Source organism: Nycticebus coucang, chromosome 19 (genome assembly GCF_027406575.1).
Source record: "Nycticebus coucang isolate mNycCou1 chromosome 19, mNycCou1.pri, whole genome shotgun sequence".
NCBI lineage: Eukaryota > Metazoa > Chordata > Mammalia > Primates > Lorisidae > Nycticebus > Nycticebus coucang.
Genome location: NC_069798.1, coordinates 10,975,487 through 11,047,575, shown reverse-complemented (window position 1 = coordinate 11,047,575; position 72,089 = coordinate 10,975,487). Strand labels below are relative to the sequence as shown.

General features: G+C 36.9%; 1 pseudogene; it reads right to left on the bottom strand.

The window, feature by feature from the left end:
* Positions 1-46,031: 46,031 nt before the first annotated feature.
* Positions 46,032-46,487, bottom strand: LOC128571957 (protein FAM104A-like; annotated as a pseudogene).
* Between the last annotated feature and the right edge of the window lie 25,602 nt (positions 46,488-72,089).

The window sequence follows — 72,089 nt, the reverse complement described above, 5'->3', positions numbered from 1 at the left end:
AACTTGTAAAAGTCAGAGCTTTGGGACACAGGCTCCCTAGAAAGTTGAGATTGAATCATAACATTGTAGAAAACTTCATTTCCCTACACCTTAGCACCACAGCAGCAATGCCCAGTGAAATAACAGTGGGCTGCAAACAAAAGAGTTGCAAAGGAAAGACTCCAAAAAGAGGAGCTCTTAGGGGAAACCAAAGACAATAAGAGGCAAAACTAAGAATACCAGAGTAACCTCAAACTAGAGGCTTATTACTGCAGTTCCTAATACAACATGTGGAGCTTTCTATCAAATTAGCAAGGCATGCTACAGGCAACAAAAAACACATATTGAAGAATCAGAACAATAGCTAGACACAAATATGACACATATTTTGGAATTTATATCATAAAGGTAATTTAAATTAACTATGAATAATGTATTACAGACTTCAATGGAAAAAGTTGGGTAATATTCATGAAAATATGGGTACAGGAAGCAGGAAGATGAAGATGGAAACTTTAAGAACAAATGAAAGTAAAATGCAAAAGAACAAAACAGTATAATAGGAAGGAAGAATGTCTTTGATGGGCACAATTATAAACTCAATTAATATGAGGAAAGAATTAATGGCACAAAAACAGAGCCTCAATGATTACTACAAAAATCTTTATTCCCAGAAATACAAAAATCCAAAGGAAATGGACCAATACCTGGAAGCATACCACCTTCCTAGTCTCAACCAGAAAGAATTAGAAACCTTGAATAGACCTATATCAATCACTGAAATAGCAAACAATATGAAATCTCCCAAAAAAGAAAAGTCTGGAACCAGATGGCTTCACATCCAAATTTTCTCAATCCTTTCAAGAGGAACTAGTACCTATATTATACATTTTCCAAAGCATAACAAAATAAGGAATACTTCCCAACACATTCTATGAAGCAAATATTACTCTGATACCCAAACCAGGAAAGGATCCAACAAAGAAAGAAAATGATAGACCAATATCATTAATGAATATCAATCCAAAAATATTCAATAAGATCTTAGCAAACAGAGTTCAACAACACATCAAAAAAATTATATACACCATGATCAAGTTGGTTTTATTCCAGGGTTACAGGGTTGGTTCAACATATGCAAATCTATAAATATAATTCATCACATCAATAAAATAAAAAAAGACCATATGATTCTCTCAATTGACACAGAAAAAGCCTTTGATAATATAAAGCATCCTTTCATGATCAGAACACTTAAGAAAATAGGCATAGAAGGGACATTTCTTAACCAGATAGTGGCCACATACAGCAAACCCACAGCCAATATCATATTTAAAGGAGAAAAATTGAAAACATTTCCACTCAGATCAGGAATGAGGCAAGGATATCCACTGTCTCCACTGATAGTCAACATAGTAATGGAAGTCTTAGCCACCACAGTCAGGCAACAGAAGGTGATCAAGGTATCCAAATAGGGTCAGCAGAGATCAAACTCTCACTCTTCACTGATGATATGATCCTATATCTGGAAAATCCTAGGAACTCAACTTCAAAACTCTTAGAAGTGATCGAGGAATTCAGCAGCATCTCGGTATACAAAATTAATAATTACAAGTCAGTAGCTTTTATATATGCCAACAATTATCAAGCTGGAAAAACAATCAAGGATTCTATTCCTTTTAAAATAATGCAAAAGAAGATGAAATATCTGGGAATTTACCTAACAAAGGACATAAAAGATCTCTATATAAAGATAACTATGAACCTCTGAGAAAAGAAATAGCTGAAGATGTCAACAAATGGAAAAACATACCATACTCATGGCTGTGAAGAATCAACATTGTTAAAATGTCCATACTACCCAAAGCAATGTACAGATTTAATGCAATCCCTATTAAAGCACCATTGCCATACTTTAAAGAACTTGAAAAAATAGTACTTCATTTTATATGGAAGCAGAAAAAATCTCGAATAGCCAAGACATTACTCAGAAATAAGAACAAATCAGGAGGTATCACATTACCAGACTTCAGGCTATACTATAAATCTATAGTGATCAAAACAGCATGGTACTGGCAGGAAAACAGAGCGATAGATTTATGGAACAGAAGAGGGAACCAAGAGATGAACACAACCTCTTATGGTCATTCAATCTTCAACAAGCCTATCAAAAATGTTCAGTGGGGGAAAGACACCCTATTTAACAAACGGTGCTAGGTGAACTGGCTGGTGACCTGTAGAAGACTGAAACTGGACCACCACCTTTCACCATTAACAAAAATTGATTCTCACTGGATAAAAGATTTAAACTTAAGACATGAAGCTATAAAAATACTAGAAGAGAGTGCATGGAAAACACTTGAAGAAATTGGTCTGGGAGAATATTTTATGAGGAGGACAAGCCGGGCAATTGAAGTAACACCAAAAATACATTACTGGGATCTGATCAAACTAAAAAGCTTTTGTACAGGGAAGAGTACAGTAAGTAAAGCAAACAGACAACCTTCAGAATGGGAGAAGATTTTTGTGGATATGCTTCCATCAAAGGTCTGACAACTAGAATCTACAAAGAACTCAAACTAATCAATAAGATAAGAACAAATAACCCCATTTCTATGTGGACAAGAGACTTGAACAGAAACTTCCATGATGAAGACAGGCACATGGCCTACAAACACATGAAAAAATGCTCATAATCCTTAATCATCAGTGAAATGCAAATCAAAACCACTTTGAGATATCATCTAACTCCAGTAAGATCAGCTCACATTACAAAATCTCAAAACTACAGATGTTGACGTGAATGCAGAGAGAAGGGAACTGGTGGGAATGCAAGCTAACAACGACTTTTTTGGAAAGAAGTTTGAAGAACACTCAAGGAGCTAAACATAGACCTACTGTTCGATCCTGAATTCCTCTACTAGGTATATACCCAGATGATCAAAAATTATTTTACAATAAAGACGTTTGCACCAGAATGTTTATTCATAATAGCCAAGACATGGAAATAGCCCAAGTGCCCATCAACCCATGCATGGATTAACAAATTGTGGTATATGTATGCCATGGAACACTATGCAGCCATAAAAAAGATGGAGACTTCACGTCTTTTGTGTTTACCTGGATGAACTTGGAATATATTCTTCTTAGTAAAGTATCTCAAGAATGGGGAAAAAAATATCCACTGTACTCAGTACTACTATGAAATCAATATATAATCACCTACATACTCATATGAATGGAAAACATAACTATAGTCCAGAAAGTAGAAGGAAAGAGGAGAGAGAGAGCAGGGGCAGGGGGATATGGGAGGACAGAGGGTACTTAGGGGGACTCCACCTAATGTGCATGATGCAATGGTACATTTCAAAACTATTAAAAAATGAGTATAATTGTGTTGGATGTGTTACTTAGTTCAATGTGAGCATTTCACATTGTATATCGAAGCAGTATCCTGAACCCCATAAATGCATCAATGTAAAAAGTTATTATTTAATAAAAAAGATAAAAATAATAATAAAGGTCAATTTGAAGGACTTAAAAAAAAAGTTAAAGATATCACCAGTGTCTGACCCATTAGTCCCACATCTGAGTTTATATCCAGGGGTATAGTATATGTCTTGAAGAGGTATCTCACTCCTATTTCCATTTGTGCACCATTCATATTAGTTAAAATATGGAAATAATATAAGTGTGCATTCACAGAAGAAGGGATGTAAAGAAAATGTGTTACATGTATATTATAATTCAATATATATATTTAATGTTATTCAACTCCCAAAGTAAGGAAGTCCTGCTGTTTTTGATAAAACTAGAGGACATCATAGTAAGTGGAATAATCCAGACACAGACAGATAAATACTGTATGATGTCACTTTATGGAATCTCAAATAGTCAAACTCACAGAAGTAGAGAGCACAGTAGTGATTGCCAGGGTCTGGAAATCTAACATATGCCATTGTGACCATATCTAATAATACCATATTGTGCATAATCTACTAGAAGCTGAGGCAGGAGGATTGCTTCAGGCCCAGATAGGTGTTCAAGAGCAGCGTGGGCAACCTAGTGAGACTTGGTCTCCACAAAAAAATTAAAAATGTAACCATCTATCCATACTAAGTTGAAATGACCACCTGTTCACACGAGAGAAAACGTCAATTAGATTCAAGAAGGTGGGGGTGGGGGAGAGAGGAGGTTTGGGAAGTTCCCACCCAAGAAACAATGCACAGGTGGATGGGACACATCCTGGGTGAAGACACAGCTGCAGCTCGGACTTCGCCTTACAAATGCGAACAACGTAACCTAATTGTGTGTGCCCTCATATTAATCTGGAATGAAAAAAAGTCCATTTGTGACCACCTTCCCACCTCAGATGTAATCCTAGCTACACTCCTAGCTCCTTGGGAAGCTGAAGCAAGAAGATCTCTTGTGTACCCAGAAGTTAAAGGCTCCAGTAAGCTATGATCGCACCAGTGCACTCCAACCTGGGTGACAGAGCGAGACCCTGCCTTTAAAACAAAGAAAATCCACTAAGAAAGTAAATCTTTAACGTTCTAACCACATGCCAAAAATAAAAACTATGTGAGGTAGTAAATATGTAACTTGATTGTTGTAATTATTTCTCAATCTATATGTATAGCATGGTGTCATTTGTGCACCTTAAATATACACAATTATTTGCTAGTTATAAAACCGAAAACAGTAAAAACAAAACAAAATGTCTAATAACAACTAAGAGCAGAGCTACTTATCTTTAATAAGTAAGCGATTATTAGATATATAAATAATATATATTTATAAATGCAAAGTACATGCCCTTTTGATGTCCTATAAACATACTGTGGTCATCCCTTGTGTCCAGGAAGAAATTACTCCATCCTCCTCATGCTTTCATTAGCTGGAGGTTGGAGAGTCCTACTAGCCCCTTACTTTAGGGTAACTGTGCCCTGACCTCCCACACGAAGATGTTATCACTTAAGCCTGTTTTCTGAATACCTTGACCTTTATTACAAATTTGTTTTCTGTTCCAGAGTCCTAAAGAATCACCGGAATAGCATCTGAGATGTGTGCATGCAGGATGCCAGACAGCTGGACTCCAGGAGAGAGTGAATTCATGATGTATGACAATATCAGGCCAAAGGGTTATGGTAAAGATTCTCTAGACTCTCAAGGTCACTTGATGTCAGAGGCAAGGACTTGCTTAAGGTCTGCAGCTTTGCTGAAATAAGTTGTTTTCCACATCCCTCCTTTTACTGCTGATTTTTGATAAGTAATTTTTAATGACTTCTTCCTGCTTTATGATAATAAATACTAACTCAAAGTTGGCTCAGAAGGACTTCCTCAGAGCTCCTCAGTCCTATACACACATAATCTGTGTCAAGTCTCTTCATTCCTCATCCCAAACTCCTTCAAAGTATAAAAGCATATTATCCAGAAACTACTGAAATTTAAACTTTTGCCAGATGTCTTATCTTTAATAACCACCACTATAGTAGAGCCCCCACACGAATTAAGAGAGCAACACTACTCAAATGGCCTGTGCTTACTGAGGCTGAAAAAGAATAAAAACGAATCTCAATAGGCATGAAATAACAATTCTTAAGGTAATGTATTTTGAGAAATAAAAATTCGAGAACTAAAAATGGGATTTCACATCATAAAAATTCAAGAAAGAAAAGAAAAACTACTAATAGCTAATCGCAGGGATTTATACAATGTTGTCCCATGGCAAAAATTAAAAAACACTAAAAAGTCTTCTGCTGTCAGAATGGAGAGCTCATGAATACATATATACTATTTAAGGCATTTCAGAAAATAAAAGGAAAAACTTAAGAAAAAAATAATAAAGGTGATAAAAATGAAGAAAACTTATCTAATTTGAAGGATGATTTGAGCTTTCAAATCAAAAAGCCTCACCAATGTTAAACAGAATTTAAAGAAAAAAATTCTATACATATCTTGATGTACATTCTGAATTTCTGATCTTCCAGCATAAACAGGCTATATAAACATTCAACTGCAAGTTTAGAAGTCAGAATAAAAAATATTCTGACTACTGAAAAAAACTGATTTAGCTACACCTCAAAAATTATGATAGCTGTTGAATTCCAAGTATTTTCTAATATCTATTAACATTTTTTCTTTAACCAATGGATTATTTGAAAGGTAGTTTTTAAATTTCCAAACATACATATTCATGTTAGTAATTTTTGATAGTTGCAGTATATTCAGAAAGCCCAAAATGTTTCGATCTTTAAAATATGTGAAGACTATTTTTATGGTTTAATATACATAAATTGTCTCTATGTGCTCTTAAAAATGAAATACAGCCATACTATTGTTAGATGTAACATAATAGAGCTCTCTTAGGTGTTACTGTTAACTGTGTTGTTCAAATCTTCTATGTGACTACCGGGTTTTTTGTCTGCCCACTCCGCCATTACAGAACATGTTGTATCAAAAACTCTATAGCTCGGCTTGGTGCCCTTAGCACAGTGGTTACGGTGCCAGCCACATAAACTGCGGGTGGCAGGTACGAACCTGGCCTGGGCCAGCTAAAAGACAATGACAACGGTAACAAAAAATAACCGGGCATTGTGGCAGGTGCCTGTAGTCCCAGCTACTTGGTAGGCTGAGGCAAGAGAATCACTTAAGCCCAAGACTTTGAAGTTACTGTGAACTGTGACACCATAGCACTCCACCCAGGGTGACAGCTTCAGACAATGTCTCAAAAAGAAAAAAAAACAAAACTCTGCTGTTGATTTGTTTACCTCTACTTGTGGGTATCTAAATTTTGCTGTATGTATTTTGAGGACTTTTTTTAAGTCCCTAAAAATTCAGAATCATTGCATCTTCCAAATGAATTACTTTTTCTCCTGGAAGATTTTTCTCTTAATCTTGACTAAAATTTTGCTTCAAGTCCATTTTTACTTTTTTTTTTTAATTAAATCATAACTGTATACATTAGTATGATCATGAGGCACCATACACTTAGTTCATAGACCGTTTGACACATTTTCATCACACTAGTTAACATAGCTTTCATGGCATTTTCTTAGTTATTTTGCTAAGACCTTTACATTCCACATTTACTAGGATTCACATATACCCTTGTAAGATGCACCGCAGGTGTAATCCCATTAATCCCCCTCTCTCCACCTACCTTCCCCCTCCCTCCCCTCCCTTTACCCCTTCTCCCTATTTTTAGGTTGTAACTGGGTTATAGCTTTCATGTGGAGGACCCAATGTATTCACCCTTATTATGAAACTAATGTAGGACCTCCACATGAAAGCTATAACCCAGTTTTCAAGTCCATTTTTATAGTAAGTGCATTGTAACCTTATGACAAGAGAATTACATAGAGATTATATAAAGTACTCTTAAAGTCAATAAAGAAACAAACAAAAATGAGAAATGGGAAAAAAGATTTCACAAGAGAAGACAGTGAATGACCAATAAACAGATAAATAAATTTTTAACATCATTAGTCGTCAGGGAACTGCAAATTACAACCACAATGAGATACCACAGACACACATTAGAAAGTCCAAAATTAAAATGAAAAAAATCCTCACAATACCCAATGTTGGTTAAGATAGGGAGCAATGTCTGCAAAATGAAATAAGCTCCTTGAAAAATTGTTTTCCAATTTCTTAAAAGTTTAGCAGATACTTACTCCTAAATATTTAATAAGAAAAATGAAATTGTATGTCCCCACAAAGAATTTTATAGAAGTATGTACATGTGCTTTGTTTATAATAGTTGAATCAATAAACATATAGAGTTATATATTTGCATCTACATCCATGTATAGACTACCATGACAAAAAAAAAAAAAATGAGCTGCTAAGTGCAACTTGGAAAAACCTTAAAGTCCAAAAGAAGCCAGATATAAAATATTACGTAAAATGTAAATCTGCCTTAAGAAATTCTAGAATGTGCAAAAGTAATTTATCCTGAATAAAACAAATATTTGAGGGCCTGTAACCAGGGGTGGGGGACAGTGAAAAAGTGTGTGCCTATTTTGCCAGGCAACATATTTCAACATAGTTTTAAAAATCCTCTTTTCACTGGACAATGCCCTCCTTCGTAATGAATATAGTAGTGGCTATTACGGATTGTGCCAGATGCTGGGCACTTTATAGACACGCTGTGCAGGTGGTTTTATTGTCAGCTTGGTTAGTATGGGGGATGTATGTCCGTGAATGTCCATCCTTGAACAGGCCAGTGTGAGTTGGCCAAAAGGAAAGAGAGGCAGAGGAGAGCCATCATTCTGTGAAGGTCTCCAGGTTCAGAGATGGAGTCCTTGGAGGGTTCCAGCTTGTCTTTTATTTCCTCTGCTTTTTCTCTAACTCATCTTCCTGCTAGCCAATAATCTGGCTCACCACCACATACTTGACTATGGTCCCACCAAAGGATTAGCTACGTAGAGGCAATGGCTGCATCTGGTTCCTCTGTAATCCCCCCTGCACAGTTCCACTTAGGTGGCTGGACCTGGTTTTTCAGTTTTTTTCAGAAAACTATGATATTTCTCTAATCTTTCAATTACCCACTCCTGCCTCCTTTGACAATCACAAAGTCCAATTCCATCAGGAATCTCTTATCCTATAGCACTCCATAAAAGGTCAATGATGTAAATGAATTAACTAAGCAATAACTCTGACAATGATAATTCAGTGCCTTGTATTTTACTCATAGGCCTGTTTCCTTGTTTACTTTGTAACTCTGACCTTGATTTCTAACTTGTATGCAATAGGGCACCAGATTTATTCCAGAATCAATTAATACTTAAAGTGCCTCTGGAGTCCCCACAGAGGACAGTCATCTACTTATTCACTCAAGAACCATTTAGTTGCACATGTTTCATTCCTGACATTATTCAAAAATACCCTCAAAAACTTCACAACAGAGAGACAATTATATAGTGAATAATAAGCCCATAAAGAATCATACACAAGGTATTCAGTAAGAAGAAAATGAGTGAGTTTTCAAGGCAGCCTTTTAAAGAGTTAAAAGGGAAGTCTACACTGGACTCCCTCATGTCTTTTTTTTTTTTTTTTTTTCATTCCTAAAGCAAAGCTTTCTGTCCAAGATCAGCAGATCAGTGACCTCATTGCTGCAGAATTCTATCTTACTAAAAATGTGTAAAGTATATGTGTATAAGGTTTTCTTTTTATATCACATCTGTTAATTTTTCTTATTATCTAAGTAAAGCTATTTCTGGTAGCAAATCAAGATAATTCATATAAAATAACACTCTACTATACTTAAGAATCCTGCTATTTATTTCTCAGTTATCTATGAAGGCTAATTTTTAAAAATATTCTGTTTACTGACTCATTTTTTATTGAAATATCCATCTTTTATTTTCATTAATGGTTTTCTACAACTCTATAACAGGGCACCTGTAAAACTGATATAAACTCTTTCATCATACGGGTTACATTTTCTTTCCTATTTGGTCACTTGCTGATTTGGTTGCCATGTTTTAGTCTGAATCACTACAGAAAACAGATGGTATCTCCAGAGGGTTTCATTGAAAAGAATTTAATGAGTTTACAAAGCTGTGTGCAGGGTTAAAGGCCAAACAAGGGATAATGAAACACCCAAAGATTATCACCAGCAGGAAGCTTTTACCATCTCCAAGCCTGGAGAAGAGGGAAAGATGATACCAGAGTCCAGCAAGGACTGGAGCCATGGGGGAAGTTCCTGCTGGTGCCTCCCCTCAGCCAATTCCATCCACAAGTCAGGAGGCCGTGGCATCCCAGTGTTCTCATTAGCAGAGGTCAGTCTCCTGGAAAACAAAGCAAGGCAGAAAAGAGCCAAGACTGGACCTTAAATGTTCTTTGATTTCTAGAAGTTTCTCTTTTCATACAGCCCAAACCAATCAATATTCTTTTTTTCAGTTTCCAGTGTCACCTTCAAAGTACCTTCTTCACCCAAGATCATATCATTTTTTTCTCAAACTTTATTTTACTTTTTTAAACATATATTTTCCATTTGACCAGACTTCCTTTTTCTCCAAATGATCCATTGCTCTTTCTTTCCTCAAGATTTTCACACTTGCTTTCTCTTCCCCTCCAACGATTGTCTCCCCATTCTGAGATTAACGAAATCACAGCCATTTCTTAGATTTCTAACAAGTCAGAGATTTTATATTCAGAATTAAGCACATTGCCTGGAAAAGTGGTAAAAGTTCTTGATACCTTGGGGCCAAATACTCATTTTAAATCAACAATGTTAACCTTTCCTGAATGCTCGTAAAAAAACAACACCTGAGCAAACTCCCCACTCTTTTGTGTTCTAGCAAATACTTAACTGCAAAGAACTAGTCTTTCCCACATGACTTACATAAGATACATGGAAGCCCCTTTCTTAAATATGGTGAGACCAGAGACACACCCTCCAAATTCCCACTCTTTGCCTTATAAATCATTATCAGAATTGTTTGTATCTACTGACCAATCTGCACAAAAATCTCTGCTAACTTGACTGAACCAAAGTTCAGTTGAGCTTTTCTTCTTCCAGTAGGCCCTGGAGCTTTGACCAAGAATTGGTAAAACAATTGATAAAACAAGTGCTGGATCTGAGAACTCCTTCCAAATCTGCCAACCTCAGGAGAAAGCCGTGTGAGGCACCGTTGCTCATCTCACTTCCTCACCGGCCTCTTTACTCCCTACTGTGAAAGGAAAGCCTTCTCTGCCTGGCCTTTGAGACATTCGCAGACCTTTGGGTTCCTATGTTCAGAGCATAAATGCCTTCTCCCTACCCTGTCTTCCTTTTGCAACCCCTCCATTATTGTTACAGTGCCCCACCCCTTATAGAAATAATCCTTTTGAATAATGTCTCTTTAAAAAATACTTTAATCAGAACCCAGATTTGTTTTTATTTGACAACACTTTTGCCCTAGCTTGTTTTGAGAGCTACTGGAGTATAGAAAAGAAGTCATTGATTCAACCAATATTTATGGAACAGCCATCTGGGACACAGACTCTGCTAGATGCTAAGGATATTCTGAAGGGAAAGCAAAGTCCATTCATTCAGGGACTCAGTGTAAAATGCAGTGTCAAAGGTGTTATCAGAAAAAAAAAAAAAAAAAAACAGTTGCAATTAACTCTGGGAGTGTATAGCAAGAATTTCTCTCCCAGAGGAAGACAGCCCAGAGAACCTTTTCAAAAATCAGAATTGTGTACGAAATGATCAAAATATATTTTAGATTATAATCAAATGCAGAGATGTATATTATAGGAGGCAAACAGTTACCTCCTATGATGTAGAAATGCTACATATCTTTGGGTTTCACATCTGTGGATTCAACCATCTGGGGACCAAAAATATTTGGAAAAAAAAATAGATGGTCTTGTTTATATGGAGTATTTTATTCTTGTCATGATTTCTTAAACAACACAGAATAATGATTAATTATATACCATTTACATCTATTAGGTATTATAAGTGATCTAGAGATAATTTAAAGTATGTGGGAGGACACAAGTAGGTGAACGTCTGTGGATTCTGTATCATGAGGTTCTTAGAACAATTCTCTGTGGATAATGAGGGACAACTCTGTCCCTGAAGTTGGGGTTATCAGAAATGTGTACAGCTGAGCCAGCCAGCTAAGGTTTCATTTGTAGCAGGTGAGACAACCCTATGTACAAGAATAGTTAGGACTTGAATGGCACAGACAAGAGCAGTGGGTGTTTCAGCAAGTTTCCTCAAGCACAAGTTGCTGGAGCAGAGAATTGTGTTGGGGAGTAAAGAAAGCGAAGGGTCTTAGTCAGCCTTTCCTGTCTGTATTCACGGCACACTTCCAGAACTCACTGGAATCCATACTATGGTCACCTTATGTTCTACCATAAAATCATGTCTCAATGACTTATATACTTTATTTAATTTAGACTTTAGTTTGTAGGTTTAAGTGCACTAGGATGTGTGGCCATTGCACACATTTTTGCCTCAAAGCAGGACTTATTTGACCTCAGGCTCTATTGTCATGATGATGTCAAGTATGTGATGACATCATTGTAATTTAGTCACAGTGAGGAGCATCTCTTGCTCCAACACTGGAAGATTTCACAGGGCACCAACTTCAGACATCACGGTGAAAAGAATGTACCAATTTCATTCAGTCCATGCGCTTAAAGGGAACAGATTTGGGCTGAGGTGGCCTGACTGCTATCCTGAGGATGGTACACATTTGTCAGAGTCTATTTTCCGCCATGTCACACATCTGCAGTCATGGTCCGACTAACTCAGAACTTATGGTTATTGTTTCATATTATAACGTGATTTCAACCTTGGTATTCCAACAGATGGTTCCTAGCTTCTTACATATTATGAGAAAGTGGATCAAATTCAAAGTCTGGTGAAATTCTGACACAGACCATGAGCATCTTCACACCTGGGCACAAAACGGAGGTATTCCTGGTCCTGCTGCCAACTTACGGAATTTAATTGCCGTAGTCCCACATCTCTGGCTCGGCATCATATGAAAGGGGACGTTCCGGAGTGCAGACAGCTGTGTCATTTACATTACTTCCGGTGTTGTTTGCTACATTTTGCTAGGCCTCACGGCAGGAGTTTCTTATTTTGTTCTACAGCAGAAGGTAAACTTCTTTTTCCCCTCTCAACATTTCCAACCACTATGCTGGCCAAACTCTCCCCTGTGAGGTGTTCAAATAAAGAACTGCAGGTTTGAAAATAGATGTACTTGCAGCATGATGATAATTTTGATCAAGCGACAAATTCACATTTTAACTAGAGAGAGTATAGAAATGTTACTTGGTTTTATAAAAAATTGCATTTTAAATTGCATTTTGCTTAAAGGTGTTTTAATATTGTCAGCCTTTCCTGAGGAGAGGGGCAAGATTGCTATGCTGTGTCCTCATTATCCTCCATATTCCAGAATCACTTTCTGTAGAAAGAGCCTTAGAGTTACATTTTGAAGCATGAATTCTTTCAACATTTACTGGAAACCGTTAAATATCTAAACATCATTAGAGCAGGAAAAGTATTTTTTGGTATTTTATACACTAATTACGGGAACGTTGGAACAGAAATAATAATTATAACTTTGATTCTAATTTTATTCTTAAATTTATGAGAAATCCATCTCTAATTTATAATATAAATCCATTGCAGAAATGAGTTTGATGTTCATAGGTATATTGTCATTTTATCAGAAAATTTTAATTCCGGAATAGGTGATAGTGAGTGAAGAAAAATAAGCCATAAATGTGTATATATGTTTATCTATGTGCACCTATAAACACATATAAATATGTATACAAACATATTTAATAGATACTTAATATTTAATAGAGTACTCAACATTTATAGCATTTATAAGTGCAAGAGCCTGGCTTTCTAAAATAAGATATATAGTTTGTGTTGTTAGGGTTGGATAACTTTGAATAGAAGATAAAGTATTTTTTAAAGGTCTGTGGATTAACCTGTATACTTTTTATTTTCAAAGTAGAGAGTGGATATCTGTAACTGAAACCTCTAGAAATTCTATCTAAATAGAATTTATTTTCCTATACTATGTCTCACTAGAGCATGAAGATCAGACCGCTGAACAAATAGCCCCACTGAACTGAAATCTGGAATTAGCTTAATGCGTATGTGACAGTGAAAGTGCCTGACACAGCGCCCAGCCTGTGACAAATGTTCGACTGGCAAATGTTCAAATGCTCGTCTTGTCTCCCTATAAATAACAGGAAGAGGGTTTTAAGTTTCAGTTTCCTTTTAACTATGTGCATATATCAAATACACAAAAATCAGTTCAACATACATGATCAGGCCAATTCTCCAGCGTAACAGCTCATCGCATCCTTCCAGGCACTGCACCTCAACATTATTACTTGCACAAAAGCCCACCCGTCGTGTAGTCCTGCCCACGATCTGGCTCCATCCACCTCCTCTGTCCTTCCTTGCCACACCAGGCATCTGACTTGTCATTTCCCTCACTCTGTGACTTTGTTAGTTCTGTTCTTTCTCTTTAAAATACCATTCTACATCCCTTAACTGCCTATAAATCTTATTAATTATTTATATTTACACTCAGCCACCACGTCTGCTATATGATCTAGTCTAGCCTCTACAAATCACAATATTTCCTTCCACTGACTCCCCAAATTATTTTTTATACATAAATCACGGCCATTACTTCCTTCTGTCCTCTAGTTTATTATGTTTATGTTCACTTCCTTAGCAATGGGTCATCATTGCCTTATCTGTACCCTTCACAATGCTCCTCCACTTGAACTCGTAATAATCATTCAAGGTACAATGAAACAGTGTATGTCTTTGACTAAAAAAAAAAAAATGATGAAAAACACATATACATTTATGGGCATACATACATATGTGCTGTAGTTTTCTTTTTTTAGATGTTATGGAGGGCTAAAACCTACTTTAAAAAATATTTCTTATGGCTGGTGCCTGTGGCTCAAAGGAGTAGGGCACCGGCCCCATATGCCGGAGGTGGTGGGTTCAAACCCAGCCCTAGCCAAAAACTGCAAAAAAAAAAAAAAAAAAAATTTCTTATTGTGTTAAAATATTCATAACATAAAATTGACCATTTTAACCGTTTTAAACACAGATATTGTTACACAACTATCACTGCTGTCTACCCTCAGACGGTTTTTGTCCCCCAAACTGAGATGGTGCACTCACTAAACACACACAGTCTGTTTTATTTTATAACATGTATTATAACAGACATTCTACATAAGGATTCTGAAAATATTCCTATATATTTCAGTTTCTAATATTATAGAAAATTCTTTTCAGGAGATGTGAACACTTCAGATGTATGAAGTATTTAAGATAGTCTCTGCAGGGCGGCGCCTGTGGCTCAGTGAGTAGGGCGCCGGCCCCATATGCCGAGGGTGGCGGGTTCGGACCCAGCCCCGGCCAAACTGCAACAGAAAAATAGCCGGGCATTGCGTTGCGGCGGGCGCCTGTAGTCCCAGCTGCTCGGGAGGCTGAGGCAAGAGAATCACGTAAGCCCAGGAGTTAGAGGTTGCTGTGAGCCGTGTGACGCCACGGCACTCTACCCAAGGGCCATACAGTGAGACTCTGTCTCTACAAAAAAAAAAAAAAAAAAAAAGATAGTCTCTGCAGATATTTGCAGAGATAAAATTTATCAGAATAAGGAAGCGATTGGAACTGTGCTGAAGTTTACAGTATTCACACAGGAAAGTATAACAAGCTTGAAATTTGTATTAAAATTATAAGACTCCAAAATTTTTTATATTGCGATTCTAATTTTTATATGGCATATGTGTACATGTGAATGTGTTTGTATTTATGCATACAAGTACATATATATATATATATATATAAACAGAATATTTTCCTTCAAGTCTATTGTGTAACTCTGAGAAATAAAATGAGGATAAAGTTATGAAACTTGTCATTACATTGAAGTTTGAAGAAGCAATTAGCAAATTATTATGAAATATGTGTGCCTTTATGTGAAATAAATTATATTAATTGAGCCATATTTCTCTGGAATGTTTCAATGCATATGCCCTGATCACTGCTTTTGCATAGTAACATAGTTTGTGAATACATGTGTCTGATACAAGTTTATTAATTGATTTTACAATGTAGGTTTTAAATTTCTTGGAAGGAATTTACGACATTACACAGGTGGCCATAAAGTTCATGTGCGATTTAAAATAGTAAGCTATTTTAATATTTAGAGCTCAATCATATTTCTCAGGGAGAGACACAGGCACATGTTCTAAGCCTGTGACTGTAGGAATTGCTACTAATTAGGATCAGGTCATGGACGGTATTCCAAAATGTAAGCCAGAAAAGCTGTGTTTAGTTTTTATGTTTTGAAATATTGAAGTAGGGAGGATCATGTTTTATTTGAAAAACAGTTGACATCAGCTGAAAACTCAGTACAACTCAAAGGTGATGCACTAGATATTATTGCCATTCCATTTATTTTAGAGATGGGGTCTGGTCATGATGCCCAAGCTGGAGTGCAGTGGCTTTTCACAGGTACAAATCATCATGCACCAGAGCCTAAAACTCCTGGGCTCAAGTGATCTTTCTGTCTCAGCCTCCTCAGTCTGTGGACTGCAGGTGCACATCGACACACTGGACTCTGCCATGCCTATTAAAACTCTTTACTCTGTTCATGTTGACAGAGACAAAGACAATATTATGATAAAACATTTCCATAAGTTTTGTCCATGAGTCTTTGGACAAAAACACTTGGAACTGCATCTCCATTCTCATGTAAAAAGTTAACTCTGCTTATAAATGTCAGAGTTCTACCAAGAAAGTTGACAAATGAGCCTTAGGATTAGGGTTGCTCAGACAGGCTGAGAAGCAAACACTACAAATAGCAATGACTTTATGTAGGGCCAAGAAACAGAAATGCACGGCTGAGAAGTGGGAAAAGTTGGGCATGACTGGGAGAGTGAGCCAGCCAATCCCTTCCTGCTTTCTATTCCCATTGCTTTGTGCTCATCCTTTAATCTGGAACACAACCATATTGAATTGTTAACCTTTTCACGTCTCCAACTCTCCTACAAAACTGGCAATACATTGAAAGAGTAGACTGTGTTTTTATAGTAACATCACCCAGGTTTACAACTGTGTTCAAAACACTGTCTGTAATCAATAAATGTCTTTATAAGAATTGAGGCAAAAAGACATCTACACATAGAAAAGAGAAACATTTGAAATCTCAACCCTCCCAACCCCAATGTTATGTCAGGGCAACTGTCAAATTAGTGAAAATTACTGTAAAGTTGATTTAATGATGCAGATAAACAGAAGTGCAAGAAAGGATTACCATTATAATCATATATACTTTAAACAACATAATACATCTATGAAATAAAATTTCAGTTTAAACAGTTATCTTTCACCTTCTAAAATTATATCATATTAATAATGTGTCAATAATAAAACTTAATGTTTACTGAGGGCTTATCATATGCCTGCTACACTGTTAGAAGACTCTATGTGTACTAGTACACTTATCTCTCACACTTCTAATATAAGTATTATTATTATTCCTTTTTATAGATGTAAAAACTAAAATGCAGATAGGGTAAGTAACTTGTCCACTCTTTCAACCATTCACTTGTGGAGTTGGCTTTAAACCCAAGTATTCTGCTCCATAGCCAGTACTTTGAATCATTATCTTACCTTGCTTCAACACAGTGTTAAAAATGAAATGGTCCTTTTGCTCATATTACTGTTCTTACCTCAACAGACTTATTCGGTATGAGTGAGGAGTTATAAGAGTACAAACTGTTGAAAGAATCTCAATGCTAATCTGAGATTCAGTGCCTCCCTAAATCCTGCTATCCTTGGCACATGGCAATTGTTCAAAATATCAAAACTAATTAAATGGATGCTTTATTAAAATAAGTAAATGCATACACAAGTCATAATTTTACCACTCCTCAATATTTATTAATGTTGGAACACCATACCATGTTTATGTTTTTGTAGGTAGGTGAATTCATGTTAATAAGCAAATAGAATTTTCCTGCCAAATAAACTGAAGTGACCAGTTCGTTTTAACAGACGTCAGTTGAGGTAAAGACAGAGATAGAAATATGTATATACACATATTAAATACATAGACGTGCTTGACACAACCATGAAAAAAGAGGTGTATTATTTTCTTAGTTTTATAGATTAGAAAATTATAGTCTGATGTTTTGCCCAGATTTACAAAGAAGTTACCTTCAGCTTCCCAGTCTTCCCAACTAAGGCTGTAGATTGTAGAACAAAAAATTATTGGTATAATTTGGTAAATTCCTGTTCCCTCCCAAATCCATAAGCAAAATAAAATAGCTGCTTTAAGATATTGAGTTTGGGGGGTGATTTGTTACATAAAAATAGAAACTAGAATAACATACAAGAAAATAAAAATTGTTGCTTGTTATCATTTTAATAACTATGGAAAGAGGGATTTTTGACATGTTCAGAAAATAGATATTCCTCACATAGTTTCTCAGTATTATGGTCCTCTTTTTAAAATTTTCATTTCTGTAAAAGACAATTACTAGAAATTTTTGATTATTGAAATGACAGAGAAATCATTCCTCATAATTTTAGGTATCTGATATGTTCACTGGAATTCAAATCAATTCTGATAATAAATGGCTTAAGTGTTTGTATTTAAAAAATGATTCTCCCTAAATAATTCTTTGCCTTACGTTTCCATTTTTATTTATTTATTTTTATTTTTTTAAGAGAAAGAGTCTCACTTTATTGCCCTCAATAGAGTGCCATTGCATCACAGCTCACAGCAACCTCCAGCTCTTGGGCTTAAGCACCCAAGCACTACAGGCACCCACCACAACATCTGACTACGTTTCCATTTTTTAAATTATGATTAGATCCCTTAAAATGAAGTGGAAGACATTATTCTTAGTAAAGCATCACAAGAATGGAGAAGCATGAATCCTATGTACTCAATTTTGATATGAAGACAATTAATGACAATTAAGGTTATGGGGGGAAGCAGAAAGAGGGATGGAGTGAGGGGGTGGGGCCTTGGTGTGTGTCACACTTTATGGGGGCAAGACATGATTGCAAGAGGGACTTTACCAAACAATTGCAATCAGTGTAAACTGGCTTATTGTACCCTTGATGAATCCCCAACAATAAAAAAATAAATAAATAAATAAAAAATAAAAAAAAATGCAAATCGCAACATTTTCCTTTGTGAAATAGAGAAATGTACAATGTATATTTCACCATGTAATTAACATTTTACATATTAGACACATGGTTAGTTTAAAAGTGAAAACTTTCAGATTCTTGCAAATATGTAAAAATACTGATTCCTGTGTAATTTTTTAGTATTTCCCAAGTTATTAGATGTTCTTTTACTAAAATTAATTTTTAAATAGTAAAACTTAATCATGCTCATATTTACTTTAAATGTATTCATTGTTTCTTATTTTATATATACAAATAGAAGTTAAGATGTGATAAATTCACATAGTATTACTTTTTTGACAGTCCATAAAAATTAATTTTTCCATTAAGGCTTTACTGTGTAACTTTGAAAATATTATTTCATAGTTGCATTATTCCCCTTATTTTTAAAAGCTTCTTTTATTTTCAGCACATCATTAATTCCAATGCATATGAGGTGGGAGTGTTGATTCCCTCCTAGAAGGGACAACAGGAGGCCAAAGAAAGCGTCATGAGAGTTGGAGGATTTACACAAAGTTCATTTACTCTTTTCATTATTTCTCTGAGTCTGAAATGTTCTCTTTGATCTTCGACCCAGTGACTTCCAAGTTGTTGAGCAAACAGTAATCGGCTGTTTCTGTAAAGGTGAAACTGCGCTCCTGAGCGCAAATGAGTCAAAGTGAACGTCATGCTCTGATTAAAGGTTGTCTACATTTCCTACTCAAGAGTTTGCAGAACTTTTTTGCATCTTCTTGCCAAAAGCAACATTTGCACAGTTGAGTAGAAAATAAAGCCAAGACTGTATAATACTATTCACTCTAGAGTTGTTATATTGATGTGTTTATATCCAATCAGGAAAATAGTTCACCAGGAAACTCAGGGTTTTTTTCTTTTAAATTTTCATAATTTTTTTTTTCAAATTATGGCTCATTATGAAATAAATTCATTTAGAGTTGGTTTTTTTTTTTTTTTTTTTTTTTTTTGTAGAGACAGAGTCTAGCTTTATTACCCTGGTAGAGTGCTGTGGCCTCACACAGCTCACAGCAACCTCCAATTCCTGGGCCCAAGCGATTCTCCTGCCTCAGCCTACCAAGTAGCTGGGACTACAGGTGCACGCCACAACGCCCAGCTATTTTTTGGTTGCAATTTGGCCGGGGCCGGGTTTGAACCCGTCACCCTCGGTATATGGGGCCAGCGCCTTACCACCTGAGCCACAGGTGCCGCCCTAGACTTGGTTTTTGATAGCTTTTGTTTATTGAGCCCTTGTGACAAGCCACTCCAGGCACTTTACACATATTAACACATTTAAGTCCCACTATTACTGTCTGAGGGCTGATCTTCAGTTACAGCCAAGGGAATCAAAGCACAGCTCAAGATCACACACTAAGTGACAATGCAAGCTGCTCATGTGTAGACAGATCATCTACATGTGAGGTCCCCAGCCATACAGACCGGGACTAGTCCTTGGCCTGGTGGGAACCAGGCTGCACCAGAGGAGGTGAGCAGCTGGCAAATGAATGGAACTTCATCCAGATTTTCAGCCACTCCCCAAGAGCCACATCAATGCCTGAGCTCTGCCTCCTCTGGGATCAGCAGTAGCAAGAGACTCTCACCGGAAAGTGAACCCTAATGCACGCTGCACGTGCAGGGATCTAGTGCATGCTCCTCAGGCAGTATGAGTAAATTCTAAATATGGAGGCAACGGGCTGATTCTAACTGCCAGTTAATTGAATGGATATAGATTTAGTAAGGAAGAAATGAAGTTTGTTGCATTGTGAAAAAATCTGCATAGTAAAATAACTTCAAATGCATAATCTCCGATGGTTTATGAAAGAATAATACTATACATTGTACTGAATGTACTTACCCTGAAAATGGGCAATGGTAGATAATTTAGCACAGTCTTTAAAATAAATTAAAAATGTGTAAACTTAGAAAATTTATCATTTGCCTACTAAATTTTCACTAATTAAGCCTCTACTTGTCTATTTCATCCTGTTCCAGGCACAGCAATTTTTCTATTGGCAACTTATTATCCATTCAACTTAACAAAAAAAAAAAAGAAGCTATTTTTCTTATAGCCAATTATATAAAATCTCAGTTCTAGTCATAACTTCATATGATTAGAAGTGATGGCTATGCTATAATGACAATTTTTATCTCTTAAATAAAATTAAAAAATAGGTAACATAAAAAAAAGTGAATATTGCCTTACCTGGTAGGATAGATTTTAGGGGAAAAGTAATTGCTAGTCAGGAATTGTGGCGAACACAAGATGGCTGACTGAAGCCAGCTTTCCATAGAGGCTCCCATCCAGAAGGAGAGTTAAAGGACAGAAATTTAGCAAAGTAACCTGGTGGATTTGAGCTGCACGAAGAGAGAAGGTTGAAGAACACACATCAACCCCGCTGAGGCGAGATGCAACCCCAAGGATACAAACAAAAGGTACAAAATCCATCACCAAGTGGACAGGAGTCCCCTCCCACATGAGAATGGCTTGGAGTGCCCCACAAACAAATGAGCAGAGTTCCAAGGTCCTACCACTACACTCCATGGGAAAGACACTCTAAAAACTGCACCTACCTCCCCTACTAGGGTGCCACGGCATTTTCCTGCCAGGCACAACACTGTATAAAACTGTATATTTTCTCTACATGCAATTCTGATCTCCCAGCACTCCCCTCCACTCTCACTCTGAGTACTGGAGGCCTGCCCCCCAAGAGTCCAGATTTTGGGGTGATTTCTTGAGGGGTGTAGACAGAGACTAGACTGTAGCTGGTCAGTGCTGATTCTGCAGCACGGGAGTGAGGAGAGGATGGTTGGCTGAGAGGAAACCACGTCGGAGCGGCGGTGCCCTGAGGTGCAGAGCAGCAGCCATTTTTGGCAACAATAGGGCTCACACCCGGATATTCCAGAGTCACACTCCCTGTCTCTCTGGGCAACCAGAGGAGGCCGGGCATTTTCCCAGGTGGCAACCACTGCAAAACATATCTGGGACAGAAACACATGCCCCCTGAGACTTCAACCCAGAGTAATTGTTTCACTAGGATCAGACAGAGACCAGCTGAAAACAAGAGAGAACCAATTAGCCCCATCACATCAAACAGGTTCCCAGTTCCTCAGGCCGTAGCACTGTACAGGTCCTTAACAAAGCTCCAGGGGAAAAATCAAATGGTGTAAAATAATCATGGGGCGGAATCAATGGAAAAACTATGGTAACATGAATAACCAGAATAGATCAACCCCCAACCCCCAAGGTAAGATATGGCAGGTGTAACTGAAGATCCCATTCATAAACAGTGGGCCAAATTGTCAAAAATCGAATTCAGAATTTGGATTGCAAACAAGATTAATAGAATGGAGGAAAATTTGGAATTAGAAATTGGAGGAGCAATTCAAAAGTCGGAGTTAGAAATTGGAGGAGAAATTCAAAAGTTGTCTCAATAATTTAACGAATTTAAAGACAAAAACAACCAAAGATTTTGATGCACTGAAGCAAGAATTTGCAGCCTTCAAAGATCTGAAAAATACAGTAGAATCCCTCAGTAACAGAGTGGAGCAAGAAGAAGAAAGGATTTCTGACATTGAAGACAAAGCCTTTGAACACTCCCAAACTCTCACAGAAAAAGACAAATTGAGAGCAAAAACAGATCATTCTCTCAGAGAGCTCTGGGATAATATGAAGAAGGCTAATATCCGCCTCATTGGAATCCCTGAAAAAGATGAACTGGCCTCGCAAGGCACAGAGGCCCTTCTCCATGAAATAATGAAAGACAATTTTCCAGACATGCCAAGAGATTCTGAAATTCATATAGCAGACAGTTTCAGGATCCCAGCACGACTCAATCTGAATAAGATATCCCCAAGGCACATCATAATTAACTTCAATAAATAAAATGAAGGAGAAAATTCTGAAAGCAGCCAGACGTAAGAAATCCATTACCTACAAAGGGAATACTATTAGAATGACTGCAGATCTCTCTGCTGAAACTTTTCAAGCCAGAACAGGGTGGTCATTGACTTTTAATTTCCTAAAGCAAAATAACTTTCAACCGCAGATCCTGTATCCAGCTAAACTCAGTTTCATGTATGATGGAGAAATTAAATACTTTAATGACATTCATATGTTGAAGAAATTTGCTATAACCAAACAAGCTCTTTAGGATATTCTCAGACCTATACTCCATAATGACCAGCCCAATCCTTTACCACAAAACTAAACTCACTCAGAAACTTTTGATTAAACTTCAACTTCCACAGTGGCAAAAAAGATTCAAAATGTCCACTGGACTTTCAAAAAACTCAATACCCAAAATTTTACCAGACTTACCAATATTCTCCATTAATGTGAATGGCTTGAACTGTCCTCTAAAGAGGCACAGGTTGGCTGACTAGATACAAAAACTCAGGCCAGATATTTGCTGCGTACAAGAGTCACATCTTACCTTAAAAGATAAATATAGAATCAGGGTGAAATGATGGTCGTCCATATTTCAGGCAAATGGTAATCAGAAAAAAGCAGGTATTGCAATTCTATTTGCAGACACAATAGGCTTTAAACCAACAAAACTACGGAAGGATAAGAATGGTCACTTCATATTTGTTAAGGGTAATACTCAATATGATGACATTTCAATTATTAATATGTATGCATCCATCCAGAATGTGCCTCAATTTATAAGAGAAACTCTAACAGACATGAGTAACTTGATTTCCCCCAGCTCCATAATAGTCAGAGATTTCAACACTCCTTTGGCAGTGTTGGAGCGATCCTCCAATAAGAAGCTGAGCACAGAAATTTTAGATTTCAACCTAACCATCCAATATTTAGATTTAGCAGACATCTACAGAACATTTCATCCCAACAAAACTGAATACACATACTTCTCATCAGCCCACGGAACATACTCCAAAACTGATCACAACTTAGGTCACAAGTCTAACCTCAGTAAATTTAAAGGTATAGAAATTATTCCTTGCATCTTCTCAGACCACCATGGAATAAAAGTTGAACTCAGTAACAACAGGAATCTGCATACTCATACAAAAACATGGAAGTTAAATAACCTTATGCTGAATGATAGCTGGGTCAGAGATGAGATTAAAAAGGAAATTGCCAAATTTTTGGAACAAAATGACAATGAAGACACGAATTATCAGACCCTCAGGGATACCAAAAAGGCAGTCCGAAGAGGGAAATTTGTAACACTGCAAGCCTTCCTCAAGAGAACGGAAAGAGAGGAAGTTAACAACTTAATGGGACATCTCAGGCCACTGGAAAAGGAAGAACATTCCAACCCCAAACCCAGCAGAAGAAAAGAAGTAACCAAAATTAGAGCAGAATTAAATGAAATTGAAAACAAAAGAATTATACAACAGATCAATAAATCAAAAAGCTGGTTTTTTGAAAAGGTCGATAAAATAGATAAACCTTTGGCTAACTTAACCCGGAGAAAAAGAGTAAAATCTCTAATCTCATCAAACAGAAATGACAAAGACAAAATAACAACAGACTCCTCAGAAATTCAAAAAATCCTTAATGAATATTACAAGAAACTTTATTCTCAGAAATATGAAAATCTGAAGGAAATTGACCAATACTTGGAAGCACGTCACCTTTCAAGACTTAGCCAGAATCAAGTGGAAATGTTGAACAGGCTAATATCAAGTTCTGAAATAGCATCAACCATACAAAATCTCCCTAAAAAGAAAAGCCCGGGACCAGATGGCTTCACGTCAGAATTCTACCAAACCTTTAAAGAGGAACTAGTACCTATATTACTCAACCTGTTCAAAAATGTAGAAAAAGAAGGAAGACTACCCAACACATTCTATGAACCAAACCTCACCCTGATCCCCAAACTGGGAAAAGACCTAAGAAGAAAAGAAAATGATAGACCAATATCACTAAAATATAGATGCAAAAATATTCAACAAGATCCTAACAAACAGAATCCAGCAACATATCAAACAAATTATACATCATGACCAAGTCAGTTTTATCCCAGGGTCTCAAGGCTGGTTCAATATACGTAAATCTATAAGTATAATTCAGCACATAAACAAATTAAAAAACAAGGAACATATGATTCTCTCAATTGATAAGAAAAAGCTTTTGATAATATCCAGCATCCCTTCATGATCAGAACACTTAAGAAAATTGGTATAGAAGGGACATTTCTTAGACTGATAGAGGCCATCTACAGCACACCCACAGCCAATATCGTATTGAATGGTGTTAAATTGAAATCATTTCCACTCAGATCAGGAACCAGATGAGGCTGCCCAACATCTCTACTGCTCTTTAACGTTGTAATGGAAGTTTTAGCCATTGCAATTAGGAAAGAAAAGAAGATCAAGGGTCTCCATATAGGGTCAGAAGAGATCAAACTTTCACTCTTCTGAGATGATATGATTGTATATCTGGAAAACACTAGAGATTCTACTACAAAACTCTTACAAGTGATCAAGGAATACAGCAGCATCTCAGGTTACAAAATCAACATTCATAAATTGGTAGCCTTTATATACACCAACAACAGTCAAGCTGAAAAAACTTTCAAGGACTCTATTCCATTCACAGTAGTGCCACAGAAGATGAAATATTTGGGAGTTTATCTAACAAAGGATGTGAAAGATCCTATAAAGAGAACTATGAAACTCTAAGAAAAGAAATAGCTGAAAATGTTAACAAATGGAAAAGCATACCATGCTCATGGCTGGGAAGAATCAACATTGTTAAAATGTCCATAGTACCCAAAGCATTATACAATTTTAATGCAATCCCTATTAAAGTTAAACTGTCATACTTTAAAGATCTTGAAAAAATAATACTTCGTTCTATATGGAATCAGAAAAAATCTTGAATAGCCAAGACATTACTCAGAAATAAAAACAAAGCAGGAGGAAACAACGCTATGGAACCTCAGACTACAGTGTAAATCGATAGTGATCAAAACAGCATGGTACTGGCACAAAAACAGAGAAGTAGATGTCTGGAACAGAATAGAGAACAAAAAGATGAATCCAGCTACTTACCGTTATTTGATCTTTGACAAGCCAATTAAAAACATTCAGTGGGGAAAGATTCCCTATTTAACAAATGGTGCTGGGTGAACTGGCTGGCAACTTGTAGAAGACTGAAACTGGACCCACACTTTTCACCATTAACTAAGATAGACTCTCACTGAATTAAAGATTTAAACTTAAGACATGAAACTATAAAAATACTAGAAGAGAGTGCAGGAAAAACCCTTGAAGAAATCATTCTGGGCGAGTATTTTATGAGGAGGACCCCCCGCCCCCCGGCAATTGAAACAGCTTCAAAAATACACTACTGGGACCCGATCAAACTAAAAAGCTTCTGCACAGCCAAGAACACAGTAAGTAAAGCAAGCAAACAGCCCTCAGAGTGGGAGAAGGTATTTGTAGGCTATCTCTCCAACAAAGTTTTAGTAACCAGAATCCCCAGAGAACTCAAATGTATAAGCAAGAAAAGAACAAGTGATCCTATCACAGGCTGGGCAAGGGACTTGAAGAGAAACTTCTCTGAAGAAGACAGGCACATGACCTACAGACATATGAAAATATGCTCATCATCCTTAATCATCCGAGAAATGCAAATCAAAACTACTTTGAGATAACATCTAACTCCAGGAAGATTAGCCTATATCACAAAATTCCAAGACCAGAGACGTTGGTGTGGATGTGGAGAAAAGGGAACACTCCTACACTGCTGGTGGGAATGCAAATTAATACCTTCCTTTTGGAAAGAAGTTTGGAGAACACTTAGAGATCTAAAAATAGGTCTGCCATTTAATCCTATAATTCCTCTACTAGGTATAAACCCAGAAGACCAAAAATCACATTATAAAAAAGATGTTTGTGGGCGGCACCTGTGGGTCAGTGAGTAGGGCACATATGCCGAGGGTGGTGGGTTCAAACCCAGCCCCAGCCAAACTGCAACAACAAAAAAAATAGCTGGGCGTTGTGGCGGGAGCCTGTAGTCCCAGCTGCTCGGGAGGCTGAGGCAAGAGAATCGCGTAAGCCCAAGAGTTTAGGTTGCTGTGAGCTGTGTGATGCCACGGCACTCTACCTGAGGGCGGTACAGTGAGACTCTGTCTCTACAAAAAAAAAAAAGATATTTGTACCAGAATGTTTATTGCAGCCCAATTCATAATTGCTAAGTCATGGAAAAAGCCCAAGTGCCCATCAATCCACAAATGGATTAATAAATTGTGGTATATGTACACCATGGAATATTATGCAGCTTTAAAGAAAGATGGAGAATTTACCTCTTTCATGTTTACATGGATGGAGCTGGAGCATATTCTTCTTAGTAAAGTATCTCAAGAATGGAAGAAAAAGTATCCAATGTACTCAAACCTACTATGAAACTAATTTATGGCTTTCACATGAAAGCTAAAATCCAATTATAACCTAAGAATAAGGAGAAGGGGGAGGGGGGAGGATGGGCGGAGGGAGGGTAATTGGTGGGATTACATCTGAGGTGCATCTTACAAGGGTTCATGTGAAACTTAGTTAATGTGGAATATAAATGTCTTAGCACAATAACTAAGAAAATGCCAAGAAAGCTATGTTAACCAGTGTGATGAAAATGTGTCAAACGGTCTATAAAACCAGTGTATGGTGCCCCATGATCGCATTAATGTACACAGCTATGATTTAATAAAAAAAAAGGGAAAAAAAGAAATTGTTTATTTTTTTAAAAATATTATACCCAATTTTTCTTTTTATTGTCATATATTCTGAGGCAATATAATCTAATGTTTCCCTTTGTTTAATTTATAAAGATGAGAAGAGCATGTAAATATTTCCCTCTTACAGTAGAAATGAAAATCACTTTAGTATCTAATAACATTTGAGGTATACAGACACATGGCAGGTACTCAAATTGAGCTTACAGGATAGCTACTTTCATGATCTCTCTAAAACAGATGACTTTTAGAAGATGAAGAGAAATTAAATTATTTATAAATGTATTGGCCAAATTGAGCCTGTCTGACATGAGTGACAAAAATTTCTTAAAGAGGAGCAAGAAGCCTGCATCATGCCGGCCTTGTGAATCTCTATGAGGAACAAGAAGGTCCCCCTCTCCCCCACTGTGAAGCTCTATGTTGTATCTTGCAGAGTGTAAGCCTTCCTTCAGAAATGAACTCTCAACTATTGATGGTCTCACTCACTTCTCCATGTAGGAAAATCTTGTTTCTGAGCAGCCATGGTCTTTTGCATTTGTACGAGATGGTAATGTACTGTTCCCTAAACCAGACTTCCTTGTAAACATTCTGGACTATTTGCTTTCTTTTTCTCTTCTACTTACAAAATCCATGAGTTCTCTTTACAGAAAATAGAAATTAACCCAAATGAAAAATATCATTTATGATCCTATAGTCAAAATCTAAACATTGCAAAAATTGAGATGAATAGCAGAGAAAGAACAAAAGCAAGACGGGGTGGGGGGTGGGGATGAGGGCAATCCTATACACATTCTTTAGAAACTTCGTTTTTCATTTACTGTGTCTATGAATGCTTGTTCATGCTGTCAAGTAAATTTCTAGTTGTTGCAATGTTTTCATAATTGATACTATTCTTCAAAAATATTTTTATCTGCTTGGTATTGTACTGAGTGTTTTGTAACAGTACGTCCCACATATCAGTCTACCAGGTAAGTTTATTACTGTCACTGAAATGTAGAGAATGAAAGTTGTGCAAGACTATTAGGCGAGCACCCACGATTGGTCCTGTGGTTTGTCTTTTTTCAAAAATGGCTCTTAGTGGTTTGTATGCTGCCTGGATATAGGACAATTTGTTTAACCAGTATCATATCTGGGACTTCTAGGCTACTTAAAAATTTCTTTTAATAACTGTGTAATGAATATCCTTATATATTAAATTTGGAGTATTTATCCTATTTATAAATTCATAAAAATTATTAGGTTATTTATTATGTACATTATTAAAACTTTTGTATATTCATAAAATATCTTCAAAAAAAACCTGGACCAGTCACTTTCCCACCAGCTGTGTATGAAAGTGCCTGGAACAGGATGAAAGAGACAAGTAGAGACTAAAAAAAAAGGTAGTTTGTAAAAATATTTTTATTTAAAGAGTTGAAAAAATGCCTAGTTATTAGTCTGGTTTGTAGTTCTTGAAATAGTAGTGAAATCGAGCTTTTTGTATTCTTTGGACTGTTTGTGTCTACTTAATTTTATGTATTTCAATTCATTCCTTTCCTATGTTTCTATTGGAATAACATTTTTCCTTAACGATATTATATTTATGCAATACATATTATATCTTTATATTTTAAAAGATGCATTGTGGATACTAATATTGTCATTTATTTTTACATATATTAGTCCTCTATTTTCCAAGGATCTCACTCAATGTTTTGAGCAGAAATAACAACCAAACTTTTGTAATCCTGTTACAAATATTACAGGGGCATCCAAACCCCATATACACACCTATCTCCCTGTTCTGTTTATTCTGAAAAATTATAGGAATCTTTTAAAAGCTATTGCTGATAAAGTATGTTATTTATTTGTCCACTAATTTAATAAATTGATGTTTGCCTATTAGATGCTAGACACTCTTTCGCCAGTAGTTTTCAATTTGAATGTGCATTAGAATCATAAAGGTTGCTTGTTAAAAAGATAGATGTTGTTTAACTTCCACCCCTACTCACTGATTTATTAAGACTGGAGGGGAGCCCAAAAATCTGCATTTTTCTAAGCACCCTTGTAATTTTTTTTTTCTTTTTTTTTTTTTTTATTGTTGGAGAATCATTGAGGGTACAATAAGCCAGTTACACTGATTGCAATTGTTAGGTAAAGTCCCTCTCGCAATCATGTCTTGCCCCCATAAAGTGTGACACACACTAAGGCCCCATCCCTCTCCCCCCATCCCTCTTTCTGCTTCCCCCCCCATAACCTTAATTGTCATTAATTGTCCTCATATCAAGATTGAGTACATAGGATTCATGCTTCTCCATTCTTGTGATGCTTTACTAAGAATAAAGCACCCTTGTAATTTTGATGAGTGTATCTCACTACCCACATTCTGAAGGGTGTAATGTGTGGACAAAACATAAAATTAAAACAAACTCCTGGCATATAATGGGATTGGTGCTATATTAAAACAGAATTATGTTTAGAAACATATAAGAGAAAAACATGTAATTTGGTCTTTGGTGGTGGGAGCATGGTAGTTCTTGGTCAAATGATACACAAGTTGAGACCCACAGAATGATGGTAATTATTATAATGAGGCTGAGCATGATCCAGCAGGATGAATGCATTGCAGAGGGGGTACCGAGAACACAAGATAAAGCCCAAGAACTAAGGAATGCTTGGATGATGAAGAATTTCATTGGCCGTGTTAAGAATCCTGTATTTTATTTTGAAAGCCATGGAAGCCTTTGGAGTCTTACATAAAATTTTAATTTTAGAAAGATCACTTTGTGTGATACACTGCCAATAAGACAGTAAAAGGCCTGTGAAGGGAATACTTGAGGGCATACTAAGTTGATCTAGGAAAGAGAAAATGCGAGTCTGAATAGGATGGTTTTAATGAGAATATAGAAAAGTAGACTACATTGAATTGAGGAGCTAAGAGTGGCATTATTGTTGATGAAAAAATTAAATTGCTGATTTGTCCGGAGGAAATGGAGAAGAGAGAGCAGTGAAGAAAAATGCCACAGTATCTGGCAAAAGTAACTGGATGCATAGTGTTTTCACGCACTCTGAGACAGAGAATACGAAAAGAGGGTCAGGTTTGGAGTAAAGGTAAAGCTGGGATGCGTGGAGCTTGAAACTTGTGAAGTGTATAGGCATCTTTTTAGCCAGATAACCATGTGAACATATTACTACATCACTTAAATGCCATTGGAAGCTACCTACTTGTGAAGCCAATGCTTGAGCTTTATTAGTTAAATATACCACTTGGAATGGAGCTCACTTTGGACCTGTTAAATGCAAGGGATTTCCAAATAGAGTTGTACAATAAATAGTTCAACAACAAACACAAAAAAGGCCAAAAAACAAACAAACAAACAAACAAAAAAAGGCCCGGTCCAGAAATGTCTTTTTTTTCCAGCTGCTGTTCCCAGAACCACACACAATGCCCAGCATGCAGTAGTACACAGGACTTAAGAATGGAATGAAATGACTGCTTGGTATGCCATTCTTACGCCAGAAAGGAGGAATGGAAGTTGATTGCCTGGAAATAACTCCCTTCGTGTCTCTAGACTCTGGAGACAGAAACATTGACCAGGATAACTGGACACTGCAGTCAGAAAAGTGCAACTGACAGCAGTTGCCCTGCCAAGGGGAGGGGGGATTTTTTGAGTCACAAAGAGAAAGGATTTCAGAATTATTCTTATTCCTAGGAAGGAAAATTGGAGAATATTTACTCTCACCCTTAATCTTCATTCATCCGTCTTTGAATTAATTTCCCAGAAAAACGTTAAAAGGGCTAAGGTGGAATTTAAAGTAATTTTTTTTCCTATTTAAAAACAACCAAAGACTTAACATTTCTCCTGAGATTAATAATGAACCTTGTAGCTTACTGGCTTCAGGTATACTCATTGCCAAAAAAAGAAAAAAGAAAAATTTTCAAAGCTTACTTCTGTAATGTTCTGCTTTGGAATAAGGTGTAGTAACTATTATCTAGGTAAGAAAATACACACCATTCACTTAGTGCCAAAGATGGGTCAGGATCAACGACAGATCAGATGTGCGACCAACGGAAGAGGAAGAATTCAAGGCTCAGTTTCAATCAATCACAAAGGGTCACATACTGGTAAACAATAGAACAGGTTGTTAATAATGTCCTTGCTTAATCTCAAAGCCCGTGTTCTTTCTAGCATGTGATGCTGCCTTAGTTCAAGATTTTAAGAGCATTACTAGCAAAAAATTATCCATCAAGGAAAATGGTGGGGCAGACTGGCAGTCGTCGAGAGCTTATTGTGTCTGACAAGGAGTTGTATAAATAAGCCAGCAACAAGTGGTCTTTCCCCAAATGTGTGGATAGGTGAGTGACAAGTCTACTACCCACATGCTCTGGGGCTTGAGATGGTTGGAAGAAAGTCTTCAGTCATTCTTCTCCCTCCAACCTCTTTACTCCAACAAAGATCTGACACGGGGAAGGGAAGGGACTGGAACTTTGACATGCCATTTTCCAAAGATTGCCGAATACTAACAAGAACCTAAGCTGAGTCACCCTGGCATAGATGACTAACTGTTCACTCTCGCAAAATCATGCTCCACATTCCAGAAGGTGCTAAGTGGCTACCTGCTAAGCTAAGGGCTAGATTTCCAAGTCCCACGTGAATCAGATGCCATATGAGCCTGTTACTAGTTTTTGCTTATGAAATGGGACTAGAAAGAGTAGGTTTCAACTCAGAGTTTGCGAAGATCGGTTGGGGCACTTTCATTCTATGGCTTTCCTCAGCTTGGATGCAGAGGGCTCTGGAGCTCTAGCAGATGATGGAGTCACAATTTAGCAGAAGCCTGAATCCCTAAATGATTATGTGCAAGAAAACCACCTGCTAACTAGCTATACCCATGTTGCCCTGTAAACTTGGACTAAATATTTTTTTAAGTAGTAATTGCATGGGTAATTATAGCAGCTAATTACCCAAATTGATACACAAACCAACAAAAATGATGACCACATCACTGATGATAAAGAATACAGAGAAATGGGAGAAGAAATATTGGCTATTTTTTTGGCTATTGTTATGCACATAAACATTTAGCTGAATCTCAGGGACCTATAATTCCAGGTTGAGTTCAACTGAGGGCAAAGGCACCGGTTCCGTCTAATCCCAGCTCAGTACAAACTAAAAAAATTGAATGCTCACATTTTGCAGACTTTATGAAACGCACAGCATGTGATGTTCTTATGTGGACTTGTCTGTGGCTACCTGAAGGCCTCTGTTGTGTGAAAAAAAACTATTCTGACTACACATTTGTATGTCCTTGGGGTGCCCTGGAGACACAAGGTGAAGAGAAAAAGACTGCTAAAATCTCACAATCCTGATAACACATCTGCATACATAGCAGCCTAATCAGAATTCCACGGGGCCTCTTGATCTCTCAGATTGTGAACGTTCCTCCAAGGAGCTGGCAGTAACAAATGAAGGCAAAGGTTAAAAGCAATTTCCAGACCCACCATGACTTGATAATTCCAACTTTCAGTTGTCACTTATTGATTTAGCTGGCAGAACCAGAATATGCTCTTTAAACACATTTGTCCCTGTGTAATCGCTGTGCATGAGTTCTCTGCCCTGGAGGTATGTGAATGATGCCCATCTGTCAACTCCCTGGCAAAGGAGGAACTATAATCCCATTTCAGGGACTGAGGCTTGCCATCTGCAAAGGGTTCAACTGTGCCTTCATAGACATTTCACTAAACTAATAAGGAACGAGAAGATATTATCTTCAAATTGGTGAGTTGCTATGAAGTCATATTATAAATTAAATTAAGTGCAAGGCTGATGCTCTCAGGATAAGACAGTAAGTTGTGTGTCTGGGCATTTGTAAGCTGAGCAATTCTTCTGGGAAGAGGATGAAAAGTATTTTATCGATGGTGATCTCTGTTCATCAGCTTTTGTGTAAGACTAAGAATTTGTCATACTTTTACATGGAAAGTTTGGTATTTAGTATCAGGTATGTGGTTTTATTCCACGTTTTATAACAGTGCAGCTCTTCCATTTGCTCAGTCCATTCCTGTTCAGTGAGTTAAAGAGAATTAAAAAAAAAATCCTAGTGTAACAGGAAAATACGGTTGTTAAAGAAAACTGAAATTACAGAAGAGTGAAAATTGAACAAAATTCATCCTTAATCCTACTTTAAATCATTTTCTGTTGTTCTAACTAGGCACTTTCTATTCATATTTATACATGATTGAAAGTATACTATGTGCAAATATATACACTGTTCATTTTACAAAATTTTAAAACCGGTTTCTCACTTTGCTTTATTATTACACACCTTTTCGTTTTGCTGTCTTAAAGCATGTCAGGCATGCAATCAACTCACTTGCAATTTCTTCTGCCTGCAATGCTCCTATCAAGCTAGTCCCATGCTTTGCTCCTTCATTTAATTTAGATTTTTATTCAAATTTCACTTTCTTAGTGTCACATTCTCTCCATTATTTTTATACATAAATTTTATCACTATCCAACATATTATTTACTTTGCATATTTATTTCCATTTATCTTCTTTATTACCTCTTTCCTCCTCCAGAATAGTACATAGCATATACTAGACATGCGATATATAATTTGTAAAAAATATATGAAACTGTCATAGATAAATAACATTATATACATTTATTCATCATATTTTTAGTCCATCCTCTATTTTATGTTGTTTAATATTTGATTGTAAAAAATTTGTTATAAATGTTTAATCTGGACTATGAATGGAGATAGAATTTTTCAGTATAGAAATCAGTGAGGGAAGCCATAAAAACCTGTATGTTTGATTAAAGTGAACATATTTATCATAGCATAAATACCATCAAAATTAGAAAAAAAAATGAAGAAGTTTTGCAAAACTTGACTATGTTCATTTTGAATATGGAAAAGTAAGTTTGCATTTCTGTGTATTCTTCTTTTCTTCATGGATTTCTCCATCAATTTTAAGCTCAAAACAATTCTGCTCTCTTTGAGAATTTAACACAACACATATTTACATTTATCTTATTTCATATTTCTTATGACTTATTTTTCTCCATCAACCCTTAAATGCATCAGTAAACTGAATTATTCATTGGCGTGTGTTTGTTTTTAAATGACTAACTCTTGCAGACATCCATTGTTTCTTTCCTGTCTCAAATCAATTCCCTCTTCCTATGTAAACAGCATCCTGATTTGCCCTTGGGGAGTCAATTTTCCTTGGTGATAGCATCGGAGTTTTCAAATGTATGCAAGTGACCTGAATTTGGACAGAGTGGATGGATTTATTCATGGATGGACACCTTCCTTTGGACTGTCCAATAAAAGTCAACTAGACACTTCTGTGTGGCCAGATGGGAAATAGGTTACCATTTCCTTTGTTATTGTTCTACTGGTCAAACCAATACCTGAAGCTGCTTGTGGTCATGTTTGTGGTTATATGGGGGAATTAACTGACAACAAAATCATAAAAAAGAAAAGGAGAGCCAAAGAAACTGAGATGTGCCTGCGTCCTGATAGGCCTATTTGAACCCTTGAATTTAGTCATACCTATATGAACTCTCACTTTCTTTATACCAATCTGAATTCAGTTTTTGACACTTAAAATAATAATGAGGATGAACTCATTATCATAAAGAGATTTACAGAATATTTTATCCTTCACCCAACAACACATGTTGTTGACTACCTTTATCAGAAATTAATTTCTTCCATAAGATTTAGTTCTATTTTGTCATCTATATGGATTTACATGTATTTTATAGAATTATAAAAACTAAAATGTTGGAGCTAATCTAAGCTCTTGTTTATGCAATTGTTTTATTATTTTCATTTATTTTCCAAATAACTTTAAGCATTATGGCATAAATTATCATTATAATGTTAATTGTGAATGTGTTAAATCTACAACTTAATTTAGAAATTTTTTTCCTATTGGTCTTAACAATCTTTTATTCATCTTTTGTAGTTGTCAGTGAAATGTTATATGTTTTCTCTCTAGAGGATGTAAACTTCAAAAATATTGCTGAGTATTTTATGAGTTTTTTCTTTCCCTATTTCTGTTGTTGAGTGATTATTTATGTTCTATGGGAAGATGGTTACTGATATTTTATGGAAAATCTTAATATGAATATAAACATGTAATATTTTAATCACTCTTTTAAACTATTTTATTAGCCTGAGGGTGGCATTTAATGTATTTTCTAATTTTAGCTTATGGCACTAAGAGAAGGCATCTGTCCACACTGGCATATTCTGAGGTGATTATCTAATGTGGCCTTTGGCCTGGTCATCTGCCCTATGGTGACACTAGCGGAAAGTGTGACCCACTTCACTCCCATACTGTGGTCACTCCTCCACACTGGCATCCATTCACATACATGTTCCCACTTGATCTCTGCACATCGTAAGTTCCATTGCTCATCCTAAATCTGTACTGTAATTACAACCCTCCAATGCCATCCATGTACTCAAAGACTTCTCTATGGATAACACTGAGTCCATCCTAGTGGAGTCTATGGATACATTAAAACGTTCTCTCTCACACCATTCAGGAATTGCCTGGGGAAATCTTAGGTCTTCATGTCAATGTGCCATATAACTATTTCTATCACAGGAGTGTTCTGTCTGGTGTCAAGATAGAAGGGTAATTCCAAGATCTTTCACTCTTTTCTAGGTTCTAGAAAAAGAATAAAAGCTCCTTCCTTAAGTGAAGGGAAAATCCTATAGGAAAGTAACTTGTATCTACATAAATAAAGGAAGAACATTAGAGAAAGAATAATGGAAACTCAGGAAAAAAATTTTAGTTCCCTTAAATTGATCTAATAGAAAACTGATCAAAATGACAATAGTAATAATGTCTATAGTATATAGTATAAAGTGATCATATTATTTGGGTAAGTGAAATAAAAGATGTCAATGTTATAAGGGACGAGAGGAAAGAGTTGGAATAATTTGTTATACTAATAATTATCTTCACCACCCATGAAATGGTATAGGTGTTGTTCGAAAGTTGACTTAGATTAATTGTAAAGGTATATTTTAAACTCTAGAGAAACCACTAAAGAATAAAAACAGGTAAAATTGATAGGCCAAGAGAGGAGAAAAATGGATCACATGCAGTGCTCAATTATAGCCATTTAAAACTGAAAAAGAGGGGAAAAAGAAAAAAAATGAGTGTAACAAATAGAAAACATTTACAAATATAACAGAAATTAATACAACTACATCAGAAATCACGTGAAATGTGATTGGGCTTAAATGTAAAGTGAAAAGACACATATTTTCAGAGTGAATGAAAAACAAAGACTTACCCTACATTGGATTGTCTAAAGAAATCTACTTTAAGTATAATGACACAGATAGGCTAAAAGAAAATAGATAAAAATACAATATACTAAAGCTAATCAAAACAAAACTGGAGTGGCTTTCTTTCTTTCTTTTTTTTTTTTTTTTTGGAGACAGAGTTTCACTATGTTGCCCTCCATAGAGTGCTGTGACATCACAACTCACAGCAACCTCAAATTCTTGGGCTTATGCAATTCTCTTGCCTCAGCCTCCCAAGTAGCTGGGACTACAGGACCCCACCACAACACCGGGCTATTTTTTGTTGTTGTTGTCATCATTGTTGTTTAGCAGGCCCGGGCCAGGTTTGAACCCACCAGTTCCGGTGTATGTGGCTGGCACCCTAACCACTGAGCTAGGAGTGCCAAGCCTGGAGTGCCTAAATTAATCTCAGGCAAGGAAGGCTTTGAATATCCTTGGAATAAGGATAATTATCAGAGTGAAAAAAGACTATTAAATGCAGTCAATCGTCCATGAAGACATAATAATCTTTCACCTAACAACAGAATGCCAAACTACATGAAGTAAAACTGATAAAACCAGAAATAAAAGATATGAATCCATTATGACAATTGGAGACTTCAGCACCTCTTTCAGTAATTGGTAACTCAAGCTGGTGGAAATCACAAAGGATACGTAGTACAGATGATTTGAACAGCACTGTCAATCTACTCCACCTATTTGATGTTTATAGAACACTCCATCTAACAACAGTGGAAAATACAGTCTTCTCAAACTTGCATGAAACTCACCAAGATAGATCATACTCTTGATCCTAAAACACACCTTAAAACCTAAAAAGAAAAGAAACTCATGCGAAGTATATCCTGGATCAATATCATTAAACTAGAATTCGCTAATACAATGATAGCTGGAAAACTTCCATTTTGAGATTAAATATTAATTGCCAAGAGAATATATAAGGTGTGTTATATTTACACAATGAAATAATAATCAGCTGTAGAAAATAGACTATTGATACACGAAACAGAGCATTATGTTACTGAAGAAAAACATTTCTGTGAGACTGCAGAACAGGAAAAATTAACCTGGAGTGATAGAAGTTGGAGCAGTGTTTGAGGCAGAGATTGTAGGCTGCTGACTTCCAAGGATCATGAAGGGATTTTTTTTTAAATTTCAGATTAATATAAGAGTATATGATTAGGTTACATTGTTTTAATTTGTTAGGTAAATTTCCAGTTGTAGTTGAGCCCTTCACCCAGGTGTGTCATGTGCCCTTACATTGTGCTGTTAAGTGAGAGCTTCCCAAACACTCTCTCTGCTCATCCCCCTTCCTTCCTTTTCCCTTTCCTCCCCATCATTAATTTAATTGTGTTTTTCCCTGGCGTGGGCATATAGTTGTTCAATCTACTAATTTTATACTAATGTTGAGTACATGGGATACTTGCTTTTCCATTCTTGTGATACTTAGGAAGATGTTCTCCAGATGTATCCAGGTAAATACAAGAGACATAAAGTCTCCATCTCTCATATTCCCTGGTATACGTTTAACACAGTGTATTTATCCATGCGTGAATTGAGGGGCACGTGTGGTGTTTCCACACCTCCATGATTGTGAATTGAGCTGTGACAAACACTCTAGTGCAAATGTCCTTATGATAAAATGATTTTTTTTTCTGGGTCGATACCTAGTAAAGAGATTGCAGGATTAAGTGGGAGGCCTACTTTTAGCTCTTTGAGCATTCTTCATACATCTTTCCAAAAAGGCTCTATTAGTTTGAAATTATGAGGGAATTTTCTAGGGTGCTGAAAGCCTTCATACCGTGATTGGGGTTGTAATTACCTTGGTATGTACATTGGTAAAACTCATTTGAGTGTAAATGTGAGATTTGTGCATAAAAATTTTGCCTTAATGAAACAGTTCCAAAGGAATGTTATATATGTACATATATCATGACCATACATTATATAATTTCTTACACTTTTATAGGACATGGCATTCACATATCATATATATGTATGTCTATAAACATTTTTATATCTCTAGAAAATATTCTTTTGAAGTAGCTTCACCTGAAAAATACATGTTCAAAATTTTAAAATGCAGGAAGGTACATAGGTGAAATTAAAATTTATTTAAAATCACAACACTGAAATAAAGAATCATTATAAAGATTTGGATAACACCATTCCAATCATCTCTCTTTGCATATACTATTTTAACTAATACATACGTATGATTATATATAAATATATGATTTACTTTTACGTGTTTTTTTTCTACATACAGATTGATATTATATTATAAGGAACATATTATGTAAGCCTCAATTTTATCTATAAATTAAGGATCACATTACCTGGCTTAAAGGTCTGTCAATAAAAATGGAGTCATATATGTGATCATCTCCATGCCCCTTTCTCTAAAAGTTATTTTCATATTCTCTAATCCTAGATTATTTGTCCTTATAATTCTCTCAATGTTCCATGCTTTTCTATTCATTATTCCACATTACAAATACTTTTTCTCTCCCTAGTTTCTGCTGGGGAGTAGGTCTCGTTCCCTGTTAAATCCGTCATTCCTAGCACAGTGCCAGGCAGAAAGAAGATAGTTATTGAACATTGATAAAAAGAGACATTTTACAACATTATGTTTAAACACCTGCATGTCCTAGGTTCTTTATAGCTTCTTGTTGAACCTGAATACAATCCAGCCACTTTATATGCAAAAAGGTGGAAACTTTACAGACACATTTAATTATTTCTCAAGGTCACGTTGTGGTTTAACCTTCACGTTTAGAATAGTAATTATAATTTTTATGTAATTAACAAGTTGTGATATTCATGACTTAATGACTTTATAACAGTGTTTAAATTATTGCTGGGACTTCTGTTCTTGACACTCTAAAGGTTTCTTTTTTAATTTTGGGTTGATATAAGGGTACACACAATTTGGTTACACTGTTTGCATTTGTTAGGTAAAGTCTGAACTGTAGTTGAGCCCTTCACCCAGATATTTCTTGGCAATAGAATGGTCTACATATTTCTTAGCATATTTCTATGCAGACGTGCCATCTTGTGGCTTTCATAATAAAGTTTCATAGTCTTTTGGAACTTTGAAGTTTAGCTCTCTTTCTAGCTGAGATGAGGCATCCCTGTATTTTCTTTTTCTTTTTCAAGATTTTATCATTTGCTAGGTTTCAACATTTCTGCCAAAATCTAATCACCTAAACACTAAAATATGCTTAGAAATATATATTTTAAAACTACTAATACCTTTAATTAATTGATATATAAACTATGATAAAATCAAAATGGTTTTTAAAAGCCCAAGTCTTAAAGGATCATTTGACTGTCACCCAACACACCAAAAAAGATTTTAACCAGTAATCGTGCTAAGGCATTACTTGGAAGTGTGCAGCTTTTGCCCATACAATCTCCCTTAGACATCTCCAAACCACTTGCAATAATCAGACAATTTGAACGTGCTTAAACAACCAACCAGCCACAAAGCAATTCGTCTCACCAAACTTGCCAATTCGGCTACTCTCTTCAAGCTGTGACTTCGTGTTAATTCTGTAGCTGCCTCTGAGTTAGCAGATGCTTTGAACTGTGCTGTTGCTGACTAGGTCTTTCTGAAATGTTCACCTCATCAGCCTGTCTCCGCATGTGCATGGGTGTGTGGTGACATTTCTGGAGACACAGTAAGCTACTGCGAAGGCTTGAACGGCAGGACACAGATGGTTTTTCTAGCAATTGGGAAAACAGGAATAGGCTTAGTAAATTATAAAAATAAGGTGACTTTGCAGCTTATACAGCTAATTAATTTTGTTGCTGTGTTTTCATTGGGTTTATGTTTGTTTTTTTTGCTCTTTTCTGTCCAGCAAAGGGCTTAATATTATAGGAAAATGAATTTAAAGTATTCATTAACCCAGTTGTTCTCCTTAAGCTAAGAGCACTCTTTCAAAATTAGTATTTTTGTGGCATTCTGGAAAGTATAAACAAGGGGGAGAAAAGCACCTAACTAGGTCAACAATAATTATCACACTACTATTATTACAGAATCGTAATGTCTCCCAGTGTCTAGAAAAGCAAATTTCTTCATTGCTCTTTAACCTTGATTTTGCTGTTTTATAAGAACTTCCCACAGGTAGTTTTATTCATTCGAAAAGCAAAGTTCTCTCACAAATTTTCTTCTAAGTCCATGATGTATTCTATACCAAGTCATATAACCACCTCAGATCAAAGTTCATCTGAATAATTTCAATCAAAGTATAAAGAATCAGTTGCAGCAAAACAAATCACATAAAGTAAAATAATGCAAACCAAACTCTGAGGCATTTTGGTACTAGTGTTCTATGGCACGACAGTCAAATATCACTGCAAAAAGCCAGGGATATGCTACCAGCATACATTACTCAACTTGCTTGTTGTGTTATTTACACAACACATAATACCAAGTGAAAAGTAAGCATAAATTCCTGTTCTTTCTTACTGTGTATGTCATGCTTCTATATGCTTGGTTTTTTTTTTGTTTGTTTGTTTGTTTGTATGTTTGTTTGTTTTTTCATTTAACTGTAATGTATCACGTATAATACATTTTTGTAGGGCCTGGTACATCCTAAGTGCTCAATTAGTAATAGACAATAGTTTCATCAGGAAAATAGTCCTGTCTTTTAATTAATTGAACTCTTTTTTTCACAAGGTTGTCCACAATTTCTTATTCAATTGAATTCAATAAAGGCAGGCTAACCCAAACCTCATGAGGATAGTATCAATAAATGGGTACTGGGTATAACAGAGATAAAATTGAAATTGCAGCATATGCAATGGTCCTATTTGGGCATTCCACTCTTAGCATGGATAGTTGACAATTCAGTAACATTCCAACTAATACTGTGTAACTCTTCTTCTTTTTCTTTTTTTATTTATTCATTTTTAATTAAATCATAACTGTGTACATTGATGCATTTATGGGGTTCATTGTAGTGATTTGATATACAATGTGAAATGTTTACATTGAACTGATTAACACTTCCATCACCTCACTTACTTATTTGTTGTGATAAGACAATTATACTGTTTTCCTAATAGTTTTGAAATGTACCATTGCATTATGCACATTAGGTGAGATCCCCCAAAATATCTTTCCTCTTCCTGGCCTCCCCTCTCCTCTACCCTTTCTTTCCCCTTCCCTTCTACTTTCCGGACTATAGTTATTTTTACCATTTGTATGAGTGCATAGATGGTTATATATTGATTTCATAGTACTATTGAGTACATTGGATACTTTTTTTTTTCAATTCTTGAGATACTTTACTAAGAAGAATATGTTCTAGCTCCATTGAGGTAAACATAAACGATGTGAAGTATCCATCTTATTTTTGGTTGCATAGTATTCCATGGTGTATGCATACCACAATTTGTTAATGCATTCATGGGTTGATGGGCACTTGGGCTGTTTCCATGTCTTGGCTATTATGAATTGGGCTGCAATAAACATTCTGGTGCAAATGTCTTTATTGTAAAATAATTTTTGATCATCTGGGTATATACCTAGTAGAGGAATTGCAGGATTAAATGGTAGGTCTACTTTTAATCCCTTGAATATTTGCCAAACTTCTTTCTTAAAAGGTCATAGTAGGGGGCAGAGACAAGATGGCTGACTGAAGCCAGCTTTCCACAGAGGCTTCCATCCAGAAGGAGAGTTAAAGGACAGAAATTTAGCAAGTAACCTGGCAGATTAGAGCTGCGCCAAGAGAGAAGGTTGAAGAACACACCTCAACCCTGCTGAGGCGAGCTGCAACCCCAAGGATACAAACAAAAGGTACAAAATCCATCACCAAGCAGATGGGAGTCCCCTCCCCATGAGAATGGCTCAGAGTACCCCATAAACAAACAAGCAGAGTTCAAAAGTCCTCCCATTATACTACATGGGAAAGACCCTCTAAAAACTGGACCTACTTCCCCTACTAAGGTGCCATGGCGCTCTCCTGCCAGGCATAAAACTGTGTAAAACTGTATATATTCTCCAACTGCAATTCTGAGCACTGAGGTCTGGAGGCCTGTCCCCCAGGAGTCCAGATTCTTGGGTGATTTCTCGAGAAGTGTGGACAGGGCCTGGACTGCAGCTCGTCAATGCTGATTATGTGGCATGGGAGTGAGGAGAGGTCAGATGAGAAGGAACCACACCAGAGCAGTGGTGCCCCAAGGTGCAGAGCAATAGCCGTTTTTGGCAACAATAGAACATTCCAACCGAAAACCCAGTAGAAGAAAAGAAATAACCAAAATTAGAGCAGAATTAAATGAAATTGAAAACAAGGAATTATACAACAGATCAATAAATCAAAAAGTTGGTTTTTTGAAAAGGTCAATAAAATAGATAAACCTTTGGCTAACCTTACCAGGAAAAAAAGAGTAAAATCTCTAATTTCATCAATCAGAAATGACACAGACGAAATAACAACAGACTCCTTAGAAATTCAAAAACTCCTTAATGAATATTACAAGAAACTTTATTTTCAGAGATATGAAAATCTGAAGGAAATTGACCAATACTTGGAAGCACGTCACCTTCCAAGACTTAGCCAGAATCAAGTGGAAATGTTGAATAGGCCTATATCAAGTTCTGAAATAGAATAAACCATACAAAATCTCCCTAAAAAGAAAAGTCCGGGACCAGATGGCTTCATGTCAGAATTCTACCAAACCTTTAAAGAGGAACTAGTACCTATATTACTCAACCTGTTCCAAAATGTAGAAAAAGAAGGAAGACTACCCAACACGTTCTATAAAGCAAACATCACCCTGATCACCAAACCAGGAAAAGACCCAACAAGAAAAGAAAATTATAGACCAATATCACTAATGAATATAGATGCAAAAATATTCAACAAGATCCTAACAAACAGAATCCAGCAACGCATCAAACAAATTATACATCATGACCAAGTTGGTTTTATCCCAGGGTCTCAAGGCTGGTTCAATATACATAAATCTATAAGTATAATTCAGCACATAAACAAATTAAAAAACAAAGACCATATGATTCTCTCAATTGATGCAGAAAAAGCTTTTGATAATATCCAGCATCCCTTCATAATCAGAACACTTAAGAAAATTGGTATAGAAGGCACATTTCTTTCTTTTTTTTTTTTTTTTTTTTTTTTGTGGTTTTTGGCCAGGATTGGATTTGAACCCACCACCTCTGGCATATGGGGCTGGCGCCCTGCCTTTGAGCCACATTTCTTTCTTTTTTTTTTTTTTTTGCACTAATGCTGCTTTTTAATGGCGGTGCAATAAAGAAGTACAAGGTTTTACTCACTTGAGCTAATAGAAGTTTTAGAAGTAGCCCACTGACACTACTGAGTAGCTTCAGAATAGAAATGTTTTTCAGGCTGCCTAGGCTATAGAAAATATACAGGACACAGTGGAGATTATCTCTCGTGTTCAGTAGAGTGGAAGAGTTAACTGCCAACCTAGCACTGTGATTGTACTTATTTGGAAAAAATTTGTTTTGTTCTGGTGATGGTTTCACCTCATCTCTTAGTTGGGTGGCTCGGAAAGAAAATTCGCTTCCCCAGGTTTTATGTTTTCTTGTTAATATACATTTTGTTTCAGTCGGATGCCATCCACTAAGCCCGCAGGAGTCCTCCTGGGTATTTCTGAGTTGTGTTGTGTACACGTTTGAGAGTTGCAACAATCTGTTTTCTTACACACTTAGCTGTTGTTTGCTTACTGTTAGACAAAAGATGAGTGGCGTATCCTTTCCATGTTCCCTGATACCAAACCCGTCAAGATCCACAGTCCTCATCAACTATCTTGTTTTAAAATTTGGGAGATCATAGTATAACCAAACCAAACCAAACCAAACAAACTGGCAAAAACCACTCACTCCCTAAGCATGGGCCTGTGCTGTAACTTCCCCAGAACACAGTGTTCCATTCCCAGTGACTGGCCCTCTGATTCTGTCCTAATTAGAGGAACAGAACATGGAAAGGAGGTACATATGCATATGTTTACCTTCTCCTAGGACATTTTCAAATTTTAGTGCTGCCCCATAATAAAATCTTATGCTGTTCCCTGTGTCCTCTTCCAATCTGGAGAAACAGCAAAGTCATCTGACTGGGGCTATCCGTGTTGCTCAGAGCTGCTTGTGTGCTGTGTGGCCTGAGTGGTGTGGCATGGTGTGGGTGAGCAGGCAGGAGGGCTCGGGTAGACTCTAAGGCACTTTCCTCTACTTCCAATGGCAGGTTGTCCCCCCGGCACTCTCCACAGCAGGTGACCCGATGCTTCCTGGCTCCTTGTTCAGACAGCTTGTCAGTGAGGAAGATGACACGTCTGCATCTTCATTATTCAAACTGAGCTGGCTCTCTAGTATGACTAAGTAACACAGGAACACATCCATCTCTAAATAAATACTAACTACTGTATCATTTCTTCTAAAGGTGCCTCTGCTCATTTCTTTTAAAGCCACACTAATCTATCCAGTTCCAATGATGGAGTGTGGCCCCTGGTTCATATCAGGGGTTACTTTAAGCATAAAGTTAATCCTTGTCCAATAGTTTAACAAGGACAATCCTTGTCTAGTTGTTGCTTTAGACATCAGGCAGCTTACACTTTATCAGCATTCACCTTCACTATTGAGGCTACAGGTGGAATTGCCAAAGACATCAGGTAAGCTGTTGAGTTAAGACGAAAAGTCATCACGTACTCCTTCACTTTCAGAACTGTGCAGCATTTCCTACTATAGTCTTAGGCGCAGACTCTGGAGGAATATTAAGACAGAAGTTATGCATATACAAGTCTAAAAGACATTCTCCCTGGAAATACAAATATATAACAGAGTGGAGACCACTGACATTGGAGACCACTGTCCAGTCTAAACTGGATCTGTTATCCTGTTAGAAAGAGTCCTTGTAATAGAACATCTACTTACTGAGAGGTAGTATGGCAGTACATTTCAGCGCAAGACTGAGTCAAGATTTCTATATTTGGGAGAAAAAAAACCTTGTTTTTTTCATGGAAACTAGATACTCTTTACTAGTTTATTGAATTAAAAAAATTGAAGATCCCACATTTTTAAAATGCCCTTTTACATGAAGAATTTCTAATTGACAGATTTGGAAATCAGTCTGGATTAGGCATACTATGGATCAACACACAGATGAGATTTCCTCATACCACTACCATGACATGGATTTGACACTCTCCCTCAAAAGAATCCTATAAAAAAATTGCTTCAAAGCCCCTTTGAAATCGCAATAGTGCAGCAAAACCACAAGTAAACAATTGCCTGTTAACCTGTTATTTCAAATATAGACTGAAACCAACAGGCATTTTTGTGTGTGTGCAATTTTTTTTTTTAAAACAAATCGCAAGTTGAAATATCCGATCTGCACAGCGCTGTCCCTTCATAGAAGGCAAGAAACTGCCAGCACATCATGTTGGAGGCCGTCCCCGGTGCTGTAGGCTGTGAAAGTGGGCCTCCTTCAGGGTCTGGTTGATGTGGAAATAAGGGGCTTGGCACAGTGCGGACTGCTCGGGCACAGGCTGGGGGTGTTAGGGCTGGATCCAGCAACCGTCTGGCTTAAGCTGCCTTCTGGCCCGCTGGCCCTGTCTGGGCTGTTGTTGCTGCTGCTGCTGCTACTGCTGCTGCCACCACTGTCACTGCCTGAAGACTCTGTATCCCAGGAATCTTGAAAGACAGGGTCCCTACTACTACTTTTGGTCTGGGGAGGAAGATGGTTGTCTTCTTCATTAGCATTCCTTCTTTTCCTGGGGCGGAGGCGCTCACTCATGGCAGCTGGCGGCGGGGAGCAACGAGGCCCACTCCGCTGAGCCACATTTCTTAAACTGATAGAGGCCATCTACAGCAAACCCACAGCCAATATTGTATTGAATGGTGTTAAATTGAAATCATTTCCACTCAGATCAGGAACCAGACGAGGCTGCCCAATGTCTCTACTGCTCTTTAACATTGTAATGGAAGTTTTAGCCATTGCAATTAGGGAAGAAAAGGCGATCAAGAGTATCCATATAGGGTCAGAAGAGATCAAACTTTCGCTCTTCTGAGATGATATGATTATATATCTGGAAAACACCAGGGATTCTACTATAAAACTCTTACAAGTGATCAAGGAATATAGCAGCATCTCAGGTTACAAAATCAACATTCATAAATGGGTAGTCTATTCCATTCACAGTAGTGCTAAAGAAGATGAAATATTTGGGAGTTTTTCTAACAAAGGATGTGAAAGATATCTATAAAGAGAACTATGAAACTCTAAGAAGAGAAATAGCTGAAAATGTTAACAAGTGGAAAAACATACCATGCTCATGGCTGGGAAGAATCGACATTGTTAATATATCCAGACTACCCAAAACAATATACAATTTTAATGCAATCCCTATTAAAGCTCCACTGTCAAACTTTAAAGATCTTGAAGAAATAATACTTTGTTTTATATGGAATCAGAAAAAAACCTTAAATAGCCAAGACATTATTCAGAAATAAAAACAAAGTAGGAGAAATCACTCTACCAGACCTCAGACTATACTATAAATCAATAGTGATCAAAACAGCATGGTACTGTCACAAAAACAGAGAGGTAGATGTCTGGAACAGAATAGAGAACCAAGAGATGAACCCAGCTACTTACCATTATTTGATCTTTAACAAGCCAATTAAAAACTTTCAGTGGGGAAAAGATTCCCTATTTAACAAATGGTGCTGGGTGAACTGGCTGGCAACCTGTAGAAGACTGAAACTGGACCCACACCTTTCACCATTAACTAAGATAGATTCTCACTGGATTAAAGATTTAAACTTAAGACATGAAACTATGAAAATACTAGAAGAGAGTTCAGGGAATACTCTTGAAGAAATCAGTCTGGGTGAGTATTTTATGAGGCAGACCCCCCGGGCAATTGAAGCAGCTTCAAAAATACACTACCGGGACCGGATCAAACTAAAAATTTTCTGCACAGCCAAGAACACAGTAAGTAAAGCAAAAAGACAACCCTCAGAATGGGAGAAGATATTTGCAGGTTATGTCTCTGACAAAGTTTTAATAACCAGAATCAATAGAGAACTCAAATGTATAAGCAAGAAAAGAACAAGTGATCCCATCGCAGGCTGGGCAAGGGACTCGAAGAGAAACTTCTCTGAAGAAGACAGGTGCATGGCCTACATATGAAAAACTGCTCATCATCCTTAATCATCAGAGAAATGCAAATCAAAACTACTTTGAGATATCATCTAACTTCAGTAAGATTAGCCCATATCACAAAATCTCAAGACCAGAGATGTTGGCATGGATGTTGAGAAAAGGGAACACTTCTATACTGCTGCTCAGAATGCAAATTAATACATTCCTTTTGGAAAGATGTTTGGAGCATACTTAGAAATCTAAAAATAGATCTGCCATTCAATCCTATAATTCCTCCACTAGATATATACCCAGAAGATCAAAAATCACATCATAACAAAGATAGTTGTACCAGAATGTTTATTGCAGCCCTATTCATAATTGCTAAGTCATGGAAAAAGCCCAAGTGGCCATTGATCCATGAATGGATTAATAAATTGTGTTATATGTACACCATGGAATATTATGCAGCCTTAAAGAATGGTGGAGACTTTACCTCTTTCATGTTTACATGGATGGAGCTGGAACATATTCTTCTTAGTAAAGTATCTCAAGAATGGAAGAAAAAGTATCCAGTGTTCTCAGTCCTACTATGAAACTAATTTATGGCTTTCATATGAAAGCTATAACCCAATTATAACCTAAGAATATGGGAAAGGAGGAGAGGGAGAGGAGGGGAGGGGGGAGGATAAGTGGAGGGAGGGTACTTGGTGGGATTACACCCACGGTGCATCTTACAAGAGTACGTGTGAAACTTAGTAAATGTAGAATATAAATGTCTTAACACAATAAATAAGAAAATGTCAGAGGCAGAGCAAGATGGCGGCCGAGTAACAGCTTCCTTGCATCTGGGCACCGTGAGTCTGGGGAGATAGGACTCCAGGCATCTCTGGCTGGTGGGATCTGCCTATCATCACTCCTATGAGGATACAGGGAGTCAGCGAGAGACTTCTGGACCCCAAGAGGAGGACAAAAACAGTGGAAAAACGGCAAGTGGTTGCGTGTGTTCAATCCGTCTAAACCTGCCCACAACTGTAAGTTCAGTAGCAGCGAGACTACAAACCAGAAAGGTCTTACCTGTGAACTGTTTTGGTGTCCTTGGACTTGGCACTGAGTTGAACTGCCTTGGGGAGGGCCTGAGCAGGAGTGCGGAGAACTTTGGCTGTTGTCTAGGGCCCCAGTCTAAGCCACTGAGCCAGACGGAGCTAATAGTGTTTGGCGGTGGGTCACACGGAACCATTGTCAGTGATCTGCCCCGGCAAGCTCCGCCCTCAGGGTCGCAGAGCTAGAAACAGGTGGGAGCTCGTAACCCACCAACCAAGTAGCCCAAGGGTGGGGTCTGAGCTGCCTTGCAGCCCTAACCCTCAGGGGCAGAGTGAGACTGGTTTCCGCACACTGGGTAAGTGGATAGCCACTTCAGCAGTGATTCCAGCGAGAAAGCTGGGAAAGCTTCTGCTCAGCAAGTTTACAAGTTCAAAGTGCCTTTTAAGTGGGCTGACGAGAGATTTAGGGTGTCTACCTGCTGGGGTTTGAGAAATCAGCAGCCTCCAGTCGTATCAGAACTGTGATTAACATCTCATACCCCAGAAGACCACGTGTTGCCCAGACAATATTCAATAAAATATACAAACTGCTTTGTTTTTGGTTGTGTATTTTTTTCTTTTTTTTTTTTGTTTGGTTGTTTTTTTGTTTATTTTGACGTTGTTGATGTTCTTTTGTTTTTTAATTTCAATCTTTTCCATACAGATCCCTTTTTCTTTCTCAATTTTTCTAGTTTAATTATAATTTCCCATTGCTGCCTTTTTTAATAACTAGAACTTCATTTTTTCTAGTGTTGCTACCGCTATCATTTGGTTTTTCACGCAATTTTATCCTCGAAAGTTTTCTGTTTGCTTGTTTTTGTTTGATTTATAGCATTTTTGTCTTTCCTCTCTACTTGGTGGAGGTGGGGTACTGTGTCTGATCAGGTTAGCAAAGAGCTGCTGACCTCAAGGGAACCACCCAACTGGGCAACCCCAGAAGGTGGGGTTTTTTTGAGGCTGTGTCAAAGTACCCTACTGTACACCTATATTGCCCTGTCTCCCTCTTTCTGTGCCTCTCTTCTTTTTGTCAATATTCCTTATACCCACCCCCTCTCCTTTCTCTATCTTTCTTTTTTTTCTTATCACTCGGTCCTCCTTTCCTTCATCCCTTTTTTGCTCTTCAACCTTCTCACCCTTCTGGTCCTGTAACCCTTAGTCCACAGGCACAAGAACTTAAAGAGCAAGAGGAAGTGAAAGGAAAATTAGGGCAAGGAAACAGATAAAAGAAATCACTCATGAGGAAGAATCAGCAGAAAACTCCAGGCAACATGAAGAACCAGTCTAGAACAACCCCACCAAGGGACCATGAGGTAGCTACTGCAGATGATTCCACCTGTAAAGAAATGTTAGGAATGACAGAAAGGGAATTTAGAATACACATGTTGAAAACAATGAAAGAAATGATGGAAACAATGAAGGAAATTGCTAATAAAGTGGAAAATAACCAAAAGGAAATCCAAAAACAGAATCAAATCAGAGATGAATGATATGAAGAATATAAAAAGGATATAGCAGACCTGAAGGAACAGAAACAGTCAATTAGGAAACTTAAAGATGCAATGGAAAGTATCAGCAACAGGTTAGACCATGCAGAAGAAAGAATTTCAGAGGTAGAAGACAAAGTTCTTGAGATAACTCAGACAGTAAAAGAGGCAGAAAAGAAGAGAGAGAAAGCAGAACGTTCACTGTCAGAATTATGGGACTTTATGAAGCGTTCCAACATACGAGTTATAGGAATTCCAGAAGGGGAAAAAGAATGCCCCAGAGGAATGGAAGCCATACTAGAGAATATTATAAAAGAAAATTTCCCAAACATCACCAAAGACTCTGACACTCTGCTTTCAGAGGGATATCGGACCCCAGGTCACCTCAACGCTAACCGAGCTTCTCCAAGACACATTGTGATGAACCTGTCCAAAGTCAAGACAAAAGAAAAGATTCTGCAAGCTGCCAGGAGGAAGCGCCAGTTGACCTACAGGGGCAAATCCATCAGATTGACCACAGACTTCTCTAATGAAACTTTCCAAGCAAGAAGACAATGGTCATCTACCTTTAATCTACTTAAACAGAACAATTTTCAGCCCAGAATTCTGTACCCTGCTAAGCTAAGCTTCAAAATTGACAGAGAAATCAAATCATTTATGGATATACAAACATTGAGGAAATTCGCCACAACAAGACCAGCTCTACAGGAAATACTTCAACCTGTTCTGCACACTGACCACCACAATGCATCAGCAGCAAAGTAAGAACTCAGAAATCAAAGGACAGAACCTAACCTCCACACTGAGGCAAAAGATAAAACTAAGCAATGGACTCTCACCAAATAAGACGAATAGAATACTACCACACTTATCAATTATCTCAATAAATGTTAATGGCTTGAATTCCCCACTGAAGAGACATAGATTAGATGACTGGATTAAAAAACACAAGCCATCCATTTGCTGTCTGCAAGAAACACACCTGGCTTCAAAAGACAAATTAAAGCTCTGAGTCAAGGGTTGGAAGACAATTTTTCAGGCAAATGGAATTCAGAAGAAAAGAGGAGTTGCAATCTTATTTTCAGATACATGTGGATGTAAGGCAACTAGAGTCAAAAAAGACAAAGATGGTCACTTTATATTGGTCAAGGGAAAACTACAACAAGAAGACATTTCAATTCTAAATATTTATGCACCCAATTTAAATGCTCCCAGATTCTTGAAGCAGACCTTACTCAGTCTGAGCAATATGATATCTGATAATACCATCATAACAGGGGACTTTAACACTCCTCTTACAGAGCTGGACAGATCCTCTAAACAGAAATTAAACAAAGATATAAGAGATTTAAATGAGACCCTAGAACAACTATGCTTGATAGATGCATATAGAACACTCCACCCCAAAGATAAAGAATATACATTCTTCTCATCACCCCATGGAACATTCTCCAAAATTGATCATATCCTGGGACACAAAACAAATATCAACAGAATCAAAAGAATTGAAATTTTACCTTGTATCTTTTCAGACCATAAGGCACTAAAGGTGGAACTCAGCTCTAACAAAAATGCTCAACTCCACCCAAAGGCATGGAAATTAAACAATCTTCTGTTGAATAACAGATGGGTGCAGAGGAAATCATTAACTTCCTTGAGCATAACAACAATGAAGACACAAGCTACCAAAACCTGTGGGATACTGCAAAAGCAGTTTTGAGAGGAAAATTCATCGCTTTAGATGCCTAAATTCGAAAAACAGAAAGAGAGCACATCAACAATCTCACAAGAGATCTTATGGAATTGGAAAAAGAAGAACAATCTAAGCCTAAACTCAGTAGAAGAAAAGAAATCTCCAAAATCAAATCAGAGATCAATGAAATTGAAAACAAAAGAATCATTCAGAAAATTAATGAAACAAGGAGTTGGTTTTTTGAAAAAATAAATAAAATAGATAAACTATTGGCCAGACTAACTAGAAATAGAAAAGTAAAATCTCTAGTAACCTCAATCAGAAACGATAAAGGGGAAATAACAACTGATCCCACAGAGATACAACAGATCATCTCTGAATACTACCAGAAACTCTATGCCCAGAAATTTGACAATGTGAAGGAAATGGATCAATATTTGGAATCACACCCTCTCCCTAGAGTTAGCCAGGAAGAAATAGACCTCTTGAACAGACCAATTTCAAGCACTGAGATCAAAGAAACAATAAAAAAGCTTCCAACCAAAAAATGCCCTGGTCCAGATGGCTTCACTCCAGAATTCTACCAAACCTTCAAGGAAGAGCTTATTCCTGTACTGCAGAAATTATTCCAAAAATTGAGGAAGAAGGAATCTTCCCCAACACATTCTATGAAGCAAACATCACCCTGATACCAAAACCAGGAAAAGACCCAAACAAAAAGGAGAATTTCAGACCAATCTCACTCATGAATATAGATGGAAAAATTCTCAACAAAATCCTAGACAATAGATTACAGCTTATCATCAAAAAAGTCATTCATCATGATCAAGTAGGCTTCATCCCAGGGATGCAAGGCTGGTTTAACATACGCAAGTCTATAAACGTTATCCACCATATTAACAGAGGCAAAAATAATAAAGATCACATGATCCTCTCAATAGATGCAGAAAAAGCATTTGATAAAATCCAGCATCCTTTTCTAATTAGAACACTGAAGAGTATAGGCCTAGGTGGCACATTTCTAAAACTGATTGAAGCTATCTTTGACAAACCCACAGCCAATATTTTACTGAATGGAGTAAAACTGAAAGCTTTTCCTCTTAGAACTGGAACCAGACAAGGTTGTCCAATGTCACCTTTACTATTCAACATAGTGCTGGAAGTTCTAGCCAATACAATTAGGCAAGACAAGGAAATAAAGGGAATCCAAATGGGAGCAGAGGAGGTCAAACTCTCCCTCTTTGCTGACGACATGATCTTATACTTAGAGAACCCCAAAGACTCAACCACAAGACTCCTAGAAGTCATCAAAAAATACAGTAATGTTTCTGGATATAAAATCAATGTCCACAAGTCAGTAGCCTTTGTATACACCAATAACAATCAAGATAAAAAGCTAATTAAAGACACAACTCCCTTCACCATAGTTTCAAAGAAAATGAAATACCTAGGAATATACCTAACGAAGGAGGTGAAGGACCTCTATAAAGAAAACTATGAAATCCTCAGAAAGGAAATAGCAGAGGATATTAACAAATGGAAGAACATACCATGCTCATGGATGGGAAGAATCAACATTGTTAAAATGTCTATACTTCCCAAAGCAATCTACGTATTCAATGCCAATCCTATCAAAGTACCTACATTGAACTTTCAAGATTTGGAAAAAATGATTCTGCGTTTTGTATGGAACCAGAAAAAACCCCGTACAGCTAAGGCAGTTCTTAGTAATAAAAATAAAGCTGGGGGCATCAGCATACCAGATTTTAGTCTGTACTACAAAGCCATAGTGGTCAAGACAGCATGGTACTGGCACAAAAACAGGGACATAGACACTTGGAATCGAATTGAAAACCAAGAAATGAAACTAACATCTTACAACCACCTAATCTTTGATAAACCAAACAAGAACTTACCTTGGGGGAAAGACTCCCTATTCAATAAATGGTGTTGGGAGAACTGGATGTCTACATGTAAAAGACTGAAACTGGACCCACACCTTTCCCCACTCACAAAAATTGATTCAAGATGGATAAAGGACTTAAATTTAAGGCATGAAACAATAAAAATCCTCAAAGAAAGCATAGGAAAAACACTGGAAGATATTGGCCTGGGGGAAGACTTCATGAAGAAGACTGCCATGGCAATTGCAACAACAACAAAAATAAACAAATGGGACTTCATTAAACTGAAAAGCTTCTGTACAGCTAAGGAGACAATAACCAAAGCAAAGAGACAACCTACACAATGGGAAAGGATATTTGCATATTTTCAATCAGACAAAAGCTTGATAACTAGGATCTATAGAGAACTCAAATTAATTCACATGAAAAAAACCAACAATCCCATATATCAATGGGCAAGGGACATGAATAGAACTTTCTCCAAAGATGACAGATGAATGGCTAACAAACACATGAAAAAATGTTCATCATCTCTATATATTAGAAAAATGCAAATCAAAACAACCCTGAGATATCATCTAACCCCAGTGAGAATGGCCCACATCACAAAATCTCAAAACTACAGATGCTTGCGTGGATGTGGAGAGAAGGGAACACTTTTACACTGCTGGTGGGACTGCAAACTCGTACAACCTTTCTGGAAGGAAATATGGAGAAACCTCAAAGCACTCAAGCTAGACCTCCCATTTGATCCTGCAATCCCATTACTGGGCATCTACCCAGAAGTAAAGAAATCCTTTTATCATAAGGACACTTGTTCTAGACTGTTTATTGCAGCTCAATTTACAATCGCCAAAATGTGGAAACAGCCTAAATGCCCACCAACCCAGGAATGGATTAACAAGCTGTGGTATATGTATACCATGGAATACTATTCAGCCATTAAAAAAATGGAGACTTTACATCCTTCGTATTAACCTGGATGGAAGTGGAAGACATTATTCTTAGTAAAGCATCACAAGAATGGAGAAGCATGAATCCTATGTACTCAATCTTGATATGAGGACAATTAATGACAATTAAGGTTACGGGGGGGGAAGCAGAAAGAGGGATGGACGGAGGGGGGTGGGGCCTTGGTGTGTGTCACACTTTATGGGGGCAAGACATGATTGCAAGAGGGACTTTACCTAACAATTGCAATCAGTGTAACTGGCTTATTGTACCCTCAATGAATCCCCAACAATAAAAAAAAAAAAAAGAAAATGCCTGTCGGTCAGTGAGTAGGGTGCCAGCCCCATATGCTGAGGGTAGCAGGTTCATACCCAGCCCTGGCCAAACTGCAACAAAAAAAATAGCCGGGTGTTGTGGCGGACACCTGTAGTCCCAGCTGCTTGGGAGGCTGAGGCAAGAGAATCACGTAAGCCCAAGAGTTAGAGGTTGCTGTGAGCCATGTGACGTCATGGCACTCTACCCAAGGGCGGTACAGTGAGACTCTGTCTCTACAAAAAAAAAATAAATAAATAAAATGCCAGGGGTGGCGCCTGTGGCTCAAGGAATAGGGCGCCAGTCCCATATGCTGGAGGTGGCGGGTTCAAACCCAGCCCCGGCCAAATACCACAAAAAAAATAAAAAATAAAAAATAAATTAAAAAAAAATAAAATAATAAAATGCCAGGAAGGCTATGTTAACCAATGTGATGAAAATATGTCAAATGGTCTATAAAACCAGTGTATGGTGCCCCATGATCGCATTAATGTACAGCTATGATTTAATTTAAAAAAAAAGAAAGAAAGAAAGAAAAAGGTCGTGTTAGCTTGCATTCCTATCAGCAATGTAGAAGTGTTCCCTTCTCTCCACATCCACACCAACATCTGTAGTTTTGGAATTTTGTAATGTGGGCTAATATTGTAATGTGGAGTTAGATGATATCTCAAAGTAGTTTTGATTTACATTTCTCTAATGATTAAGGATGATGAGCATTTTTTTCATGTGTTTGTAGGCCATGAGCCTGTCTTCTTCAGAGAAGTTTCTGTACAGTCTCTTGCCCACATAGAAATGGGGTTATTTGTTCTTTTCTTATTGATTAGTTTGAGTTCTCTGTAGATTCTAGTTATCAGACCTTTGTCAGAAGCAAAACCTGCAAAAATCTTCTCACATTCCAAAGGTTGTCTGTTTGCATTATTTACTGTGCTTTGTACACAAGCTTTTTAGTTTGATCAGATCCAAGTAATGGATTTTTGGTGTTGCTTCAATTGCCTGGGGGGGGGGGGGGTTCTTCCTCATAAAATATTCTCCCAAGCCAATTTCTTTAAATGTTTTTCTTGCACTCTCTTCTAGTATTTTTAGTTTCATGTCTTAACTTAAAATATTTTATCCAGTGAGAATCAATTTTTGTTAATGGTGAAAGATAGGGGGTCCAGTTTCAGTCTTCTACAGGTCTCCAGCCAATTCACCCAGCACCATTTGTTAAATAGGGAGTCTTTTCCCCACTGAATGTTTTTGATAGGCTTGTCAAAGATCAAATGATGATGAGTAGCTGTGTTCATCTCTTGGTTCTCTATTCTGTTCCATAAATCTACCTCTCTGTTTTTGTGCTGTTTTAATCACTATAGATTTATAGTATAGCCTGCAGTCTGGTAATGTGATACCTCCTGATTTGTTTTTATTTCTGAGTAATGTATTGGCTATTCAAAGTTTTTTCTGATTCCGTATAAAATGAAGTAATATTTTTTTTCCAGATCTTTAAAGTATGCTCATCAGCCCAGTTGGAGCGGGGAATCATGCCCTACCCACCAGTCTCAGTCCACACCCACCAAGCTTCTGCTCATTGGTCAGTTGGAGCAAGGAATCATGCTCCACCCACAGAACTCAGTCCACACCAAGCAACCACTCTCTTGCTTGCAGGCACCATTCTGCACACCCTCCTGACAGACACAGCCCTAACAGGGGATCAACACCACCATTGGACAGGCACAGTTATAACTATAGGACTGCTCCTCCTCCTGCCGAGTGTTCTTTTCTTCCCGCACCCTCTTCCTTCCCCACTAGTCAAAGATTCCATCAAAGAAAATTAGGTCAACTTAAGAAGGAGATTAATGTAGGCAGGTGGTCAACTATTGAGGTTCCACTGTATACAAGTTTTCTGTTCTGACAAAAGAGGCTACCATGAAACTGGAAATCACATTAAATGTCTTAATTGCACAGCAGTGAATAAGAAAAAGATTATAATAAACAAACAGAAAAAGTCACAAAACAAAACTCAGAACAAAACTCTAACAAAATTCAGGAAACTCTCCCTGGAAAAGTAAGCATGAATCAAGGAAAAGACAGATGCAGAGACAAAAGAGAAGCCAATATGTTTCACTGAATAAATACACCCAAGCACGAATTTGATGATAGTAAAAAAGACCTTGAATTAGAAGTTAAAACCTACAAAGGAAAATTCAAATGAAACCAAAAAAGAGCCTAAATAACCAAACAAAAGGAACAAATCTGGAGGCATCATCATATCACTCGACTTCAAATTATATTATAAAGTTATAGTAATCAAAACAACATGATACTGGTATAAAAGTAAACATATACATTAATGGAACAGAATATGGAACACAGAAATAAATCGTATAGCTACAACATACTCTATGGAAAGTTTACCCAATTCAATAAATAATGCTGGGAAAATTGGAAAGCTACACGCAGAAGAATGAAATTGAATGCCTATCTTTCATCATACACAAAAATTAACTCAAGATGGATTGAAGACTCAAATGTAAGACCAGAAACCATAAACATACTAGAAGCAGACCTAAGAAAAACTCTTTTGAACATTGACCTAGGCAAAGAATTTATGACTAAGACTCCAAAAGAAAAAGCTAAAAATATCCTGGAAGCAAAAGAAATAACCAACAGAGACATTTCTGTAGACAACCTACAGAATGGGACAAACATTTTTAACTATGCACATGATAAAGGATTAATGTCTAGAACCTACAATTATTTGCCCAGCAAATAAAATCCAAATAACTCCCTTAGAAACTGGGCAAATGACTTGAACAGATATTTTTCAAAGAAGAGGCACAAATGGCTTAAAATCAGGGGGACAAAAATTCTCAGTACAACTAATCATCGGGGAAATGTAAATTAAAATCACAATGAGATAACAACTTATCACCACCATCAGAATGGCCTTTATTAAAAAGTCAGAAAAACAATAGATGATGGCATGGAAGTGGTGAAAAGGAAATACTTATACACTGCTGGATCAAATATAAACTAATACAACCTCTAGGGAAAACAGTAGGGAGATTTCTTTAAAAGTAGACCTACCATTTGATCCAGTAATACTACTACTGAGTTTCTACCCAAAGGAAGAGAGGTCATTGCATTAAAATGATACCTGAACTCATATGTTTATCACAGCACAAGTCACAATTGCAAAAAAATGGAATCATCCTGTGTGCCCAGAAAGTGATGAGTGAATAAAGAAAATGTCTTTTGTAGACACACACACACACACATACATCTCCCCAAGGAGTACTCCAAGGCCATAACAAAGAATGAAAAAACAATGTCTTTTGCAGCAACATGGATGGAACCTGAAACCATTATTCTAAATGAAGTAACTCAGGAATGGAAAACCAAATTTGGCCCCTTCTCACTTATAAATGGGAGCTGAGCTATGTGCTTTCAGAGCTACACAGCATGCCATAATGGACTTTGGAGACTCAGAAAAGGGGAGGATGGGAGGAAGCAGAAGAAAAATTACCTATGGAGTATAATGCACACTATTCAGGTGAGAGCCACACAACGGCCAGTCCCTACAACTATGCAGTTTATCCATCTAACCAGAAAACACTTGTACCCTTAAATTTATTGAAGTTTTTTAAATGAAAAAATATTTTAATTATTTAAAACATTGAAGAAGCATAAACACTAAGGTACTATAATTATGGAAAATATGTAAATAAATAACAGAGAAAAGACAAATGGGAGTAATCGAATTGAGAATATTAAACAAACACAAATTATAAACAAAGGCAATGACAAATTATCTCAGAAATAAGTAAAATGTTATAGTATAAGACTGTAGTAACCAAGAGAAAATAAACATAAAGGAAAAGAGAGAGCAGAGCTACATCTGATACAGTTTGTATAAACTAAGACATATAAATAGTATTTTGGATTCAGTGAATAAACCTTAAGCCAATTAAGAAAAAATTTTCAAAGAAATTTATTGCTACACTAAATATTGAAATAAAGAGGAAAAGAATTATCTCTACATTATATTTTTCAATTTGGTAATGTAGATCTGTGGGAAAGGCTAGAAATTTTTAGATATTGCAACTACAATATAGTTTGATTCATTTTTGGTTTCATTTGATGTAGGCAGTTATGTCAAAGCATAATACAATCTCACCCACTTTATTTCAAATGAATCATACAAAGTTATTAAAAATATATCATTATTTTGTATCATTTTACCTTCTATCTTAAATTAACGTTAGCTATAATTTTGAGAATTTTAGGACTTAATAAGAAATCACAGCAGTTACTAATAAAACATACAATTTAATCACCTGGCATTTCCCAGTGGATAAAAGATATTCAAAAATTTTTTTAAAGTTGCTTATAACCCAAGCTATAGAGATCTGTATTTAACATCTACAATAATAGTAGATATTAAAACTATTTCTGAGTGCTTTCATTTTGAAAATTAAATAGAAGAGAAAGCTATTATATAATAATAAAGATCTGTTTATTTAAAGAAAATAATTATTTATAGCCGGTATGTTTTCATGTACTTCACAGACCTACTGTCTGAATGTGCCTTTACACAAAACTCAGTAAAATTATCTTTATTAAACATACTTGTATATGGGTTTAACTAAAAATTTCACATGAAATCAGAAGAAGTTTGATGAAGTCACATTTTTACCCAGAAACAATATGCCAAAATATCTGAAAAATATATTCTGAAACATTTGACATCAACCAAAGATAGGTCCTTTTGTAATCTCCACATATGGGGGATACAGGCATAGATTCTATAAAAAGTGGTTTCCCACCAACACTGGTAAAGTAGACTTGTGGCATTTGTATGGAGTGCAGGATGAGGGGAAGTGGGAAAGACTTTTCCTCCAGGTTGTGTCTTTGGAAGCATTGGGAGTGTCAGGGTTGACTTTATGGCTGACTCTTACATCTTGAGTCACACAACCCAGATGTCTGGCCCCAACCGTTGAGTAAATCCGTGATGGCCAGTCATTTTTCATGATTCATGATTCACCCTAAATTGAATGATTCATGGTTCATCCCTAAAGATGGCCTCAGTTCTGAGACTTTAAGGCACAGGTATTTGTATCATTTAGGATTGTTTCAGATGATTCTGTATAGATTGCTGGTTTTACCTGGTGGCAAAAGAATTAGCCAGTTCTTACATGAACAACATTCTATAAGCTTTTCCTAATTGAGTTACTAAATAAAACTCATTTGCACAACTTGAAACAAGGCAGTTTGATTGAATTAAATCAAGCATGACAAAAATCGATAAAACTCATCAATTCATATCAATCAGTTCCAATAAACAAGTGAATCAGGTTAAAGAAAAAACAGGAAAGCAATTTAAACCACAGCAAAATTTTTAACTTCTCCTCCCGCTGATTCATTCTAAGTTTTCAAAAACCTGAGACTGTATAGGGAGGAAAAGGTAAGATGGTTTAATTAAATATTGCTTTCGAGATAATGATGTCTAGCTCTGTGTCTACAATTTTTATTTTTTATTTATTTTTTTGTGAGTTCATTTGCTGCTTTATTTTTTTTCCTTTTTTTATTTTTATTAAATCATAGCTGTGTACATTAATATGATCATGGGGCACTATACACTTGGTTCATAGATCGTTTGACACATTTTCATCACACTAGTTAACATAGCTTTCATAGCATGTTCTTAGTTATTTTGCTGAGACCTTTACATTCCACATTTACTAGGATTCACATATACCCTTGTAAGATGCACCGCAGGTGTAATCCCATTAATCCCTCTCCCTCCACCTACCTCCCCCCTCCTCCCCTCCCTTTCCCCCTTCTCCCTATTCTTAGGTTGTAACTGGGTTATAGCTTTCATGTGAAGTTCCTACATTAGTTTCATAATAAGGGTGAGTACATTGGGTACTTTTTCTTCCATTCTTGAGACACTTTACTAAGAAGAATATGTTCCAGCTCCATCCATGTAAACATGAAGGATGTGAAAGATCTATATAAAGAGAACTATGAAACTCTAAGAAAAGTGATAGCTGAGAATGTTAACAAATGGAAAAATATACCATGCTCATGGTTGGGAAGAATCAGCATTGTTAAAATGTCTATACTACCCAAAGCAATATATACCTTCAATGCAATCCCCATTAAAGCTCCACTGTCATACTTTAAAGATCTTGAAAAAACAATACTTTGTTTTATGTGGAATCAGAAAAAACCTTGAATAGCCAAGACATTACTCAGAAATAAAAACAAAACAGGAGGAATCACACTACCAGACCTCAGACTATACTACAAATCAATAGTGATCAAAACAGCATGGTATTGGCACAAAAACAGAGAAGTAGATGTCTGGAACAGAATAGAGAACCAAGAGATGAATCCAGCTAATTACCGTTATTTAATCTTTGACAAGCCAATTCAAAACATTCAGTGGGGAAAAGATTCCCTATTTAACAAATGGTGCTGGGTGAACTGGCTGGCAACCTGTAGAAGACTGAAAGTGGACCCACACCTCTCACCATTAACTAAGATAGACTCTCACTGGATTAAAGATTTAAACCTAAGACATGAAACTATAAAAATACTAGAAGAGAGTGCAGGGAAAACCCTTGAAGAAATTGGGTTGGGCGAGTTTTTTATGAGAAGGACCCCCCGGGCAATTGAAGCTGCTTCAAAAATACACTATTGGGACTTGATCAAACTAAAAAGCCTCTGCACAGCCAAGAACACAGTAAGTAAAGCAAGCAAACAGCCCTCAGAATGGGAGAAGATATTTGCAGGTTATGTCTACAATTTTTAAAAGCAAATTATTGTTTTTCACTTGCAGCTATAATAAACAAGTGCAAGTTTAATACTGTTGTATTAAGCAGAGAAACCCCACGTTATGACTATATGTAAATAGATATATGGTTTTTACTGGGACCTTATAATCAGTCCCCAAATAATTAGTGTCAATCTACATTATTGTGTCAATTTAACTACTTAAGTGACCCTTTATGAATTCATTGTTATAAAATATCTAACATTGACAGGGACATTTTTGGCACACAGCAAACCATTACCTAAATTCCGCACATTACACACGCAAAAGGTCTGACAATTAAGTTTAGGAACTTATCCTAGAAAAAGTGCTACACACCTCATAGCTGAATATCACTATAGTCACCTTTGAAGTACTCCCTGACTCCAATGCCTAGTCCACCCTTTGAAGCAATTCCGGAACTCTTTCTGAAATGGTCATCAGAGCTGTTGTTATATTAACCACAGATATCCTAAATGGCATTGAAATGTCTTCTTCTCAATATTTCCTTTATCTTTGAGTAAAAAAAAAAAGAAAATCTGAGGGCCAGGTATGGTGAGTAGGGAGGGTGTTCTAGTACAGCTATTTGTTTACTGGCTAAAAAATAACCTCAAAGACAGTACTGTGTGAGCTGGTGCATTGTCGTGATGCAAAAGCCACACCTTTGTCATGCCAAGATTTTCAGTTAAGATTTTCCTCTTTCTTTATCAGTGTTTACTTGCTTCTCACAGTCAGCCGATGATTTGGACACAAAATTTGAAGTTCTTGCCATGTTTCTGTTAGTGTTGCTTGTTACTGTCTTCCTCAACCTTTCTTCTTCAGTGACACTTTCTCTCTCTTCAGATAAATGTTTAATCCATTTGTACACCGTCATTTTCTTCATGGAATTATCACCATAAACACGGACTAACATGTTCCTGATTTCACTTCCACTCTGGCCACATTTAACAAGAAATGTAATATTCTGTGTTGCTTTAATTCAAGCTCCAACATTCTTATGATGGTGCACAAAAACACAAAATAGCAATAATGAACATCACTCACCCAAACACTGCCACACGTTTATCTATATGAACACAGCTGTGAGACAGTGATATACCAAGGTTATTAAACCTTACCAAGTTGTGTGTACAGTGCTGCCAATGTAAGGGCACAGTGGCAAGTTCACAAATGTAATTGTCAGGAATCATTTGTGCTATTGTTGAAGTATCAATAATTCCATTCCAATGTAGTCCAGAGAATAGGATATCAATATATTAATAATTTTTATTCAATTACTGGTTATAATTAAATCTTGAATGAGATATAGTGTAACATTTAATTTCCATAAAATTTTTATGAAAAATGTGAGTAGCAAGAAGAATAGATTCTTTAAAATCTTTTAACTACAAGATAACTAGGTCTCAAAAATTTGAGATTTGAGTTTTGGATTTGTCTCGCTATGAGAAATAGAGAATAAATACATAAGCCATAATCACAGGTAGTTGGTTTGTTTTCAATTTGTTGGCAAGGGTACTATCCATAGTGATAAACATATTTGTCACGCATGCCTCTAGAAAATATTTTGATGATTCCAAAAATAAGATCCTTTATTGTATACTGATTACAAAAATTCCCCAATTCTTCAACTCTGCTTGTGTCTGTGGGCTTTGAAAGATGAATTTGTATCCTCTTCTTTGAAGAAGTGGGATCTGTTTTCTTGAGAGTAGGGTGGTCTTAGGACTTCTTGAGCCTGTAGGAGTGGAAGTAGTAGTGAACCAGTTTCTAGTCTAGGTTTCAAGAGCATTGCTTTGTCTCTCAGAACCTTGCCACCATAATGTGAATGGTGCCCTGCTGGAACATATAAGTCAACATGGAACAGAGACAAGCCACTTTCGTTGTAGCCATGCCCAGCCAGCCAGACCTCTGTTTATAAGAGTTAAGGATTATATTGAAAGCTGGACACAAGGAGACTCAGATAGATGAAAGACAGAATTGTGTTCTTACTTACAACTCTGTATGACAGAAAGCTGCCAGGCAGGGCCACACAAAGGCTGAGACCCAAGGACAGAGAAAGAACAAACTGAAAATTGTAGGGGACGGTTTATGGAGGGCATGTGGAGTGAGGTTAGCTAGGTTTGGCAGGCTCCTGTGGATTGGATTGGCTATTTTAAATAATATCATGAGCTTGCAATGGTCCTCAACCTTTTTGGCATTAAGAACTTATTTCACTGGAGAAAATTTTTTTACAATGGGCAGAGAGGAATTAGAGTTACTGAAGAAAGTGTGAGCTAGATCCCCCACATGCACAGTTTACGTAAGGTTCATGCTCCTAGGGGAATCTAATGCCACTGTTGGTGTGAAGAAGGCAGAGCTCAAGTGGTAATGCAAGAGATGGGGAGAAGCTGTGAATACAAATGAAGCTTTGCTCACTCACTCATGCTCACTTCCTGCTGTGTGGCCTGGTTTCTAACATGCTGCAGTACTGGTCCATAGCCAGGACTTGGGGACCACAGGGCTCCAGGACATAGGGGCTGTCCCTCATTGTCTGGTACATGTCCCTGGAGCAATGAGGGATGGTGCACGGTGCCCTGAAGTTTAAGAATCCTGATTAAGGAAGGTGTTGGGTTATATTCTTAATTAGCCACTCAAGAAAGGAAACTGAGCAGCCTCTAGCAAGATCCTCAAAATTGTGTCAAGAAAGCATTAAAACACACATACACAACCTTGTTACAATCCCAATCAACAAAGGCACTGACCATAGACATAGCAATAGAACAAACCAAGACCAGATTAACTGGCCAGCCGAACCCTGCCCAAGTTTCTGACCCACAGAATCATAATTAAATGAATGGCTATTGTTTTAAACTGCTAAATTTAGGGGAGGGCAATGATGAAAGAAAAGCAAAAGGATTCATCTCCTCTCAAAGGATGGAAGTTTGTCACCACCAGGGCTATTCAGAAAAAAACATGCCACCGTCTCTGAAAGGTCAAGAACACCAAACCTTACTGTGACTGTAGTGACTGTACAGAGAAAAGAAAGGGGTTGCTTAGAAGGGGTGGCTGCTGACGTGAGCACTGAGATATGGAAATAGTTGTCTAAATATTGTAATCACTTTAGAGTTGATTTATAGCTGCAATAATTTAGTAAAGATATCTTTTTTTCTACATACATGATGAATTGGCTTAATTTTCAATTCAGAACCAATTTAGAAAAAAAAGGCTGAGTAACATCAAAGTAATAGTAACATCAAAAAATTCAATAAGGGTTGATGCAGTACATTTCTAATTATGTATCTGAAGGTTCATCAAATACTGTATTAAAGGACCTCCACTCAGTATAAGCCTTCTTTTTCTTTCTTTCTTTCTTTTTTTTTTTTTTAATTAAATCATACCTGTGTACATTAATGTAATCCTGGGGTAAAATGTGCTGATTCTATATATACCATTTTAAATATTTTCATCAACCTGGTTAACATAGCCTTTACTGCATTTTCCTAGTTATTGTGTTAAGACATTTACACTCTACACTTAGTAAATTTAACATTTACACTTGTAAAATGCACTGTAGGTGTGTTCCCACCAATTACGCTCCCTCCACACATCCTCCCCCTTCCATTGAAGCATTTGGATAGTGCCAATTAAGTGCTTAAAAAAAAATTCTACCTATACTATCTCCATATGTCACCAAAGATCATTGATGTTGTAAAAAGGACACTGAACTAGAAATCTGGACAGATTTGTGCAGGATTAATGTTGCCACAGGTTCTATAATATCCAACTAATTGCTTCCTCATCAGGACTCAGGTCCTTCATCTGGAACTAAAAGGCACTCAGACTGATGGTTCCCTTTCCAAAGCAAAAGCTCCAAGAATCTTTCATCAGTGTGCCATCTAAACAGTACCTAAGTTGTTGGTGTGAGAATTTCTACTTAATTTTTATGTATCCTCTGAGACCAACATCAGCAAGAATAGTTTTTAGCATGTGGATATGCATGGAATATACATGTATATATATATTGTATAATATTATAATATTACAATATATATTGTAATACTATATATACCATATGTATATATAGTATTAATACATTATATATATGTATATATATTACATTTAAATATATACAAATATAGTCATATACTCATCGATTTTTAGATGCACATTTTTCCCACTGAAATTTAAGTGTGCAGCAATAACAACTTACAGTCACTGATATTTGGGGATAGACATATTATAAATGCTATTGCACATATGTAAACTTGGTCACAGCTGTTCACATAACCAGCAATTTAATTGACTAATAAATACTGTTTATACAGGAAAAGCTTCAGTCTTAAGGAGGAGAGAATTTATAGGTATGGAAGACCCTCTCAAATAAACATTAAGTGAGAATGATTCCCCTCAAACAAGGCAGAGATTCCACCAATGCTCAGGGGAATAGGAGAAAAAAAAAAAAAAAAAGGATTGGTAGCTATTTGAGATAGCCAGGAGCCTGATCTAATTCTCAAGAATTTTGCTCAGGTTGTATTTAGTGACATTTATCTGAACAACTGAAGAATAAACCGTCTGATAAATAAACTGATGTAGTGGTTAATCCTAGTGGAAAACTGCAACCCCTTGATATTTCAGTTAATAAAGCTACTCTAAGGTCATTTGACAAAAGTATATGGGTTCTGGTTATGATGTAGAAAATCATTTGCTGATAACTTATAGTAAAAGTCAAGAAAGGTTTTACAAGAAAATATGTCAAATGAGGATAAGTGACTTATTAGAAATTCCTGGAAACGCTAGTGGAGAATGCTTTTAGAAATGTTATCTCAGCTGATACAGTGCAAACTGAACTTCCACCACTGCCACAGACCTCTTTTCTGGTCAGACAAGGAACCTTACTGTAGCCTGTGAGAGGTCATTGCACCAGAAAATAGGCAGGAGGGAGACTGGGCAGCAGCTAAAGCCATCCTGACCTCTCAGGTTCACTGTGTCAGGTCTGCACTGGGCTGGGGAGGGAGTGGAGTGCTTTGTGATTTCCCTGACTCATACTCAATGACTTGAAGCCAAGAATTTCTCCTCTAGAGAACAACAGGACTGAGCACGGCAACTGACTGAGTGGCAGCCGGCTCTGACCTAAAAAGATTTGGGTGCTTGCTTTGGCAGGTTCTATGTGGGATGTGGAGAACTCCACTGTCCCTGGGCCACCAAACCAACTTCTGTCCTCCTAACCTGGAATCCATAGGGCCCCTGAGCTTAGGGAAAAGTCTGCCACTTGCGTGGCAGGCCCCAACTGCCTCCTGCCTGTCTGGCTCTGACCCCACCCTCTAGGTCAAATCAGCCCTGCTGTCTACATGGCCCTGCTTCTGGCTCAGAGGCCCTGCTCAGAAGCAATGCTTCAAGGCTCCTCCTGAGTCCCAGCTCTGAAGCTTTCATGCTAGAACCTGAAGCTTCACCTCTGTGCCTCCATAACTCCTGTCAGGCTTAAAGCACCATCCCTAAGCCTCCAGCACTGCACCTGTACCCAAAACTCCACCCCAGAGCCTCTACAACCACCATGGGGCTAAAAAAAACTGCTCCAAAGTCCAACACTACACCACAGAACTCCATCTTCAAGTAGCCAGTATAATTCAATCTGATTTAAGCAAAATCCCACAGCCCAGGAACTCATGACAACCTCATCCAGCCACTGCTATTACTTGCATGGGGAGACCCTGGGTAGAGCAATCTTACAACCCCAATCTCAGTGAAGAGGGTCTTTCCTGGCTCCCAACTCAAATGTCCTACAACAATCTGGTGAGCAACTCAACCCACATTCTGCACAGGCTTGAGCAGAGGCAATCACAGGCAGACAGAGCAAACCAGAACAGCTACATAAACATAAAGCTCCTAGTGTACAAACTCATCCTTTGCTGACTCAACATTCAGAGAAGAAAGGCACTTTCTAGTGACTGCCCTTTACTATAATCAAGCATGAGTTCCTAGCATAAAACAAAACAAAACAAAATAGGTGTCTTCCAAACCTATTAGTCCTGAATTGAGAAAAGATATTTGGATGAGAAGAAACCAGCAACAGCATCCTGGAAACATAAAAAATTAGATTAACCCCGCCAAGGGATCATAATGAAGCTTCAGCAATGAAGTCTAACCAGAACTAAACTTTGAATTGATGAAAATGGAATTCAGAATATCCATGGAAAATAAGATGAATGGAATTGAACAGAAAGTTGAAAACCAACAAAAAGAAGCCAAAAAAATTCCAGGAAATTAATTGAAGAGTCCCTAAAGAACTAGAAAACATAGAGAATGATAGAATAGAACTTAAAGAAATGAAAGAGTCATTAGGGATTTTCAAAACACAGAAGAAAATTTTAGCAACAGACTAAACTAAGAAGAAAGAATCTCACAACTTGAAGATAAGATTTTTAAGCTCCCAGGAGTTGGAGGTTGCTGTGAGCTGTGTGATGCCATGGCACTCTACCGAGGGCCATAAAGTGAGACCCTGTCTCTACAAAAAAAAAAGATTTTTAAGCTAAGCTAACATTTAAAGAGGCAGACAATAAAACAACAAAGGCAGACAAATCACTTAGAGAGATATGAGACTGTGCAAAGTGAACAAACATGAAAATTGTAGACATCCTTGAGGGAGAAGAAGAAAGCATGAAAAGCATGGAAAATCTATTTGAGAAAATTATTGTGGAAAACTTCCCTAGTATCATTAGAGATCTCAGAATCCAGATACAAAATGGTCATTGAACTATGAGAAGATATATCAAATAGGACATCTTTAAGACATAGAGTATTCAACCTGCGCAAAGTCAAAATGAGATAGAAAATTCTCCAAGCAGCTAGACATAAAGAATAATTGACCTACAAGGGGAAACCAGCCAGGATAACAGCAAACTTCTCAGTGGAAACTTTCCAAACCAGAAGGGAAGGCCCCACCACCACCTTCAATATTCTTAAACAGAACAACTGCTAGCCTAGAATTTTGTATCCTGCAAAACAAGGTTTTACAGTTGATGAAGAAATTAAGTGTTTCTCAGACAAGCAAACACTTAGGGAATTAGGCAAGACCAGACCCTCCCTAGAGGAAGCACTCAATTCTTTACTATACACTGATTATCATAATAGATAATCACCATTGCAAAATCACCCAAAAGCTAAAGTTCAGAACCCGGATACCATGAAGGCTCAAGAAGAAAAAACAAAACAATGAAGTTCTACTCAACAGACTAGACAGATAAATCTAATTTATCGATTCTTTTGATTAATGTGAATGGCTTTAATTCCATATGTAAGAGACATTGGTTGGATGAATAGGTAAAATATATAAGTCCAAGTATCTGCATGGCACAAGCACTCATTCATACTTGAGATAAAGAGATGGTAATCAATATTCCATGCAAATGGAAGCCAAAAGAAAGATGGTGTAATTACACTCATATCAGAAAACAGATTTCAGGGCAGCGCCTGTGGCTCAAGGAGTAGGGCGCCAGTCCCATATGCCGGAGGTGGCGGGTTCAAACCCAGCCACGGCCAAAAAAAAACAAAAAAAAAAAGAAAAAAGAAAAGAAAACAGATTTCAAAGCAACAAAAGTGAAGAGAGACAAAGATGTTTACTATATAATGGAAGGGAAAGAATTCAATGAAATGACATAAAAATTCTAAATATTTAACACCAAACACAGATGTACCCAGATTTATAAAGCAAACCTTACTAATTCTAAACAAAGTGACTAAAAGCACCGCCATAATAGCTAGGGACTTCACCATCCCACTTACAGAACTGGACTGATCATCCAACCAGAAAATAAACACAGGACTTAAATGGAGCTCTAGAGCAAATAGTCTAACAAGACTTTTATTTACAGAAGATTCTATCCCCAAACTACTGAATATACATTCCTTTCAACAGCATATGGGACAGTCTCTAAAACTGATCATATCTTACCCACAAAATATGTCTCAACAAATTAAAAAAAAAAACTTGAAATTGTATCATGTACCTTCTCAGACCATAAGGAATAAAATTAAGAATCACCTCCAAAAGAAATACTCAGTATTACACAAATCCATGAAAATTCAGTAACCAACTGCTGAAAAATTTTGGCATCCAGGAGGAAATTATTATGGAAATCATAAGATTATTCTAAATAAATGCAAAAGGGAATATAAATTATAAATTATAAGAGCCTGTGGTATTCAGCAAAAGTAGTCCTAAAGAGGAAAAAAATCACCACAACAAGCTTAAATGCTTACAGCAAAAAGACAGAAAGATCACAAATTAACAATCTAATGAATCATTACAAGGAATTAGAAAGGAAAAGCAAACTAACCCAAAACCCAGCAGAAGAAAAGAAATTACTAAGGTGAGAGCAGAAATAAATGAAATTGATAAAATAACAATTATACAGAGGATTAATGAAATGAAACACAATGAAAAGATAAAAATTAACAGACTTCTTCCTAGATTCGTCAAAAAACAGAAAAGAAAAAAATGAATTAATTAAATTAGAAACAAAAAGGGAAATCTTAGAACTAATATCACAGAAATACAAAACATCGCCTCTGAATAATATAAAAATTTCTATGCACATGAACTTGAAAATGTTGAGGAAATGGAATAATTCCTGGAAACACGCAACCTCCGTTGGCTCAATCAGGAAGAAATAGAACTCCTGAAAAACCAATATTGAACAAAAAAATTGAAGCAGCAACAACAAAAAAAATCCCAACAAAAAAAAATTTCTCAGACCAGATGGTTTGACAGATGAATTTTACCAGAACTACAAAGAATAACTGCTTCCCATACTGCAGAAATTATTTTATAAGAGTGAGAAGGAAAGAATCCTTCCCAATTTGTTCTACGAAGCCAGTATCACCTTGATATTACAGCCAGGAAAGAACACAACAAAAAAAGAAAACTACAGACCAATATTATTTGTGAATATAGATTCAAAACTCTCAATGAAATTCTAGCAAACTGAATTCACCAGCATATCAAAAAAATAATTCACCACAACCAAGTGGGCTTCATCCTCAGAAGGCAAGGATATTCCAACATCTGGATGTCCATAATTATTATTCACCACATGAACAGAAGCAAAAACAAGGCTGTACAATCATCTCAATAGATGCAGAAAAAGCATTTGACAATATTCAGTAACTTTTATGATAAGTACTTTTAACAAAATAGGCATAGGTGAAACATAACTCAAAATTATAAAAGCCATATATGAGAACCCCACAGCCAACATTATATTGAATGGGGAAAAATTAAAAGCATTCCCACTTAGACCTGGATCTCGACATGGTTGCCCATTGTCAACATTTCCATTCAACATAGTGCTGAAAGTCCTACCCAGAGAAAGAAGGCAAGAGAAGAAAATCAAGGACATTCAAATGGGAAAGAAGAGGCTCAACTATCACTCTTTGTAGATGATATAATCTTATAACTAGAAAACATCAAAGAGTCTGCAAAGCGACTCCTGGAATTGATAAATAAATTCAGCAAATTCTCAGGTTACAAAATCAACATGCCTGAATAAATAACTTTTCTATATACCAACAACAGTCAAGCTGTGAGAATCAATTCAAAGACTCAATACCTTTTGCAACAGCATGGAAAAAAATAAAAAACCTAGGAATATAGTTAACCAAGGAGGTACAAGACCTCTATCAAACACTGAGAAGGAAATCACAGAGGATAGAAACAGATAGATAAACATGCCATGCTCCTGGATTGGCAGAATCAACACTGCTAAAATGTCTATACTACCTAAAGTAATTTATAGATTCAACGCAATCTCCAATAAAATACCAGCATCATTTTTTGCAGGTCTAGAAAAAAACAAAGTTATGGTTCATATGGAACTAGAAAGAGCTGGAATAGCCAAAACAATCATAACCCTCCCCCCTAAAATGAAAAAAACAAACGAACAAAATTGGGGTGCATCACTTTATCAGGCTTCACGTTATACTATAAGGCTATAGTAACCAAAACACTGAAAACATGGTACTGGCACAAAAACAGAGATGTAGACCAAAAGGTCAGGACAGAGAACCCACC